We start from the raw sequence: 56,484 nt of genomic DNA, 5'->3' as shown, positions 1-56,484 counted from the left end.
GAACAGAAGCTGCACAGTAACTAAAGTGATCAGATAAATGTAGTGGAGTAAAAAGTACATTAGTGGAGTAGAAGTACTTTTAGAGAAATACATTAAGTGACTTTGCACCCCTGCTAATCGGAAGCCATTATTGATCATCATCAAAACTTTTTAACCTGGTTGGAATGCTCCGTCGTCACTGGCAATGTTTCTGTACCCCACATCAATTCCCGCAGCTACCTGCCCGCTCAAAGCTGCATTCAGGGCCCCACAGAGCCAAGAAGGGCCCAGATGTTCCCGTGCGCCATGTGAAGGTCAAAGCCTCCGGTCTAATGGCGGAGCACGGTACTGATCGAGGGCAGATGTTCTCCGGGTTATCCATCCATATGGCCGCCGCTCGTCCGCAGGCCTTTTCACAGCACCGCTCTTGTAAACACGCTTTAGTTCGCTGTTCTCTTTTTTCCCGCTCCTGTAAAACATGTCCTAAATCCAATCACCGCGTCCCTCTAAAGGGGATGATGTTGATGAATGGGAATGTGTAGTGGTTGTAGTGACCCATAAGCCCCTGCTGAGATTACAGGCAGGCGAGCAGCCAGCCAGCCAGTCAGCCAGGCCGGTCCGGAGCACCAGGAAACAGCCAGAGCTTAAAGAGGGATTGTTTGGATAGACAATGGTGTCTACCTGGTTTTAATCCCCGCTCAAAAAGAGTCCAGGGGATTGGCAGAGTTTAATAAATGAAAGTGCTCCTATAATCAGGATTTGCCAAAGTGCCCCTTTGTGTTAATCGGACATTTTTTACAGCATGGTTTTTGACATCTGCCACAGCAGGTGGTGTTAACCCGTCCGCCGCCCCAGCTGCGTGCAGCGCTCGTCTCCGGCGGCGTGCAAACCGTTTCCTGATGCACACGAGTCAGCTGGCTCGCTTTCTCCAACGGAAGCGTCACTTTTAAAGCAGGACTGTTCAGCGTCCAGAGCTTCATCTGACTGCCTGAGAGAGAGACAGAGCAAAGAGTGCTGATGGGCACCAGGTGGGATGCAGTATTATGGGATGCCGCCGGCCTGCAGCCACAGCCGACAGCCTCGTCGCTTCCTTCATCAAGGCTAATAGAACAAGGATGTGTAATTACTTCATTGCTGAAGTTGAAAGCTGCATTTTAATAATTAAAGTCCAGCGTATCAGCGGTAAAGCATAATAAAATTGTTTTAAAATCGAGGATTACAAGAGTAAATCCTGACGGGCCAGATGTGAGCGCGGGAGGGGCCGCAGCGTTCTGGGACCAGATTAAAGTGGAAATCCCACAGGACCGCACTGTCTTTTCTCTGCAGCTTAGAGGCTTGTGTGGACTCAACATGCTGTAATCCACCGATTAGCTGATATAATCACCTGTAAATACACCTTGGCCACGATGCCACCGCGGGCCAGCAGGCCCAGCTCTGCCCCTCATGTGTGCCGGACGCTGTGTCACCGACACGGGTCGCATCGGAGCCCCCCTGAACCTTCTGGGAACCAGAAGCAGACGGTCGGACCAGACAGACATCTGGACAAGATATGTGATCTGACTGAGTTCCCAGAAACTAAACTGAACAGATGAATCCTGATTAACTCCAAGTTACCCTCAATAATTCTAGCAGAAGAGCTTTGAAACAGCGATTTGGTGACACACTACTTTAACCCCCGCCCGGCGTTCATAAGCAGTACATCAACTCTTTCATAACTGAATGCTTTACACACTATAATGTAGCCGTGAGCAGATAGAAGTACACATGAAAGCGTTTATTAATGTATTTATGAACCTCCATAAACTGAGAACTGAGTATAAACATAATAAAATACATTAATGATTATTATTATAATAAGTTGTTGTACAGCTCTATTATATTGTGTTTAACATTTATATTTCATGCTCAGAAATGCTCAATAAAGGGATTAAAGTTAAGTGTTTCTGTACATTTACTCAAGTACTCGACTTATATATGAGTATTTCTATTTTCTTCTACTTTATACTTCTGCTCCACTACTTTTCACAGGGAAATATTGTGTTTTTTACTCCACTACGTTCATTTTACAGTTTTTAATATTTGCTGACAGAAATAAGACAATTTATTTCTGTAGATTTGCGACACAAAATGTATAAAGTAGTAATATAATATAATAGTAGCACTGTAAAATACAGTCGTTAATATACAGTAGCAACTGTTCTGGAAGAGGTCGTTCTGCATAGTGAGTACTTTTACTTCAGTAAAATGTTGAATGCAGGACTTTTACTTGTAGCAGACTAAAGGTTGTATTTGTAATTTGACTGAAGTAAAATAATTTGAATTCTCCCTCCATCACTTCAAGACAAAAGTCCTTATGTGCATGTGTGACCTCGGAGTCTGCAGAGATAAATGTTATCAAATATAAATACTCAGTGGTGGAAGAAGTGTTGCAATCTTCTCCTTTTCCCCTGCATTCAAAAAATATTAAAGTAAAAGTATGTGAGTAAAAGTATTCTCTACAAAACCAAAAGTAGAAGTAGTTTTATGCAGAGTGATTGGCTCCTGTCACAGTGATATTAGTGTTATTATACATCATATTTCTTTAGTTTTAACAGTAATTCATCTGTTAATTTGTGTAACTGTAAAGTATCTGTGAGGTATGTAGTGGAGTAAAAAAGTACTGTGTTTACCTCTGAAATCAAATCAAAGTACCCTAAAAAATATACTGAAGTACAGTTCCTGAGTAAATGTACGTATGTTAATGTCACTTTTATCCAGAAGTGGAAAGTATCCAAGTACATTTACTCAAGTACTGTGCTTCCGTTTTAAAGCTACTTCATACAGTACTTCTACTCCATTTCATTTCAGAGGGAAATACTGTAGTTTTCTGTAAACACACGAATATGATTCACTGATGCTGCAACTCATGATTAATTCTTTTCTTGGCTAATTAGTTAATCGCTGATTAATGTCCAAAATGTCGAGATGTTCAGTTTCCAGAAACACGCAGCAAATCCTGTTTTCTTCTCATGCTTGAAAAACAACAAATTAATCAAGTATCAAAACAGCTGCCAAGTAATTCAATCAATCGACTAATTGTTTGCATGAGTACTTTCATTTTTATACTTTAAGTACATTTTGCTGCTACTTTTTCATTTCTATGTCAGTCAAATTTTGAATGCAGGACTTTTACTTCCAAGCAGTATTTTTACAGTGTGCTACTGCTACTGTTACTCTGAGAGATGTCAGTACTTCTCTCCTGCAGTGCAGTCCTGTTTAGAAAACTGTCCGTTTGACAGTTTCAGCTCAACATGATGACATAAAAAGCGATGACGCGGTGAGTTCCCGCCACTCGCGGCCGCGACCTCGCTGCTGTAATTCTTCTTCACCTCCCTGAACACGTTCTTTTGCCACCTGCTGTCTGTCTGAGCGGTACGAGCAGTCCGCGTCGTTTTAATGCCCTCCAGACTCAGCCTCTCCCCTCAAACCGCCCCATTACGTCGGATTAAACCATTAAAAAAGAGGGATTGTAAAGTGTTTTTCGAGTTTTTATTTTTTAAGACACTTTAAAGTCATTCCTGAAAGAGGAAACACATGATTTTGGTTCGTAGCACATTCATGCCTGGCAAATTGAAATTATTAAGACTACATCCACAAAAAAAATGTACAAATCATGGAAGCTAACAATATAAACAATATCTTATATATATATAGATATATATATAAAACAATAGCAGGCAAAATAAATATTACACAAACAAAAAAAACTAAAAGTAAACACAGTTAACCTATTTGGTTTGGGCAATGTTTGGAATAAGATTAGAAATCACTGAAAAGATGAACGTCAGTGTGAATGTTTAGTTTCTGTGGTGGTCGATTTTTTTTTTTTTTTTAAATAAATCTGGAAAAACTGAAGCGAGCTCTGCAGATTCACTCCCGACAGGACATCCAACCCAAACCACTGCCGTCATAACGAAACACAGGAAACAAGGCGCTCCAGTACGGCGTCACTCAACTGTCCACTGCTTTATTCCTCTATGACCACAGTCATGCTTGTGCACTCGTGTACGTGGCTTTGATACATCTCGGCTTCAACTGTAAATGGACACACAAGCCAGGTGTATGTGTATATATATATATATATATATAATATTTATATATATATATAGTGCACACCTTTAGTCACCCATATTCAGTCATTGTTTTTTAGGAGATCAGCTCATCTTCACATTACTTCCACATACTAAATGTCATTAGTTCAAGCAGAGCAGAGAAGAAGAAGTCCGCCTGTGATGCGGCGGTTAGCGTCACCGGCTGTTTTGGACCTCTGGGTGCACCTTGTGGTGGAAATCTACCGGCTACTCAGGTCTTCCATCTTTGGGTGTGTTAGCGCGTTCACAGGAGACGGGAATCAGTTTTGGTTCAGTCAGGAATCGAGGACCATGTATCATTCGAGCACATTCGTTCACACACACACACGCACGCACATACACACACAGACAAACACATCTGTACACGAGCAGACACGAGCAGCAAACAATAAATTCAGATTCATTGTGAGACCGTGTGACTGTAAATGTAAATCCACTCCTTAGTGATTCTTCTACTTAACATAGATAACTGTGCAATTTTCTTTTTTTTTTTCTTTTGTTGAAGCAAACCAGGAGTAGTACAAATATCAGGAGGACGTCCCAGGTGCTGAGTGTCCCTCTGAGGCGGAGAAGATGCAGCTCCACCTCCTCTCCGGCGCAGGGCGGTGAGACCTCCACCCGGACTTCTCCTCCCTCTGCAGGTGCAGCACTTCCACGCCTCGCACACCGTCCCACCTTAAGGTCCCAGCCCCCGTAATGCTACTTCAGTTGCAAAGTGCAAGCAGTTAATGTGTCTCTCTGCCTCTCCCTTCCACTCCAGAAAATTCAGAAACCAATTCAACAGCAAAAAAAAAATAAAATGAAAAAAAAAGTTATTGTTCAAATGCAAAAATGGTACGATCAAGTGTCCAAAAAGCAACAGGAAGGGAGGGGGCAGCAAGAGAGAGAGTGCATTTGTGTCTCAAGAAATCAGTCCATCAAAGCAAAACAAGTGTCGATCCTCGTCTTGCCCACATGCCACCGATCAGCTGTTTGGAAGAGTGGTTATACCTCCCTGAAAATAACAAAAAACAACATCAATATACACATCCCCTAAAACTGCTAACATCTAGAGCCAAACTCAGTATCATTTTCTTCAAATTTAAGGATGGTTCAGCATGCAAGTGTGCCGAGTATGAGGCTACAGCCAGCAGCCGGTTAGCTTAGCTTAGCACAGAGTGGAAGCAAGAGTGGAAAGGGGGAAAACAGCTCGCCTGGCTCTTAACAAAATGCACCTACCAGCACATCTAAAGCTCACTAATTAACATGTTATATCTCGTTTGTTTAATCCATATAATAAAGTTGTGGATTTATGGAGTTGAATGCTGGAATACTTCTTAGCCGGGCGCAGTCACGTCCTGGAGCTTTGGCTTAAACGAATAAGATATAGCATGTTAGTGTGTGAGCTTAAAATGTGCCAGACTAGCTGTTTCCCCGTGTTTCAGCAATAATGCTAAGCTAAGCTAACTGGAGCTGCCTGTTGCATCATATTTACTGTACAGACATGAGAGCAGTATGTATAATCTTCTCTCAATCTATGCAACAACTTGTTTAAAATGCTGAACCCAGAGCAGACTTACGATGCAGTGAGTGTGGAGTTGAGGACCAGAGTGGTGCGTATCCTGTACAGCTGAGCCAGCGTCAGCTTCTTGTGCTGCTGCGCTGGCGATTTCCTCTTTTTGGGCGACACTTCCGCCGAATCGCCAGCCGCCGTCGACTCGTTTTTCCTGTCCGCGCAGGCAGGTGCCGCCGTTTCCCCGTCGGAGCTGCTGCGCTGGGACTCGTTACGGTCACGTGTTCCCGCCGGCGCCGCGTGGCCGTGCCTGGCCTCCGCCCTCCTCAGGGTGGCGCACAGCTTGTCGACACACTGGTCGAAGTCACTGGAGAGCAGCTCCAAGCAGTTTTGGCCCAGCTCTGACATGCTTCGACTGTGCGCCAGCGGCGACGTGTCCATGTCCCTGCGTTGTGATTGGTCCTGCGTCTCAGAGCGCAGCGAGTGTGTGTGGGATATGGGGGCTTTGCCGTGGAGGCGCTGCAGCAGATTGTCTTCGGAGCGGGATAAGGCCAGAGTGGACAGCCTCTGGAGGCAGTCGAGTCGTGGCTGAATGTGAGGCCGGCGGCGAGGTTTAGAGGACTGGATTACTGAGAGCTGGGACCCCAGCGAGGCAGCATCCTCCTCTTCCTCCTCCTCTTCTTCCACCTCCTCTATTCCTGCCTCTTCCTGCTCCCCCTCCTCCCCCTCCATGTCCCCCTCTTCCTCCTCGGTCTCCTCTCCTTCACTCTGGCCCGGCTGTGGCTGCAGTTCTCTCAGGAGGGACTCGGGGGAGAGGGTACCGTAGGCGCTGTCCATGGAGAGGGAGCGACACTGGGGGTCCAGCTCCTCGCCGTCAGGTCCTGTCTCCTGATCGCGCTCTGAGTAAACACTGGAGGGAACTCTGCGGGGGCTCGTGGAGTCAGAGTGCTGGACCTCAGACCTTTCAGACAGGGGGGCCACATCCGAGTCCTTTTCAGTGGTTCCCTCGAGGTTCATGTTGGGGGCAGGAGGGTCTTGGTGTTCGCGTGGTTCATCAATGTCCATCACTGACAGGGTCTCAGTGGAACCGTCGGATTGACTGAAAGGAGACATTTGGTTGGTTAATTGGTTGGTTAGGCTCGGAGCTCCCAAAAAAGTGTGTACGGGGTCAAATATGCCAAACTAAAGCGACTTTCATTCAGACACACTCTGGATTTCAGTCGTTTTATCATATCGTATGACTGTAGCTGCAGGCAGGTGATTCACCAACATGTGTTTTCATTCCTCAAAGGACCAGTTCAACATTTTGGGAGATGCACTTACTGGATTTCTTGCCACGAGTTAGATGATGAATATTGATACCACTTTCATATCTGTGACTATGAAGCCACAACCAGCAGCTGGTTAGCTTAGCTAAGCATAAAGGCTGGAAACAGGGGGAAACAGCTAGCCTGCTCTGTCTGACAGGCAGCATAATCTGACATAAAGATCACTAAGTAACACATGTTTATTCCTTAATAAAACAGATTTTTTAAAGATAAAGTTGTGGTGTTACTGGAGATTATGTGCAGAACTATTTCTTTCCAGGAGCAGTGACTGCTCACCCAACTCAAAATGTTGAACTATCCCTTTAAGCTACTGTGGATTTCAGGCTTTTTGATCAGAAATGAGCAATTTATTAGCTACCTTGAGTTCTGCTGGTCTTTGTGCCTCATGCATGGAGAGCTGGCAGTGGAGTTGCTGCTCTCATCTTCCTCCTCCTCCTCCTCCTCCTCCTCTTCGTCGCCCTGCATACATCTCTTCAGACTGTTCTGCTGCCGGAGGACCTCCTCGGTGCGGAGCCTCTGGAGCTGGTTCTGCAGTGTAAACACAGGCACGTTAAGTAAGCAAAACGCTGTCTCTGCTCCTCGCGCTGAACATTTCACAGGACGTGAACTGGCTCTCCAACCTGGACGTTGCAGATCGCATCGATCCAGCTTCGCCCCTGGGTGGCGCTGTTGGCTTGGAAAGTGTAGGCTGCCACTGCACTCTTAAACTCATTGAGGTAGATGAGGATGAATGAGCCTGCAGAGATAAAAAAGCACAAAAAATCAGCCTGGAAAAAAGTCACAGCTAATGAATTTAGTTCTGTGTCTGCAGCTGAATCTCTGCAGCAGTTAATAACCATCAGTGAGCTCTGAGATCTACATTATTTCAGCTTCATTTAACTTTACAGTCACACTAACACAATTAATCCATAAATCTAACAGATCAGCAATCAATTCATGAAGGGTAATCTTAAATATTCGCTCTTTATAGCTTCTCTTTCATGCTGGTATAAACTGAACAATTGTTGTTTTCTTCTTTAGATGTATCAGAAATGATCATAAGTTGCTTGATGTGAGCCTCACCGGGGTCTTTGAGCTCCTTACAGACGACGTTGTGAATGAGGAGGGGCTGGCGGATGATTTTCACTCTCTCCACTCGTTTTACTGGCTTGGTAATTAGCAGCAGGTCGGTGAACAGGACACAATGGACGTCCATCTACGGTGGAAATAAACTCGTCTCAGAAACACATTTTGTTCTGTGCGTTGAGCGTTTTATGTGACGCGTGAGGAACCAGGTTGTCGCCCGTTAAGATAAGAGCTCATCGCGTGTTTACAAGCAGCCACGTGAATCAGTCTTACCCGACTGTCTTTGCCCTCTTTCATCCTCAGCGCTCCCTCCAGATGCAGCTGTCGAGTCTCCTCCGGCGACGTGCCTCTCATGGGAGCCATCAGGTCGAAGCGGTTGTACTCCTTCAGGATCTGAAAGGGAAAAAAGACGAAAGCGTGAAGCCGAATCTTACACTAAGGCTCGTATCTGAAGTCCTGAAGAAGACGGGAAGTCGTTTCTCACCTTCTCCACCTCCTCGCTGCTGCCCTCTACGGCCTCGTAGGAGTCTATGCGGGCAGAAATGGTGGCCAGCTTCTGTTGTTCCTGCCGCTGTCGCATCTGAGAGTCCACGCTGTTGATGAAGCCCTCCACTGCTGCCACCTGGAGGAGGAAAAGCCCAGAAATAGACGCGTGTTCAGACATTTTTCTAAACATTAGAGAGGCAGCATATGTTGCCCGTTTTTCCACATCCTCACCATGCTGTTGACGATGTCGCGGGCCGACGGCTCGTCCGTCTTCTTGAGAATACTCTTCAGCAGGAGCGGGTATTTGGTCAGTCTCTGGTGAGGCTTCGCCACCATGTCGGCCAGCTTCAGACGGTTACACTGCTTCTTCGTCTCTCCCCACTGAATTGAGCCAGACAAAGACAGGAAAAGAAACATTTAATGAGCCAGAAATATGAAGAAAACGAAGGCATTGTATGGGTACAGGGTGTACCGTGGGTGACTGGCATCGAGGCGAGCGAGCACAGAGAACTGACCGTGACGTAGGTCCTGAAGAGCTCATTGTCCCTGAGAAGCGTGCGCATGTACTCCATGCAGCCCTCCTCCTCCATGCAGTAACGGATGTAGGGCTGGAACCTGGAGCCAAACTGAACACACACACAAAGATATGACTAACAGAAACATGAGGGAGGACATATTTACTCCTGCAGCAGTCGAAAGCCAAATCTGTGTTAGGCACAAAAGGCAATTTTATGTATTTAGTTTGTAAGAAATACAAACGTGTAAAAAGAAGGAAAGACTCGACTAATCCAGCTCTGTACTGAGGGTATTCTGGGTGCTGAATATGTAAATGCACAGTTCTTCTTACACCCACCTCAAGTGACTGAAAACTTTTCTGTAAAAATCTTTTAACCTTCATCCTTTTCTAATGCGATTTTTGACTTGTTTCGTAACCTTTTACTGCCTCTTGTTAGCTTTGGGGCTCGCTGTTTTTTATCTACAATGTCTATACTGCTGTACTGTAACCATTCAGAAGGTTTGGTCCAGTTCAGCGGGTTTGACTAAGACCTGCAGCAAACTAATCAGTGTTCTGTAGTGAAGTCTGCAGACAGGGTCACGTGTTTTTTCGTGAAGGCTGTGGAGATGATTTATATTTACAATATGATCACAACTGACCGTACTGAAGCCCTCCTGCAGGTCAGTGGGGTCGAGCAGAGCCCGGGCCTCCCTGGCCTTCTCCAGCACAGGCAGCATGACCTTGTTCCACAGGGACGTGTGGAGGCGGACTATCTCCTGGATGTTACTGAACAGCTTGGTGGGCTCCACCTCCGTCAGCAGACCGCTCTCCTGCAGGTTCAGCAGCCCACACAGGAACAGCTGTGGAGGGCGGGAGAGAAGAATATGAGCTTCTAAATAATTTTATCTGGATGTGAGTGAGACACCGAGCTGACATACAGCCTTTAAAGCCAAGAGTTATCAGCCTGGTGGCTAAAACAGAATTATTCCTCAGTAGGTCTCTTTGCACTTACATCGGTGATGACTCTGAGTTTCTTTATGTAGGTAGCCTCTGTGTGCAGCAGCTCCCATATCGCCTCCTGCTGGTGGAACTGTCGCCTTGTGAGTGTCTGCACGCACGCACACGCACGCACACACACACACACACACAGATCATGTTATTAAATAGAACATGATATAGAATATATTCCCACATTCTTCTTAATCATTAGATCATTACAGCAGCCATGCGTTCATATTTCATTCATGAACTCAGGCCTGTTTACAATGAAAGGTATGAAAGGTGTTTGCAACTGCAGAAGTCGGTCAAACATTGAATGTGTTTCACTGACATTTCAGCAGGTCCGGCATGTAAAAAATACAGCAACGAATACTTCAAGGAACAGCAGTTAGTGTTCTTTTTTTGTAAATGTACAATATTAAAGAAAGCAAAGAGGGAAAAGCTTGAGAGTCGTCATTAAATCCTGTTAGTTGGAGCAATGTTTTGTCGTGGAGCACTTTGCTGGCACGTCTCACTGAAGTGCAGAAACCTCTTTACTGGATAACCGTGTTACGCCAAATTCTGTGACCTGATTAGAAATGTAAGATACTGCATATATTTAACTGCAAACAGTTTTATCACATTTCGTTTTGATTGCCGTATTTAGAGATTCACGATTTTGACAGCTATGATAGTATATTCTGTACCTGCAGCTTCTGCTATGCACGCAGCCTGATTTATTTATTATTTAACAGCAGAATTTGTTTAAATCAGAATTAACGCCTCATGGTCAAGTAGCATTTACCTCCATGTGTGTCCAGACTCATACAAATGAGTCGCAAATGCAAAGAAGCTACAAACCGTAAAACATGGACGCTTCACACACATGTTGAAGCAGCACAGAAGCTCCAAACAATCAGCACAGTTTCAAGGTGGACGCCCAAGATTAGCGCCACCAGTTCAGTGTCTGAATAAATGTGAGATATGGTCACAATCTGCCGTCTGTTCCTGAGCTCTGCTGTTGAACGACGGCCAGAAAAGTGTTTCTGCGGGACATCATGATGTCACAGTAGAGCTGACCTTTGACCTGATTTGATTTGGTTTGTTGCTGATTAACGTATCTGAACTAAGTCATGAGGGATGGGTCATGTAAACCTCTGATATTTTCCAGTAAGTCACATCTTCTGGAAGTTGGCAGCAGTCAGTAAAATGTCTGAGAGACGGTCCAGCAGCTGAGCAGCGCCTTCGCTCCGTCTCGGTTAGTCATGTACACATTAACAGCTGGAGGCCAGCGACGGCGTGTGAAGGGTGTCATAATTTGTACAGTTCCTGACAGCAGTGCAGCAATAAAGTGTTTCATAAGCATCGTTCTGGGAAAACAGACATCAGGGCATGTGTGACAGAGATAAATGATGAGGAAGTAAGAAGCAGGATGCCACCGGTGTGTGTGTGTGCTGCAGACTGTCGGCTGCCAGTCAATGTGAACGCTGATAACAGATTGCAAAAAAATTATTAGGGAAGGAAGGTTATGTAATTTGTCGCTAAGGAGAAGTTTAGACTTGTTTATATTGTATTTAAAAAGGATCAAATGCAAAAATAATTACAAGTATTATTCCATTAACATATTATAGTTAAGGTTGGGACATATAACTTTCTTGTATCATGTCTTTTTTTTTGTCGGTTAAAAATCCAAATAAAATATTAATAAACACGGTTTTGGCTCTGACTTTTTTCAAATGTGAAACATAAATTTCAACCTGAACTCCCCACACCTACAGTTTTCTTACAGTTATCGTTATTTTAGGTGGCATTCACTGCTAATTCACACAACGCTGGTACAAGCTCCTCTACTGCTGGCTGTGATCCACTGCAGCCTGAACTATGAGCAGGATGCACTTTTTATTACTCTGAGGAACAAACGTTGTGACGGGGTTTAATGAGGGGTAGCTGCTCTGCAAGTGCTGAACTGCACTGTGACTGGGTGGAGGCCTCGAACGCCGTGCAGCATTTCTCATTAAAAAAAAAACATGAGTGATAAGCAGGAGGCGAGCACATGCAGACCCTCCCTCACACACACTGGGTTTGTTGTACCTCTGTGTTGTCCAGCAGCGTCTGCCAACTGTCCTCCATGGTCAGGTTGGTCTCCCCCTCCCCCTCCCAGGAGTCCTGGTGGAAGGAGAGCTGCCGTGGCACCTTGGGCAGCCCTAACAACGTGTAGGAGTGGAGTTTGCTCTGCAGCTGCTCCAGACGATCCAACTCCTGCAAACGAGACAGCGACGAATTAAAAAGCACGCCTAATTAGTCTGAACGAGGTTAACGGTGACAGCTAGACGTCCATTTCTCTCCTTTGTGTGAGCATTTATTGTTGCGTTCAAACTGTAAGTAAAGATGAGTCCACGCATTAGCATATAAATCCTGTCTTTACTGGCGCCTTAATTCTTAAATCCAACAGTAGCTGCTATTCAGGCCTTTGTTCAGTCTGGCGGGCTTGATGTAGTTATGAAAATGAGCTCTGTGCATTGAGACCACTTTAACAATAGAGGACTAGGGTGTGGGGGCAAAAGCTACAGCATGGAGGGGGAAGATGGACCAGTGGTCTGTGGTTCATGAACCTTTCCAGTTCTACGCTCATTAATGCGACAATTTGTACAACAGACTTTGGAGCGAAGTGATCAGTGGTCACACCTTCCACTCCTCTTTAAAGTTCTGTGAAAAGGAGGACTGACACTGGTTCATGCTCACAATATGCAGGGTGCAAGAGGTCCAGGTCCTGGTGAAGGATCTCTGGCCCTGAAGGGGTTGAGGGCGACACTCAGGGTGAATAGAGATGAGCCAGGCAGTGACAGGTGACTGACAGATACTGTCTCTATCTGACATCTGCTACTGTGCAGGATGTGACCTCAGGAGGGAGAGCGTGTGTGTGTGTGTGTGTGTGTGTGTTTGCTTTATTGGAATAAAGGTTGATTGTTGTTGAAAACCTCTGACACAGACGTTAAAGGAACAGTTCAACATTTAGGGATTTCATTTAGAGCTGCTGGGGGGCAGATTGTGTTGCCTTTGGACAAAGCCAGGCTAGTTGTTTCCTCCTGTTTCAAGCCTTTATGCTAAGCTAAGCTAAATAAATGAGAGGAGCATTAATCCTCTCGGCTAACTCTGCAAAAAAAAAAAAAGAAAAAAAGTTATTTTTATGTTGATAATGGAGAAAACATTGGATGGAGTTGAGTGAGGCTTTTCCTCCACCTCCTCTTTTCCAGAGCTGCTGGGAGGAAAGCATGTGAGCCAACAAGTCAGGAGACGTTGAAGGGAAATTACCTCACCAGGACTCGGGGGATATGGCCTTTCCGACCCCCTCCCACTGCTGCTTGCTACTGTTTTGTTTGCCTTTTAATGTTTTTTTTTTATCTGAGACAAGTCTGGGCTACAAACCTGCCTCCTACAGCTTTCTAACCCCTAATTTCTAATTTCTAACCCCCAGTCAAAAGTGCACCACGTCCACGTGATCACCGCTGATCGGCGTTACCTTGCCGAAGGGTCCCGCTCCAGCGCTGAAGAAGCCGCTGAAGCGGCTGGCGGCGCGGTTCTTCCAGCTGTCGGGCCCGGCCCCCACGCTGGGCAGGGAGCCGCCGATCTGCCCCAGAGCATCCGGGGTGGGAATATTCGTCTCTCCCAGGAACTCCGTCATGTTCTTCCTCCGTCGCGCCTGACCCTGCGAGGCAGAGAGGACAGAGAAGAGAAAACTTTACACAGTGTAAAAAAAAAATCAGAGAAGAAGACAGAGTGACACGAGCGACCGCAAGAGGAAGAGCAAGAGTTTCCAGCCGGACGTATGGAAAGAGACAATGAAGGAAAGAGAGAAATACACACGGACGGGATAAACAGGAAATCAGAGGGGAATTCTGTGCGAGGGATGACATCAGCAGGACCGTTACAGCCACCCTAATGATCAGACACAAACAGGAGAGGGAAGGACTGCCACTTCCTCACACTGAATGCTCATTACATCACAAGGAGCAGGCTCCCGCCTGCTGTTGTTCCATCGGGGCAGACGGCCCGGGTCTGCCTATTGTTCCCCCTCCATTGTGGCCCTGTCAGCGGGCCCTGCAGCGCACCCTCACTCATACCATCTCTGTCCACTTTACGAGCAGCCGGCAGAGCAAACAAACAGGGGCCGCCTCAGTATCTGAGGAAGCAGTTGTTTTTGCCGTTAAGAGTGAGGAATCTGCTGGTGGGGAGTCAGCAGGTCAGCCCCCCACCCCCCCCACCCCCCCTCCAAACACAGTGACAAGGAGCTGACATTCCAGGACACTGACACTGCTGCTGAAACTGACCGGCCATTCCAGCGAAATTCTTTCACTGATCACCCCCCTGCCCTCACACACACACACACACAATGCAATCAAAACACCTATGCCCACAGCTGCTGCACTGGTCACAGACACAAAGGTGTGGGTCTGGTTTCAGGTGTAGTCCAGTGCAGTAAATACCCCACCGTGAAATCTGTTAAAGGGCTTAGCAAATGAGTGGTAATCTAACAGACGTTGTACTCTGCTTCATTATTGCTTGAAAGGGAATTTGATGCAGCAGAACCAGAGGTATCGACCCCCGGCTGGAGATTCGGGTGTGTGATTCTAGTAGCTGCTAATGTAGCCACGAGCAGCTAGCTTCAAGCAGAGATGGAGAGAGAGCTGCAGAGGTGTGGGAAGCTCCACACCATCAGCTTTTTAGCATTTCCAAACACATCGTCTTCAGCCTTCGTGCAGGGCTTTACACGACTTTAACGTGTGTGTTCAATGTTCACTTCTAAAATCACATGACAGAGACCTCATATTTAATGATAAACACTGTATTTGCATCTTTACTCTGGACTCTCCTCTACAGCCTCGTCTTAAACCGATCGTCAATTCTGGCATCTTTTTAGCAGAATATTGCAAACACGCAGCTTGCAGTGTGTTTTCCCGCCTTTCCTCTCAGACTTTTATCAACCGCTCGCTTCCATCACCTGAATTATGCCGGTTATTATAACACAAATAACACAAAAAACAGGAGGAGAGGCAGTAAAGCTAGAAGCCTTTTTGTGCTTGTGCATCCCAGCTATAAGAAGTAAATAACACAGATAAAGACTTACCGCTGTATATCAGTTCGTGACATGTATATCTAACAAAATGAAATGTAAATATTATGAATAGCTTCAGTCAGATTGTTCTGCATTGCACAGGTTCCCATTTTAGGAAGAATGTCCTCAGCCTTTGTGGAACCATTTAACTGGCCTGTACAGAGTGGCATGACAAGATAGTAAATCTGAGTGGGGGGTCCTACAAGGTTTCAAAGACATTTTAGTCCTTTTATCTTTTTTAAATGATCACCACAGAGAAGAGTGACTTAACTGCTAACAGACATGTTGGCTTTAAAACAAACACCAGAGTGAAAGTGACACATTTAGAGTCGCTTTAGTGAAAGAGAAACCGGCCTGGACCCATTTAGGGTTTTTTTTAAAGGGGAAAATCAGGGCCAACTGGTCAAGGACACAGGTGTCAGGAAATGTTCAGTTTCCATGGACTAACAGGGAAAGTCTGGACCCTGAGCTTCTGACGGCACCGTGCAAAGAGAAACCCTGTTAGACGAGGCTGTGTCCGCGCTACGTGGCAACTCAGGCTTTGCATTCTGACATTTATCGAGATAAAGACGGAAAAAAGCAGATATTTTAGAGAGATTTTCTGATAAGGTGCTTCAGCTTTTCACCTGCAAAAAATCTGACACTTCTGTAGTTAACACAATCAAACATGAAACTAGTTCCTCAAAGACAAAGACAAGGCCAGGAAGTTGTAGTTAGACGGACACAGGGATGGAAGTTTCCCACCACATTAACAGTGCTCACCATTGAAGCCAGAGGCATGTCAAACGTAACAAAAACCATCCTAATCCTTCAATTGGATTCATGGATCGCAGCCCATTCTGGAGCCAGCTGCTGCGCTCTTTCAACTTCCAGCCTCCTCTCACTGTCTCAGCTTCCGCCGTCAAACAAACACGTCCACGCCGTCCGGACGCGAGACGCCGAATCAGTCCGAGGAGCTGAGTGACCACTGGAGCGCTGCCGCGTTATTCCCCCATCTAGAGAGAGCCGCGCTGAACTTCATCCGGCCTCGAAAACGTCCCGTTCCGGCAGACGGCGTCCGGGTTGCTCACCGAGCGTGGTGTCTGGGTGCCGCGTCCTGCCGTGCCCGACAGCAGCTTCTCTTTGAACCGGGACGTATCTCTGTCCTGTCCCGCTGTCCAAACAGTCAGTGGTTGCATTTCATACAGACACTGGCCTGAAGTCATAGCAACCAGGAGGATCCTGCCTCATTGTGTTGGACAGGAAAGAGGAGGCAGGGCCGGGGCCCAAAAAAAAAAAAAAAGGGAAGGCTGATCTGAATATTTGGAGGTGGAGTCAGGGTGACAGCTTGTAGGGAGCTCCCAAACACACATCCTGGAGCTTCAGGCTGCCAATGCTCTTTAGGTCAGTCTCAACAGACTGCTCGGAAACACACACCAACCATCTCTTTACCAGTTAGTGCAATTTATGACCTTTCATTCCAGCAGTTACACGAACACAGACGGGACGCTTCATTCTTTCCTCTTATTTGAAGTTGGTCCACTTTTCTTTGTGCAATCTCGAATCACTATTTTGGCCGGAGACCTTTAAACAATGCCACCCAACTGGTCAAAACAAGGAAAGAAAGTGGCCCGATAAAGGCCGAAGGGGAAATCCTCTTTGTTTACTCACATGCTTCAGCACATTTAACAGGCTGCAGATAAGCACAGGCACACCGTCTCCTGCAGGAGCAGCACAAAAGTCTGAAAACTGCTTTGTTGATCGACAGGAAATGAATCGGCAACGAGTCGAGTAAAAATGAAAAAAACAATGACTGTCCAGCTTATTTCTAATGTTGACCCACGGAAAACAAATCCCAAATTTTTATATCTCTCACCAGAGCGCCTCAGATTCCTTTCTGACAGTCACTGGCTTTTCGTTTTTCTTAACTTCTAACTATTTTGATAAAACATGAATCACTTTGGTTGGTTAATCTCTGCTTCCAGCTTTTCAAATGTGTAGATTTGCTGTTTTTTTATAGGTTTAACATGTTTGTTAACTGAATATCTTTGGATTTTAAAACGTTTTCGACATTTCATGGACTGAACGATTCATCGGAAACATTAATATCAAGTATTAAGAGTTGGTTATATTCCTGCAGCTAATGATACTGAAAAAAACTTCAGCTCAAGCAAACAGACCCTCACAGCAAACACTGAGCTGCTCGGGTCGCGGCTGCCTAACTAATTATGTTTACAAGGTCTCCCTTGTGCCTCCTGTGTAAACCTGTCAGTCAGGACAGAGGGCAGCGAGATCCCGAGCTCTCTTTACAAAGCTACTCCCTCTGGTAACTTCGGCTTGTGCAGTGGGTCTGGAGGGGGGCCAGTTAGGTTAACGATATCAAGCCTTGCGTCCCCTCACAGCCTTATCTTATCAACGTGGTTTGTGGCGTTAACCTTGGCCTGGAAAGGAGAAAATCTTTCAAAGGGAAGGGATTGTATTAAAATAAGTGGTGACAAAGACAGAGCAGCAGAGCAAAGAGACCCCCCCCCCTTCTGTTTCTGCCCCCTGCTACTGCCTTTATGTTAACCAACTGATAACAATTCCCCTTGATCAGGTGGTTTGATTAATGGTGAGAAAACAGCGTGACACTGACCTTCCTGAAAGCCTGGACACACACACACCAACCACAGGCGCTCACTCACACACTCACAACCAGGAAATAGAAACTAAAAGAGACCCAGGTGGTCAACACATGCCGCACGTTTCAAGGCCGCTCCAGTTCCGACAATCCAGACCACGACACGACCTGAAGCTTTCGGCCTGAGGTGAGAGATGACGCTTGTCAAAACAATGCTGCTGTTACTCGACCCCCCGTCGCGCAAACAGCGAACATAACGAGACCCCAGCCACCGTCGCACTTCACTCAATACACAAACACCCACACAAACAGGCTCCAGCAGGTTTCTGCACAACTGACTGTTTTCATGGATTAATCCGAATATATTCAGCTCACTACCATGAATGATGAGCAAAAGTTCAAAGCCAGACCCACGATATGAATTAATCGACTAATAATCGCATCTCTAAAACACATCACTGCCACTGCCAACAGAGGCAGCAAGACATGAGCGTGAGTCTAAGCACAGACGCGCCAGCGAACGTCTCACCTGACAGTCAGTTGGTGTTGGTTTCATGTCAGGAGGAGGTGACTCAGGAATCTCTGAGTCCACATGCAGCAGGTCCCAGCTGCGCCAGGATGTCAGACGACCAAAGCGGACCATTTTCCACAGACGCAAAAAAAAAAAAAAAATCAAACAAAAACAAAAAGATCTCAGTAATCACAAAAGAAAAAGCACAGAGATAATTCCCAAAGTCAGGACGAATCCATTTCCAGGAAATCACAACGCAGACGTCAGTGCAGAGCAGAGTGAAGCATCGCAGCTACTTCCCTCGTGTCCTGTGCGCTGCAGGCCAACGGTCACAGACCACAATCATAAAGGTGCGTGTTCAACCTGCAGCGATCTCCACCTTTAGGCTTCAGGGGAAGTTCTTTGTCTTTGCAACACACACACACTCTCACACACACCTCCTACTCAGCGTGTAGCTCCTCCCACACCATATGGGGAATAAATAATAGTCTCCTTACTCCTTATATAATTAGTGCAATAAGAGAGTGTGCTACCAAACACATGAGTCACCTGCATTCATCGCAGACAGACTGGACAAGCTGGATTCAGGAATGATTCTAATTTTAGACTGAAACAGTAGCAAAGACAGAAGTGACGTCTGAGACGTTCACGTCTGATAAACAGAGAGCTATGCAACATGTAGCATGTCCAATTAATCTAATTATTTTACACAAATTGAGTGATTAAGAAATACATGGCAATATATATAATATGATTGCAGCTGGATATTTGTTAGAATTTAAATTCAAGATTCAAGATTTCTTTATTGTCATTGAGCATGACATGTCAATGAAATTTGCATTACGAGAACATACCATAAATATATCGGAAATGAAAATATACTTAGACAATAAAAATATACTAAACAATAAAATATACCAGTGAAATGTACCAACAGCAGCTGAAATATACTAAAAGCATATAAACAATAACCAAAAAAATAGACCAAACAAATGTACCAACACGGGCTGTTGATTAATTATCAGAAAATAATGAATAAATGTCAAGAAATGTCTTGTTTTTGATAAGACATTTACTTTAAAATGACATTAAAATGAGATTTTCAGTGTGGAGAAGCCAAAATCAGAGAATATTTTCCGACTGAAAAGATAAATCTATAATTAAAATAATGCAGATGAATTTTCTGATGATTCATTAATCAAATAATCGACTAATCGTTACAGCCCTGCTCTCCTATAATTAATGTAGGTTACAGTATATGCAAACATATGCATGAAGTACGTTGTATTACGCTATAACTCACATGTAATTGTCTACATTAAATCAAATCCGGTTGTCTGACAGTCAGGAATGAAACTTCGCTGCATGCACACTTGAAAGCAACCTTTAAATCTCAATATTATCTCTTCTAATATTTATGCTAAAGACCTTATCAACTCAATCACTGACACTTCTCACTCTATTAACAAACTATACTGAGTGCCGTAAAGACAGACCTCGTGGTTCAGTTCAGTCCTTCAGATTAAATGTGCCAAAGAAGCCCCGTGTGACCGCCGCTGATTCACCCTTTGTCATTCGAAGTGACTCTGTGTTAATCGCCAACTGCCCCCATTGTGATCTATCAGAGAGAAGAAGCTGGATGTGAGGAACAATCTCCACTCATTACCATCCGCAGTTGTGTAATGCAGGTCAGAGCACTGTGCGTGAGCCCCTTTGAAAAACAGGTAATGAATAATGACAAAAGCTTCTGCCACTGTCTTCCGCCTCGCTACGCAGCGTTCACTGTACGAGCCTGACCAGCCACGTGAATACAATATCACTGAAGACACGCTTTAATCCCTCTGCGGTGTGTCCCTCTGTTTCTGGGTTCAGTACACAAACAGCGAGACGACAGACACTCCTCTCACTGTCTCATCAGCTGAAATGAGGGCTCGCTGCGTCATCACAGCGTCTTCGGCCCTGAGGCCTTTTTGGGCCTTTTGTCAGCTACAGTATTTTCCGAGCACCGAGTCCTTGTCTGTTATGAAACAACACTATCTACCTCCGCTGTCTATTACATAACAAACTCTTCCATGCCCGAGGCGAAGCCAGGAGTCTTTTCCTCTACGACTGCGGCTGCGACTGGTGTTTACCCCCCCGGAATCCATTCATCAATTCATTGTTTGGTCTACAAATCGTCGGGGAAAAAAAATAGTGGAAAAGGTTTTTCACAACCACAATTTCCTGAAAAACCAAGATGTCATCTTAAAATCCAGTCCAACCCCCAAATATCGAGTTCACTGTCATGCAAGACAAAGAAAAGCAGCAAATCTTCTCATTTGAGGAGCTGAGAATGGAGACTGTCGCCATATCAGTGTCTGTATCACACCTGAGTTCCAGTAACAGAACCAAAATACTGCTTTTATGAATTAAAACCCTTTTTTCATTTCACAAAAGAAGCCAAACACATTCGAAATGTTGTCAAATCGAGCAGCAGTACAAGAGTTTTCTCAGAAGAAAATTAATGACATTTTGATTTTTTATTGAATATCTGATTAAGTGTCTGCAACTAACGATGATTTATTCGTTCATTATTGATTCATTTTAATAGTTAGTCTCTAAACTAATCAGCTATTCGTTTGGCCTGTAATAAAAGGTCAGAAAATTGCTTTCCAGACATCAGACTGATGCCTTCAAATGTCTTCTTTTTCAACCAAAAGTTGAACTTTGAGGGAAAAAAAGAAGACAGATTTGTCAAATGTTAAATGCTGATTTAAAAGGCAGATTGGACTTTCGATCAGAGAATAAGCAAACAAGGTTACAGATCTGATCAGAAATTCAGCTTCTGGTTTTAGACTCTGTGTTAAAGACACATTTCAGCGCCGAGGTCGGACACGCTGCCCTACAACTGAGTACATAAGGTTTTCCCTGATGTGACGGAAGAGTGCATTATGGGAGGCCTGAGCACTGACACACATATGGAGGATCCATTACTTGACTTGAACTCCCTGGGAAAGTGAAAACCATCCAACTGCAAACTGTAATGTGACTCTGGTAGCTGCGATCGCTGGCTCAAATAATCTTACTGTAAGTTAGCACATGTTAGCCTGATGCATGGGTTTGATGTATTTAGCTTGACTCAGAGGCACAGAATGGAGTGTGACAGAGTCGTGTGCTATGGGAACTGATGCTTGTGGTTACATAAAAAGGGCCAAGAGCGAGGATCAATGTACTGTACGCGCTTACTGGAAATCCCAGACAGTCCACTTATCTTTATGACGACTGCAAAAGTTTTAGTTTCTGTTTCCAGGAAAAGGAAATGCGAGTGCCTGAACTGTGTGTGTGAGTCCCCCAAAACTGCTGTGACTGTAAAAGCAGCGTCAGCACTTTGCGTGTGCACAAAGTTTTGTTTTTGCTTTTTCAACTTGCCGTCATATTGTGCGGCCTCCAGACCGAAAACATCCGGAGCCTCGACCCCGGGGAAAAATGACTCCAACACGCCAAACAGGTAAAATTAGTCACAGCGTCTACGGTACGTGCAGCGGGGGGGAATCCCAACCTTCACATGTAGTTTCGGTTTTGTGAAGTTTTCTGACTGCAACTGGTCAAATTAAGCCTGCAGGAAATCCTGATTACAGGATGGATCTCCTTCACGTCGCAATGTAAAATAGAGGCTGTGGAATTGTTCTAATGGCACTTTGAGCCACGCAGGTTGAACCTGTTCCATGTCAGTATGAAAGGTGATTTGATACGCCGCTGATATTGTAAGTGTGTAAAACCTTGCGCTATTTGCTGATGGGGCAATAAATGTGAGGCAGAGACGGGTAGTGCTGCTTTATGGGAACTATCAGAGCGGCTGGAATGCGTCTTCCACCAATCAGAGGGCTTGGCCGAGGCTCCCCGTTGTAAAATAATCAATCTGGATCATAAGAGCTCTCTGCAGCGTATCACAATCCTGCCAGAGCCTATAAAATGTAACATGCATGCGATAATAAATGTGAAAATACCTCAGTGAAACAAAAGAGCGAGTCTGTGCAGAAAAGGACAGGACTTGGCTGTGTCTCCTGAGGCCTGGCACAAGCCGCCGCCATGCCAGGCCACGAACCCGGTCACTAGGCAAATATCTGAACTCCTTCGAGCCGAGCTCGATTCCATAAAAAGCAGGCACGCATGCGTTTTATGGTGCGAGCCAAAGCTGCTGCCATAGAAACGCAAAGACCGCACTCAGTGCCCACATGTCCAAGTAGAGCCTTTGTCCTCCTAACAGCCTTCATAAAATATGGACTGGCACCCAAAACGGATCACAGGGTTTCTGCTGCCGAGGCTCTTAAAGACAGAAGTATCAATAGACTTCAATGAGCTTGGGTTTGACGGCAAGAGACTCTTATTGGGGTCAAAGAGTGAAATAATTTATGAGTCATTCTTACGAATACTTTCACAGAGACATGAGAACTTTAGACTGCAGATTATTTAATCATCTATTACTCTGCAGAATATTTTCTCAGTAAACCAATTAATCATTTGATCTATAAAGTATAAGAAAATATACATTCATACTGATTTTGTCCAACTACCAGTCAAAAAAAACCCAAATGTATTAGTAGTTTATGTTTACTATTATAATACTGACATTTGAGCCAGTGACTTTCTGCTTAAAGATCCTCTTCAGACATGAAAATACTTTGCTTTCAACAATAACTTGTGTCAGTACCTCAATACCTTTTTAAAAACTCATAAAATTGCATCTACTTCTTCTCCCTCGTTGAAAAAAACAGACTCTGAATGTGCAAAAACTGTATATTGCATAGATCGCAGCAGATGAAGGTGAAAGCTGCCTTCCAGCATCAACCTCTGCACATTCATCACCCTGCACACTGGAGTTCGCAAAGTGTTGCACATCTGCACGGACCCCAGCCATCCGGGCCATAGACTGTTTGTACCGCTTCCATCAGGAAAGCGGTACAGGAACATCCGCACCACCACTAACAGACTGAGGGACAGCTTCTTCCCCAGAGCTGTCAGAGCTATCACCCCCAGCAGCCCCCCACTGGAGTGAGAGACTGTGAGAACTGTGAACCACTGCACACTGCACTTTACACCTACACGTCTACCTCCACCTGCACCTTCTGTGTACTTAACTTTTAGGTACACACATTCACTTAACTAAGTTATATTCTTTTAACTATATTGGCACATTCCATTTTCATTGGTATATTTTATTGTCCACTGGTATATTTTATTCTGTCGGTACATTTCACTGTGTGTATTTTATTCTGCTTGTATATTTTATTCTGTTTGCACATTTCACTTCCATATTTTATTGTTTATTGTTTAGTATATTTTATTGCCTTAGTATATTTTCATTCTGTTATATTTTATTTGCTTTTTCAAATATCTTTACTGCATGTTTATTTAATTTTATTGTAGTTGTCTTAATTTTATTCTTTCTAGTCTTCTTATCTTTCTTACCATCTGTTCCTAACATGGGGGTTGCAATGAAAATTTCATTGACATGTTCAATGACAATAAAGACTCTTGAATCTTGAATCTTGAATTTCTGTTGATCAATTAGCTCATTAACCAACTGGTTGAGATGAAGGGCCGTTGGTGTGTGGCGACTGCATTCAACGACACTAACAGGCCAGATATAGACCGGATGCAGCAGCTTTCATGAGAGGCGGGACATTGCTGCCCCCGTGAGGAGTGCCCTGCAGTTGATTTTATCACTCGCGTCGCTCTCCACACATTCACAGCCAATAAACCTGACAGGTCTCTACCTGCAGTGTGGGCACACTGAAATTCTCTGGCACGGTTCCTGGAGGGGAATTACGCCGTCTGATGGCACAAACTGAATGAAATACAGCAATTCAACGCGATGAGATACGACCGCATGACTAAAACGCCGCTCTCCTCAGCAACCTCCCGTGTTTATGTCTCCGCTTGATGACTAACGTTAGTGACTTATCGCTGCAGATGGCATTAAAACGCTTTGACCGAGCCACTACCTGTTTACCTGCCTAAAGCAATGATGACATCACGACTAGTCTGTTTACAGAGTGTGCAAGTGCACACACACACACACACACACACACACACACTCAAACTCACCTGTGTGTGGGTCTAGACTTGCCTCAAGGGTGTTTAACAACCAATGACTTGTTTCACGTACGTAAAAGGACAGCTCACAAGCTAGCTGCTCAAACCAGAGCGAACACTGAACGCTAAAAATGAGAATACACACGACAGAACAGTGTAGTTTATCACAAAAGGACAAAGAGAGATGCTTTAGGGATGAATCCTTCTGTGCAGGCAGACGTTTTTCTTACATTAGCTGCATTTAACAATCAAAAGGAACAATGTTGCTACTGATATCACTGATCCTGGACTTGCTATTACTTGGTATCAAATCAGCAGCATCATCACTTTGGCGATGGAGCCGCCCGCCCCTGCTTCTGTCCCTCCAAACAGGAAATGCTACCAGAGGACACATGGATGACAGCATTACTGATGATTCAATTTTGAGCAACATGTCAAACATCTGGCAATAATACGCAGCAGTGACAACACAACTGCTCATGTAAATATTATTGTGCTCAGCTCCAATAACGACAGTACCGCCACGCAGAGGAAGCGATTTCAATCGATGTTTTCTAAATTATACTTTATAAATATATGCTGTGCTCAAGAACCGGTGCTGTTCTGTAGCTGTTGTAAATATTATATTGTTGTAAAGATCTTTGGGTTTTAGACTCTCGGTCAGACAAGCCAATGGATGCAAATCGTCTCCCCTCATCACAGCTTAGCAACCATAACTAAGCCTTTGTTAGAAAAAAGGCCCAATCCATGACCAGCACATCCACTGTGCAGTATTTCTGTGTGTGGAGGCCGATCCTGCACACTATCATAACATATCACAAATAACACAATTGCTTCTGTTCTGCTCTTCATCGGATCTGCCAGCCAAACGTGTTTCAAATACCCTCAAACTCAAAACTGTCCATACAGAGACAACGCTGCTCCTTTATTTTCATGTCATTCCACCTTTTATTTGGGACGTGTTAGCTTTAGCTTCAGGCATGCTAGCTTTAGCATCAGCTTCTTTTTAGCACAATATGATGCAAGTAGCCATAAACTGCATATTTAAGACATACGTTGTTTAAAAATGAGTCAGCTGCAAATGAACAAGTCAGCCAGAAAAAGCATTTTCAACCATCACTTTGACCTGAGCGGTAGCTTCATTAGCTCGTTAGCTATAGCTGGTGAAATCTAAAGGAGTCTGGAAAGCTTGATACACGTAGCAACAGTAACTAAGGGGGGTGGGGCATTTGTCACCTTTGTTTTGCACTGAGAACTCATGCCAGGCATTTTTCACTATTTAGTGGAATATTATGGTATTAACAATTGTATATACTGACTGCTAAGATCTTTAAGAGCTGGACCTCTGGGCCTGTGTCACTACAGAGCACAGTATGCCACAACATGAACCTGATGACTGTCTGCCCTATTTCCATGTTCCATGTCTGGCAGCCAAGTGGATCAGGATCCTGCAGGTCTCAGTCAGCCCCTCAGCATCACTCATCAGTAACAAAACACCCACTTCCTGTAGCTACAGGGTTAGTAGTCTGTAGTCAGTAGTCCTGTAGCTACAGGAAGTGGTGAAGTGGCACAGAGTGTTCCTGAGTGACCTCATCATCATACTGCATGAGATTCAGGGATCAGGGATCAGTCGGCAGCACCGGGCGGGCACATGTGTGCACACGGAGAAAAACACACAGCTGGCAGCAGACTGAATCGGAAATCCAAAAATACATTCCCAGGTTTCTGCTGGGCAGATAAAGATAATGCAATATGATGAGGTCATGATGGGATTACCACGAGATACTACACTGTCTGAAGGCATCATGGGAGTGTAGGAAGAGGAGGTGAAGTTATGGAAGACAGTGAAGGGTGTGGCGAAGCAGTACGAGTCACTGGGTGTGTCTGTGTCTGTGTTTGTTTTAAAGGGGTGGTGTATTTTGGTGGGATGAGTCTGACAGACAGTTTTGTATGTTATGAGCTGAAGTATCCGATTAAATACAGCTACTGTCAAACGCTACAACCATGGTGCAACTCACCAACAGATCGATGCTCTCTCGGCGTCCCAGAGAGCCGTGCTCCACCCTCTCGCTGCCTGGGGTGAGGATGTAGGGGCTCTGACCTGCAGACGGCTTCATGTTGGGCAGACTGAGCGACCGCAAGTCCTTCACACCCTGCTCCACCTTCAGCTCGTCACCTAGCCGTGCTACATGGGAAAAAAAGAAGAGAAGTGGTAAAGAAATCTGGGAAAGGGAATCCTGTAAAGTGAAAACTTGCACTGTACTTGGTCATTCATTATTTGTTTGTTTGTTTGTCAGTGCAGAAGCCACTGCGGGCAATGCTGGAGTGCTTCCTTTGCAAGCTGACTTTGCTGTTTTCTCAAAGTTTTGAGTCATTCTGAACTGAGCACCACACCCAAAGTATTGCGCTCATTGTTTTTTCTTCAAGTTAAATCCTTTAACAGGCCCTTGTAAACACTGCTGATGGGATAATACCAACCAAAGCAGGACAAACATGGACTTAAATTAAATCTGTTGTGGCCTCTTCAGGGCTGCTGAAACAAGTTGCAGACACAACACTGAGATTTGATCAGCTTTTAAGCTGATACAGTGAACTTGCTATCAAACGATTGTCCAATTTCACACCCAGCAGATACAAGCATTCATTCTTAGCCGTGTTTCTGGGCACCTGAAGTCCAATAATCACTCTCTTTTTGCTCTGATTTGGTCTCCACATACTCCTAGGGGAAATATCTGGGTCTTAAGCTGCTGAACGCTCCTCTACGATCTCCAACTAGTCGCGAACTTTGTCTGTCTGCGGTTTGCTGCTGGCTAAGTGGTGTAAAATAGCGCCGTGAGGGCGGTGAGAATGTCAAAACATTAAGGTATGGGCCGAAAAACCAAAACAATGAGCTGAAAACATGCTGAAATGCTTCGTGTAGCTGAGGGGCTTCATCACTGCAAACGAAGCTGTTTATACAGCAGTCATGTGGACCATTGTTAATATAAAAATACTGACTACAGCTGCTTTAATATTTGTTAAAGCACAGGAAAAACTGAGATTTGATGGAAAGTTACCAATACAACCTCCAACCACATGACTAAACAGCTGTGGACTGTTTGCCCTCGGCCCCTGTGTTTCAGACTGTGTGTAACTCCAAACTGTGGTCAAGAGGTGCGAGTCGGGATGGTGACATTTTCAAAAGAATAGCAATTAGTCATGGCATAGGATCGGCTTTTATGGAAGGCTTAAACAGGCCTTTGATCCAGAGACTGCAGCAAGTGTAACAGCAGTGATCGCAGCGAGGAGGCACCATTCCCAGTTTCCACTGAGGCACCGAGGGAAAGGACGCTGGCAGAGTCCTCGTAATGCTACTGCGGTATTAAGATTCCCGTGAATCTTAGTAACACTTCTGAACCAAGGAGTGACAAGTTTTCCCCTTGCAGCTCTGATGACTTTAAAGGATGCAGTCCCTCCTTTTTCCTCCGCGTCAGAAACGTGGTGTGAGAGGAAACTGTGCAGCTCCGTCATCGTTAACAGCACACAGATGAGAATAGTGTGACGTCTGAAATACAGAATGACTGCGAAGTACAACTGAAAGGCTTCACACTACTGCTGCTAGCTATTAGAATTTATTCTCAAAGTTCAAGGTGTGAATGTTTTTCTATATTCCTTTTACAAATGTCCAAGAACTGAATGCTAATTATGATTGAATTAGAAGTGAGTAAAAATGCCAACATCTGGTCCCAGCAGCGTTGTTAAAATCTCTCTGTTCCATTTAAACTATTACAGGTCACTGATGGATTCATGGCGTGAAATATATTTGATGTGGGATAATTAGGGATATTTACTACTCCTGCCAAATTAACCTCAAGCATGCAAAAGTTCCCATAATTTCTACTAAAACTAAAAATGTAAATGAGCTGAGCTGCAGCTGATCTGATTAGCACGACGTGCAGCTTAATGAGATCTGATGCTGGGCTTTTTTGGCACATCAAAGTAACGGCGTACAAAAGAAAGTGTTTTCTGCTGCAGCACCTGACATGGTGGCTAAATAGACGACGCTCTCAGAAGTGTAAGTAGGGAATATAATCTGCTAAAGGAAGGCTGCATGTGTGTGTGTGTGTGTGTGTGTATATATATTTTTTGATCTGGCTTGGCATTTTTCCTCAATGTGTGTCCAATAAAACACATTTCACATCTGGTTTTGTCAGATGTCTGTGGCAGTGGTCAGCCTGCAGTGATAAATCAGGTTTGCATGAATTTCCAGTCATGATTCTCACATGTTTTGCACCTTCAGAAACGCTTTAAAATACATAGTGAACGAGCACAAATGGTCCACTTTTCATTTTACCTGAATACAATTTCGAGCAATCCTTCAGGAAATACGCACAGATGAAATTTTACCATTTAACCCTTGATAAAGGGCCACACGTCCCCCAGTGACAGTTGCATGATGGGGTTCATTCTGAGAGAGATTCATGAACGAGTCATGTGGGGTTTTTACCTTTGACTTTGAGGTAGTGTCCTCCAAAACGATAGGCCTCGAAGTTGAGGGACAGCGGTGTGTTGGACTGATCCAGGAACAAGTCGACCCGAGACAGCTCAATGCCGTTCCTCTCAAACACCGGTGCCAGAACCTCTCTGGTAACACGCACATAAACGAGAAGCTGTTAATTACGCCTCACGCTCTTGCAGCACGTGCTTGTGCGGCCGCTCGTCCTCCCCTCTTACCTCAGCGTTTTCTTTTTCATCGCAGGTACGATTTCTGTGTTTATGTCCACGTTGAGATCAAACTTAAGGCTGAAGCACTCCTTGCTGGGGTCCTGCAGGGAGAACAGACACACTGTCAGTTTACACAGGTGGGGCTGCAGCTCGGCGAGCCCACCCCCGGCTAGTGCTGTATGTGAGCTCTCAGCAGATCCACAGGGGGGCTCCTTCTCACTACACTGCCTGACTCAGACAAAGAGCAGCCTGGGAGATACCATTATGTTATATCGTCGCTGCAGAGAATAATTTAGTGACAAATATGGTTTAATCCCCCCTAAAAATGTTGCAAAGTCTTTCAGACGAGTATGTGCACACACACACATATATATACATATATACATATATATACGTATATATATATATATACATATATATACGTATATGTACGTATATATATATATATGTACGTATATATACATATATATACGTACATATATGTATATATATATATATATATATATATATATATATATGTATGTATAAGATGTGGACTCCTTCCAGGAACAGAAATTAAACAGTGGTTTCATGGGGGGCATGTTTTATGTTGCGCACTGCAGCCCATGTGTCTGCATGATAACTTACATCAGTGTGTCGTCTCCGTGGCTTCTTTTTCACCAACTTTATCCCCCCTGTTTTACGCTCCCTGCAAAACAGTTGCACACACATTACCACACGTTTCATGTGCCCGTTATTAAAAAGAATCCAACACATGAGAAACGTCCTGTTTTGCATGGAGATTTCGAAAGAAGTGATCAAAATCTCTGTCGGGAGACACACATTTCAGGGCTGTAATTTATCCTCCAGTGTAAAAAGACAAGAGCGCCACTGACAGGCAGGAATACATGAACACTAGCGTGATAGAACAGAGGGTTACCGACCCGCGGTCACTGCTCCCCTCTTCCTCTTCCTCTAGGTCGGAGGGGGGGCTGGTGCGCGGGGGACAGGAGCGCGTGGACACGTTCCGAGCCAGGATGGAGGCTAAAGAAAACACAGCAGTCATTCCTTCTGTTGGATCACAGCTAAAGCAACCAATGATATAAAGCTTTAAATGGTCGGTTCACCCAAATTAGAAAGAAACAGATTTTCTCTCCTGCCTCTTGTGGTATCTAGTCAAGCAGATAGTTTTGCTTTAATTTGTCCGGGTTTTGATGTAATTTTGCCTGAGATTTCCCTTTTCTCAGAGTTGTCATGATTATCTCTGATGGCCATCGTGAATAAACGTCCATAAGTCCGCCAAGAAATCATAGAAAAAAGATGCTCCTTATAACTCTAGACCTTGCCTGAGAATCCTCATGTTTTTAAGTTTTCTTCTGTATCAAATTAATATGTACATCCATGGGTTTACTGCAAACAGGAATTGCTGTTGGCCATTTTGGCATACTCTGAACATGGCCAAATGTAGATCAAAATATAGGCTAAAAGACAGGCCTCAAGTCGCAGTCTGGGTCCCACAACACAATGTCAGACTTCACAAAATTCAATTTACCTCCATTGTGTTGGGATGGAGGCTGAAATGTCAGGGATGGATATCACAAGACATCAGCAAAAAGGGCTGTTTCTGCCGGTTGCAAATAAAACTGTTGGCCAATCAGAGCTTTACAGGCGGGATTAAAAATGATGACGCCATCATCCTGCCACAGCTTGCTTTCTAGATGGCTACATGCATGAAAAATAGCCTAAAAATGGTCACAAGCATGGATGAGATTGACACAGTTGGACAGGTTGTAACAACTCCTAAACGGTAAAGGTTAATTGCTTCTAGCAACCGCTGGTTAAGCTTCCATGCAGATTCAAAATGACACCAACAGGATGGGTTTGTCACCCAGTACTGATACAAGGAATTGACCAACATTCACACAATGCCAGGCTGAACGAATCAAATGAAACGAAATGGGAGCGAAAATGAGTTTATCTCTATTTGGATGAACCAACCCTTTTTCATTTTTCAGACACACACTGAAAATTAAGAAACATATGGTGAAGGAAGTTGCTTCACATATACATTTCCTTATGTAGAGAACAAGTTAACACAGTGTCCTTCATATTTACACAGTGAAATCCTGTAATGAGGCAATGGGCATGACATCACTGTGAGAGAAGGAATACCAAATAAAGAAATACTGCAAGTCCACCTTGAGGTTGTAAGTCAAATCGGGGGTGCCGGTCAAAGTGCATGTTGTCTGTGTTCTCTGAATGGCAGCGTGAGTCACATGACTCACACAGGTGAAGGGGGCTTTTGCTATTCAGGTCTAGGCAATCTGGGTGGTGGCAAACCTAAAAGCAGAAACAGAGAGACAGAGACACAGAGGGGAAAAGAGGACAAGAGAAAGTCAGATCACATAAGTGCCGAGTACACGAGGTCCCTGCATGAAAATACAAAACCATTTTAAAGACCGGGCCAAAGTGAAGAGGGTAAAACGGTCACACTCATGTAGAATAAACAGCTCGCGGCCTGACTATTGTTTCTGCCACAATTAAATGACCACAGAGGCTGCCATGGGCATTCCTGAGGTTTGGTGACTCCCACCTTCCCACCATCTGTCCCCCTCTGTGGGATGACAACTAATTGACTTAAAGTTAGCTTTTCACCTTGTGTGCTGATCTGGGACCAGCTTACCCTTACGTAATCCAAAATCGCATCCCGAGAGGTGAGACAACGAAACCGGCCACAGGTCAGCAACTGGGAGACGTCTAGGCCGCGGAGCGCCGAAAGCTCCGGGGGCCGAGGCGACGGGCAGCAGAAGGCTGCAGGATTAAGTCTCGGCCCAGACAGACCCGCGCCCCCCCCACCCCCACTATTCTTTCCCTCACCTCAGCAGTGGCCGGGTGGCACCGGAGGGCTCTTCGACATCTCCTCACTCCACCCTGCGTCCCCGCTCGACATCACCCACACCCAGCTCAGGAAGCGAGGATGTATGGGGAGATACAATGGAGGTCCTGCTAATGTACTTCCTGTGATTGTTTCCATGTACTCCAGAGGAGCAGTGTGTCTGTGCATGTGAGTGTGTGTAAATATGTGCACGATGGGGATTCGAAAGCAAGGTAGGGGATGTAGCTTTCATGTAAACACAACAACTATACAGGTAGATGTCATCCCCTGACATTATAATAAGTTAAATAGGCCTGTCTTGAGTGACTATGTTGCTATAGCACATGCATATGAACTGCCACATGCTCTAGCTATACATAACAGCTGAAGTGCAATCAAGTTACTCAGATGTCAATACAAATGACTCTCTCTCTGCCCTCCCATGGTACTCTACCGTCAAATTCTGCAGACTGGAGCAGGAGTCCTCCTCACTCGTGTAATTCGGCTCCATATCCACGCCAGCAGGCACCCAGGACCCCAGTAAATATCCTACTCGCCACCGCGATGGCTTGCTAATTCACTCTGCAACCTGTCCCTGTCAAGCCACACTGATGAGCTGCCTTATTAATCCACTCCTCTCAATGTCTAGCCGAGTATAATCACAGATTTTAAGGAGCAAGTCCCAGAGCTGGAAGAGGACAGAGGGAGGGAGGTAAGGAGGGAGGGAGAGAGGGAGGGATATGGTTATGGGAGGGTGAGGAGTCCCAGTAAAGATATAAACCCAAGGCAGGAAGGAAGAAAAAAAGGTCCATCCAGAAGCTTTTCAGAAGTACAAAGCCCCCCTAATCTTGCAGCCTAATTGGTGCCTGTGCTCTGTCAAAGCCATCTGACGGTCCTGCAGAGATTAAACAGCGCCGCTCTGAACTCCGCTAGCCAGGGTCTTCTCCTCTTTTTCCTCTCGCTCCCTTTCTTCTCTGGCCTCTGCCACCACCAGCACTGACTCCTCCCTTCCTCTCACACACCCAGGGTCACGATACCCAGGCAGAGCCCCCAACCAGAAAGAGGTTTTAAATAGAAAGAGGCTGAGACAAGAATCAGTGGGGCTGCGAGAGTGGCCTTGTTTACAGTGGCGAACACGTGATGCTCTCCTGCAAGAGCTCCATTAAAGGATCCTAGTTTCTTACAACTGGGTCTTACTTTCATAGTTTCAGCTCATTTCTATCAGTTATGATAACATTGTTCTTAGGTAACTGCTGATTGGGAATGGTGTTGACACCACTACAACAAAGCAGTGCTAAAGTGCTAAAACTTGCTATAAACAATATTTTTACATGACTAATGGATCACATCACTACTTGTATGTGAAAGGGTTTACATGTAGTGATGAAGCCAAAAAGAAATATCACCTGACTCTGCTCCCCTTCATCCTGTGGAGCGTTTTAGCATCTTTCAGCTCATCGGATTTGGCGTAGTTTTAAGTTGCAGCCAGCTTCTGGTTTTAATGCTCTAAAAACAGCTGTATCCTGTCCAGCTGCTAATATTGCTCCATGTCTGCTGGATGTGGGCAACTGTTCATCACATCAACTTAAAAGGTTATAATATGCCAATGTAGAGGTTAAGAGCATGTTTTTGTTACCACCAAGTAGCAGTAGCATGCTCACAATGACAATGCAAACTGGTATAATGTTGACTGCCTTAGATTAGCGTTGGCTAATTAGTACAAACCACAAAGCAGAGGTGAGGCTAATGGGAATAATATTAGCTTTAAAAGGTATGTGGTTGTAAACAATTGGACAAATAAAAGTTTGACCCGATGTTGGTGCTGGAGGAAAAGTTAGGTGGGATTCATCTTCTGGGGGGCATGAATACCTGTGCAAAAATATTATGGCAATCAATCAAATACTCGCTGAGATCTTTCAGTGTTGAACAAGCGGTGTCTGTTTTTTTTTAACAAACACAGATCCTGTTCAGTCCTGTGCTCGCTGCGCGGTGACTGCGGTCTTTTCAGGTTAAGACATTTCTCAACCGCTGCGGCTGATGACGTTCAACGTGTTGCAGGTACAGAGGAGTGAAGTGTCTCACCTCCGACTGAATCACTGACCCTGACGACCACGCCGCCACGGAGACGGCTTCGTGGCAGAAGCAAACAAGTCGCAGAAGTCTGTTACAAAATCACCTGCTTATGCTTCCCTGAAGCCAACGTCATTTTCGTCAAACGTCCCATCGCACAGAGGTGGTATGTTCTCCGTGAGGTGTGGAGACAGACAGCCGGGCCAGAGAAACACAGCAAATCAGATGCCATATTTAGACAACAGTCCAGATAGGTAAGGTCCAGATAATCACTATAAAGTTGGGTCGTCCACATTCCTGCTGTAACTGAAGCAGCTGAAAAAATCTGATGGTTTAGCCAAGACAAACGAGTGCATCATAGGATGAGGGGGAGGCTCTGTGAGCGGAACAAAAAGCACCAAACAAAAAAAGAAAAAAAGGCTCAAACAAACTTAGAAAAGCTTGTAATCTTACATTCCTGACAGATACCTGAAGACATACACCTAAAACAACCGTGCTTGAGCTCAGGATGTGTGCAACAGGGATTTTTGCAAATACTGAACATTCCTATCAATGAGAGGGATGATTGATACTCGGGTACGAGGACGACCTGACTTTCATTATCCGGCCGTTTCTGGCCCTGGATCAGTTTTCTCAACACAAAGAGGAGGAGGAGGAGGAGGAGGAGGAGGAGTGTGTGAGTGAAGCTGACTGTAAGAGAATGCGACCGTGCCGGACAGCTGACAGGAGGCCATGCGCGTCTCGTACTGCGAGTGCATGAATGTGTGCGAGACAACATTTGTCATGTGAGTGTGTGTCGCGTGTGTCCCCCGCATGCCTGCTCTCAGATCTTGCCGGATTAGTGGGGGGGGGTCTGGGGGAGCATGAGCAGATGAAGCGCTGCGGATGAAGCGCTGCATGCAAACACACACAGCCCCACCTTCATCACCCCTCCCCAACAGCTGAGAATACACAGCGGCCCCACAGCGGCCCTATCGTCTTGGCTTAGCACATCCAAGGCCACGTGGCACCTGCTCGTGCACCCTTGTTTCCACACATCCTGCAAACACGGCAACACTCCCACGCACACATAGGTTACTTCACGGTACATGCACGGACTTACAAACGCAGGCTTGCCCGCTCCAGGGCTGTGTCATCGACGAACAGCGCACCAGCGGTAATAAAGCCGTTCTTGTTTGGAAGAAGATGACTGCAGTCTTCTGAGGTGAATCAGGATTATTACCTTAACACTTAATCCTCCAAATGCTGGCACGCGACATATGAAAGCTGTTCCAACACACTTTAAAACACATGCTGCAGCCACTCGCGTAAATTAAGAGATTGATCTACAAACAAATGGCTTCATTTAGCACGAGACTACTGCGCACAGCTGACGCTAAAGAAATTAAAGCGGGGAAAAGTTATATTGACTTTAGACTCAAAAGTCTTAAACGTGATTTATAATTAAGGATGGAACTTGTGGGTTTAGAGCAACAGTTTGGCAGTTCAATTTGGCAGCAACGTCCTCACCACCATCACAATTTTGGCTCCTGAGGACGATTTTAAATGCGTTTGGATGGCTTGCCACATCCTCGCAAGCTGGAAAATCTGTGGGTAATCAGTCTTTGTGTATGGAATTATATGACGCATGGAGGGAAAGGCTGCAGATAAATTCAAACCCAGATTACAGATCTGACTCAATGTGATACGAGGCCCATCCATCACAGGGCTGCTGTGAGAGGCAGAAAGTGAATCTGCTCAGTAATGATTCCCACATCTTATCTGGTTGCAACCTGACTGCATTTCCCCCCCCTCCAACCTGGCTCAGCCCCCTCCGGAACAGCGTGTCCTGCCAGAGCACACCTAGCACTTACGTAATTGCATGCATCACCCGTGTGCAAGTGTGTGTTTGAGGAGTAAAAAAGGGGTAGGCCATAGTTTCTCTCACAGCCAACAATCATGGTGGATCTTCAGAGAGATGACAGGCTGTCCTTGCTGTAATGTGTGAAGACTGATAGAGATGGAGTGCGATAACTTTATCAAATATGAAGATGTTTGCCATAAATAACGAAACCTTACCTAAAGGTTTTAATGATGTTAGCTACAAATCTGAAAATAAGATGAGCCGTACACAATATGATATACTGATAACATGTATTGGGACACTGGAGTTACTCCAAATACTGGAGGCCCCGATGCACAACTATTGAGTTGATGCTTAAAGATGATACGATAAGATTCCCCCAATATTGAAATGACGCAGTCAGCGAGGCACCGCTCTGTTTGTTTAACTGAACTACGAAAACACACAGTTCACTACCGGTCGATGGTATTACAGAACGAGGACTCTTCACTCACAAACTTTGGCCTGGTGTGGCCCCATTCTCCTCCGCTGCGTGGGAGACAATGGTTCACTGAGAAAAGCTCACAAAAGTGAGATTTATGCTTTATTGGAGCTGTTCTCAAACAATATTATTTTACTTTTACAAGAGAAAAAAGTAAGAATGAAGACAAAAAGGGTGGTTTGGCAAATGTACGTCTGGTTAACAGCCCCATCTCCATTAAAGAGCAGCACTCTGAGCTTTTCTATGGGAACATCCCACACAGCGGATGAGACAGTCCTGAACAAGGCTTGCAGAAAGTAAGCCAAAAGTTTCAGATTAACTATTATGGTCTCACTGTTAATTAGCTTCAGCTGGTGCAATCTGCAGCTGGTGGCGTTTGTCATTGACGGTCAGCACATGCAAACAATGAGAAGCTACGTTTTCTACGTTCGCTCGGATAAAAGGCACGTTTGTGTCGAAGCTTAACAAATCTGAGCATTTCAACGACTGAGGACTGGTTTCAAAAGGGAACCGGCTATTAAAGCCAACCTTAAAGCTGGATAAATTAATGTCAACACAAGACAATGACAAGCCAGCCAGATGAATAATGATATGAAAGGTGAGAATTAACAGGTAGAGCTGGCCAAGAGAGGAAATATGCTCCATCTTTAGCTTTTAATAAAAGCTTTTATTGTGTCGGGGGCTCCCTGCTAGTTCACCTGGTAGAGCATGCACCGAGTATCAAGACTGAGGGTTCAACGTCATCCCCTCTCCCCTCCCACTGCCTTTCCTGTCGTTCTCCAGCTCTCACCACAATAATAAAGCAGAAATGGAAAAAAAAAGAAGCTTTTATTGTGTTATGTTTACTGTTCAAGTGTGTGGAGGAGTTAATGTACAACACGTACATTTACTGCATCCAATAGAAAAACATACTGCATCTTATCTTTTACCGACATACTGTGAAAACACAGTTCCCACACATGTATCGCTCCGGAGCACACACATGAACACACACACACACACACTCACACAGCTGTTTGTTAGGCCCACACCCATAGAGCAAACTCAGTTCCCTGTCATTGTTCCAAACGGTCATCATCAACCTTCACTCACAATCACACACACACACACACTATAGAAAACATGAAATCAAAGCCAACCTGACTAACGCTTCACACTGGGGACAGTGGAGAATACTGTTTGGTTGAGCTGAGCTCAAACTGTGCTGCTGAGGCCAACCTTCTGTCCCGCACTGAAAGGTCTCACTGCACTTCAGTCTTTGTTGAGACTGCGAGCGACATCCAGGCGCAACGTGTTTAATTGCACTGGCCAACTTTAATGCTTACCATCACTCCACTCCCACTGAAAAGGCTGCTTTAAGGTCCTGTCCTAACATGAAAGTCATCACTGATTTGGCAACTGGCTGACATTCTCCTCAGCAGTGAGTTATGTTAGCATTAACGCCGCTCCTCATCAGTCATGAGGGGCTGGAGGAGTCTGCTCACGGTAGCTTGGAGTCAACGCACTCACCCTCTTCTTTCTTTTTTCCTTTCAAAAATCCACCTCGCCATTGTCGTTTCTCTCAAAAACCCACCGACAAGAGAAAAGCTCCAGTGCATCCCAATAAACACGCCCACGCACCCAAACCATTGGTTAGCGCTAGCCGAGGCAGAGTCATGCACGGTCTTGTTCAAATAGTATGACTGCAGTGAAGTCAGTCAAACATCCAGACAGACTTTGGTCAGACCAGCTCATACAGTCTACAACACCAAACTAATCAAAGATAGCCCAAAGTCAGACACGAGTACACATCATCAGCGGTTCATAGTCTACAACTCAAAGAAAGACAAGCACTGTCTCCTCTTCACAGTCAATTATGCTGATGTGGTGACCTTTGACCTGTACGTGCATCACTACAGTACAGAGTGCAGAGATTACACAAACACCAGCGTACAGAACGCGCCTGATGCAAAAACAGGTTAACATTTCTCTGTAAACGTTAACGACGAATGTCAACGACTGTCTGTGATGCTGAAAGAAAAAAATCCTGATGGACCGTGTTAATTTGCTCTGAATGCTTGAATGCCAACTTTATTTAATCAAGCAGTAGCGACAAAATCAAATGTCATACTAACAGTGTTTTCAGGATGACTGCTAGCGTTTCCAGATACTCTCATAGAAGAAATGTTGAAGAAACCGTCAACACAGGGCTGTAGCTAATGATTACTTTCATTATTGATTAATCCAGGAGTTGTTTTAATTAGTCTATTGATAAGTCATCTGTAAATGTCAACCCCAAGGTGTCACCTTCAAATCACTTATTTTATTCTTAAACAGTTAAAAAAGGAAAGGGGATTTATTTTTTAATCATATAAGACACAGAAACATTACAAATCCAAACAGTGGAAAGGACTGAACCTGACAAACGTTTGCTGTTTCTGTCTATTATTTTTATTATTATTAGTTGTTGCAAAGTAATATTCTGTCGACTAACGGATGAATCCACTTAAACAAGTATAGAAACTGATATTGCCTTGTTTAGTGGGCTTTAAGATAAGGAAAAGACAACAGCTTTCCCAGATAATATTAGTATTCAACTGAAATGTTCCAACTCCTTCCTGTGAAGGCCCTCGTTAGTTCTTAGCTGCAACCAACAATACAATGATCTGCTATTGCATGATGACATCGCGCTGAGCGGACAGAAACTCTGCCTCATGTGTCTTTTTTGCTACCTTTTTCTACAGAGCCAGTTTTCATAGTCATCTTGGGAGCAGAGCACACGACCCCATAGGGCCTCTTCATGTACGCTGGAGAGGGCCTGCTTTCCTAAACATTACACAGAGTTGCCATTAGCTGTGGCCCAGTAGGTGGGATTGAAAACAGCGCCCAGTAAGGCTGCAGGAGATCAAAGTGGGAGCCTGGGCAGGCCTGGCCCAAGTCTGATTTATTTTTCAATAAATAAGCGATGCATCTGTCGAGGAGTGGCATGGGAGAGAGCCGCTGCCGCTCGCTCCTTCTCCTCTGCCGCCATCTGTCCTCTGGCCTGGCGAGGAGGAGGCGGAGGAGGAGAGCCAGGGCCTGTTTTTTTTACTGCGGCCGTTATGCAACAAGACTGCCTGCCTGTCTGCATGCCTGTTCCCTATTAACCGACTCACCCTCATTCTGGTACCATACAGTCCTTAGGCCTCGCACACATATGGATTTACTCAAACAGAGGCACTGTGTGTGTGTGTGTGTGTGTGTGTGTGTGAGTGTGTTACCCAAACACATGTTACGTATGTTCATCAAAGGACCCGAAGTGGTAAATTCTGGTGAGTATTCATTCACTCACAGACATCAAATGGAGGATGAGGACGGGTGTTTAACAGGGGATGAAGTCATTCAAAGCTAATAATTACAAGTGAAAATAAAACAATGAAAGGAGCAGGTGTATATAACGATCTCTTTCAGTCAAACTGTACGTCCAAACACATGTAACTGAAACTTTAAAACATCATCTCTGCTTATTACAACTTACTTTTCAACTCTGAGAGCTAAGCTCAGACCTGGGAATGCGGCATCATCGCTACAAATACAACAGGACCAGAAACAGCTGATCATTTGCTAGGCCCTGCCCCCCTTTAGTTACCGTTGCCATGGGAGCACATATAATAATAGAAGATTGATCGCTCTAAATTAGCGGACCGTCAATTCTGTCATCTGAAATGACGCCTGTCACTAGCAGATCTTGTCAGGTGTAGCTAGCTAGCTCATTAATGCTAAATCAGCGACTTGGCTGTAGCTGACTTTTAATATTTCCAGCTAACTTGTGCTAAAATTAAAACCCTGCAAAAAGTGTATGAATATACACTTGAAGGCTACATGTCCCAGGCAGAAAGTCAGCACCCTCACCAGCTACTGAAGCAGCACTGTGTTTGTATTGCACTATAGAGCAGTAATACAGTACAGTGGGATGCTTACTATGGAAAACAATATATCTGGCTGAGCAACAAAGATGTTAGATTCATATTTGTTTGGATTTCCAAATTGTGTATTTCACTTAAATAAGAGAAAAGCATTTGAGGGCAAGGACTAAAGGATGTTAATATACTGTCAAACGATCTTGGATAACGAGTTTGCCTGGAGTTGCTGGAGAGTAAACCTCCTCGAATCAGCACAGAGCGGCTAACGCATAAACTCTGATATACAAGCATCTTGTCTGCCATCCAAGTCCTGAGCAGGTCTTCTTCTAACATAACCTGTAACTGCAGTCCGGCAGTGAAACAGTGCTCGCCTGTGGAAGTACTGCTACGTTACTACTGCAGAGTAAGCTCGTTAGCCGTGCGTGCAAACATCTGAAGCTTTCATTAGAGCTTTTAAACAACACTAATGACTGCACTGCACTTTTGCTCTTGGGGTATGGGTTTTGCAAAGGCCCAAAAAAAAAAAAAAAAAAGACATCACCCTCCAACCTCTTTATACATATCTATATATCAAATATTGCTCTGACTGGACCACTTCAACACCTGCATCCAAAGGTAGACAGGTGAGCCGTGCCGAGTTACAGCTACTAATCTGTGATAGGACAAACCCTGTTCACGGAAGGGATTTAGCCAATTAGCAAGCTAACAGTTTAGCCAGTTCACCTAAATCACTTTATTTGTGGCGTCTTTCAATGTCACAGCTTTCCCACACCTCAGCAATTAACCCGGTGTGTACGACGCTCGTACTACCAAAAGCAAAAATTAAAACTAAATCACGATGCACTGGAATTATGACCTGGAATTACCCCCCCCGACTGAACAATATCTGGTGTATCAGACCCAGGATCAGTTTGTGTGACTCATTTGCTTGTTTGATAGTATTTGGGTGTCAGATTACAAACTAGCATTTCAAAATGTCATCCTCCTCTACACAGTGACACATCATAGGAAGGGGGTGGGGAGGGGGGGGTTTCACAGATTACACACTACAGACATTTAGGAGAAATGGGCTCATTTGTCACATCCCTTCATATTTACACTGCAAAACAGCAGAAGTTAATAACCCCCACTCCATTCTGGAGCATTTGCATTTCTCTTCTGGTAATAAACCTGCAAATTCCAGGTGTATTGACTCCAAATACTCATCAACTCTGCGGTGAATGACTGTCCTGATGGTGCATCAACAATAATTGTCACATCTCCATTACCTGTTATCGCCTGCCGCTATCACACACAGCAGTGTGCTATGCAAATCGTGTACACCTGAAATCAGACACTGCCCAGACACTTCTGACAGCACTCCGAGTTTGAGCATTTGCCACAGAAACTAACAAACTCAGGAACAAACATGCACACAGGAAATACTGAAACTCCTTTTTGCGAAGCAGACTATGCATTCCAGTGAAAGGTATGTTTCAACATGCAGCAAAGTTTGCCCAAAAAAATATTACGTCCTCAGTTTTCTATTGGACAAGTGGAAGCAGTCCTTTTTTCATCTGCAAACAAACTGAAACTGTCAACAACTACTGGCAACAGGAAGTTCTTTCTTAATGTCTTTATAGGTGAACGAATTCTGGAGCAAAAGCTGTTGGTTTTTTTTTTAGATGTACTTCAGCTGAAACGCATCCGAACCCAACCCCCCGCAGCTCAGTCAAATATTTACATGACACCCAAATGACACATGCCGCTGTCGCAGTGTCGTCACTGAGAAGAACAACACACACGAGCTGCCCCTTCAGGGAAGAAACACCACTAAATCCTCCTGGAAGTGAAGGCGCTAAACACAGCCGAGGCCGACTCCGTTCAGTTCAGGGTGATCGATACGAGGACATGAGAAAAGCACCACTCACCAGCAGCTGGTCCCTCTCTGCTCTAACAAAGTCAAGTGTACTGACTGCTGTCTCAGGCACTGTCGGCTGGACTGTGACGCAACCAGCCTTCCTATCCATAGCTTCAGGGCAGGAGAAGAAAGAGAGATAGACAGGAGGGCGGTGAGCAAGACCAAAAAAGGAGGAAGTGAGGGGGGGAAAAAAAAAAAGAACAGGGTATTCCAAGTTAAATTAGAACTGTGATTTGGACACAAGCGGCTCCAAATATGACATGGAAATTGATTAGTCCAATTCGGTATAAAAGAATATGGAAAGGAGAGAAGGCTGGTGGGTGCCAGGGGGTACACTGGTCTGCTGATATAAGAAGCAGATGTGAAATATGCAGACACAGGAGGAAAAACGACTCAAAGCGCTGGTCTGTACAGATGTGTGTGTGTGTGTCTACCTTCGCCGCCTCACACAGACAGAAAAAAAAAACAAAACAAGCCCAGCCAGTGAGGATTTGTCCTGAAGTGAAGGTTGAATGCTTAGCTTTGGTGCAACAATTAGCCGATTAGTCGATGGACGGATGATTAATCCATTAACCGTCATTTGACAGTTGCTCAAAGGGGAGAGTTTTCCATTTTTTACCATGTAATGAAGCCAAAATCTGAGTTTGTTGAACAAAACAAGACAATATGATGCTTTTCTAGAGAATGAATGATAACGGCAGCAACACAGCGCTAACGCTGAGTGTTTCTGACACAGACACTCTGATACGTTCTTTATGAAAAGACAAAGCTCGATCTTTACATTATATTTACTCACCATAGAAAAACTCCACTTCCCAGGAAAGGAAACCCCTTTGAGTTTCAGCAGAAGAGCCAATCAATATCTCCAAAGGCCAATCGACAGCAGGTGGCGAAAGTTTTAGTCCCAAACTGAATCGAACGGGCTCTGTAGTCCCTCAGATGAGCGTGTGTGTCGGTGAGTTAAAAATAATCCCGAGCTTCAGGGTGAAAACGCCGGACCAAGTAAATCTGACAGACAGGTGGGATCGAGAGAACGTGACAGAGCTTAGAAGCTGCCTCTGTTTACTACAGCGGGCTACTGGGAAGACACACACACACACACACACACACACAGAAAATCAACCCCGCCCACCTTCTCAATCGCACCCCCACAAGCTCGCACACATCCTGGCTGACTCACGTCTACTCCCACTGAAACTGATCTCCTTTTCTCCTGAGAATTAGCAAAGTTTTCCATCTGACGAACGCTTCTGTGACGTTTCAGATGATCCCCGTGTAACTCGAACCCCGGCGAGCAAAAACTCGCAGTTTAACTTCTCCGTGTCCGTTCTGGACTCTCCTGCTGCATTCAGTGACCATCTGAACTCTGACCCCGAGGTGAGAGGAGGTCAAGCTGGGAAGTTCGTTTTGGGTTTCTGGCCGGTGGCAAAGTGGGAGGTGAATCTGTTCACGCGAACACAACCACGACTCAGACGACGTCCATACACACGTTCAGTCTGTTAAATCCAGATCAATGAGAAAAATAAAGTTTTCCTGTTCTCACTTTAAATTCAAATGAGGAATACTGGAATATCAGGTCCTTCTTCATTATTAATATTAATCTGGACTAAGTCTGAAAACCTATTAAATGTTTGAGTCATGTTTTAAAGGGAAAATCCACTAATTTCATATGTCCAAGTTAATTAACTTCGTCACAGCTCTCCTCGGGCAAAGAAAACAGGTGTGTAACGTCTTCTGTGGCTCTTCAGAAGCTTTGTCACGTACGAGAAAAACAACTCTGATGATATCACGGTGACCCATTGTCAACTGCGGCAATTAGCTGATTAATCGATTAGTCAGTCGACGCATAATTAATCATCATGCTTTAAGCCAAAAACACCAGATATTTGCTGGTTTCAGCCCCTCAAATATGAGGGTTTGTTGCTAGTTTTTATCAAATGCAATAGTAAATTGAATATTTTTTTTAGTTTTGGACTGATTGTTGGATAAAACAAGCAATTTAAAGACATCGCTTGGGGCTCTGGGAAGTTATAATAATAACGAATTAATGACGAAAGTAAGTGATGGTTGTGGCCCTACCTGTGTAACAAACTGGTGGTTTGGAGTTTGAAGGAGGAGGGTGGTCTGCCAGGCAGGGGGGGTCTAATGAGGCACTAAGTGCATGTAATTTGATGTAAAAAGCTGCATTTCTTGCACGAAACGTGCTATACAAATAAAGTTTATTCTTATCATTATGAAGACATGCTATCAAGTTGACTTTTGGGAAATGTAGGATCCGGTGTTTTTAGAGCTTGGGACTAAAAATCAGGATTTCTCAGCTTTATTTCTCAGATTTTTAGCAGCTTTATGTAGATGAACTACTGGCTGGAGTAAGCAAATCATTCAAGACATATGACAAGACAGGACAAGGTCTAAGACACATGATGACATGACCGCCGGCAAATAATCAATCAAGAAAACATGATTTGAAAATGAAGATAAGAATTAGCCGCGGCCTGAGCGTGGTGTGTGTGTGTGGGAGAGCACAGCAGTGTGTGGGTGTGTGGTGTAAGAGCTAAGCATGCTAAGTATGATTTATAGCCTGATGTCCTGTTAGAGTCTGCTGTGCTGACCACAAACACTCAGCCCACTGCTCTCTGTTCTTTTGTCATTCAGGTTAATCCAAGATGAACCGTGTTTAAATCTCCTGCAATTAGCTAGCTCACAAAAACAATCCAAGCCCCTGAAGCTAGGGGGCCGCGTGTTTGAGAGGAGAGGGGGGCGGTGAGGTTTTCATGGTCAGACCCCACCTCTCCTTGTCCTGGGTCTTCAAAACAAGGCGACCTGTTGAATCCATGTCGACTCCGCCGCCCCCCACTGTCAGCCTTAATTAGGAGAGGTTACATTTAAAAGAGTGGACAGCAGCGATGCAATTACCCCGAAGGATTAGACCCCACTGGCACTGCCATTGTTGGAGGCAGAGATGGGGAGGGGGGGGGGGGGGGGGGGGGGGGGGGGGGGGGGTTGAACACGAGTGACCTTCCCTTGATCCCTGACCTTGGCATTAACCCCTCAATAACCATAAGCTCTGAATTCTTTCAAGTGTTCAAGGGGAGCAGTTAAAAACGGAGGGAAAACAAAGGGAAATGTGAGCGTGGAGACAACGCGGATGAGTAAGTCGGTGTGAGAAAAAGAAGCGTAGAAACCGAGAAAGGATTAAAGCCAAGTATTTCCCCCGTGATGCTGCTGGAAGTTCCAAGTTGCGTGGTTGGCTTCAGTTAAGAGTGATTTAGGGAGCAAGTGCCTCCACAGCCATAATAACACGCTCTGAATCAGAGATTTTTCAAAGCTTATTATCGCCTCTCTAACTAAGCTGCGCCATTCTCACAGCATTTCATTAAGGAGCGGTTGTTTACATTCTCAAAACACTCAGAGCAAACCAACAATTAGTGGGGTTTGCCATGAGAAGACTCTTCGCATGCGAGGGATTTAGGGGGTTGTTTTCTCAATCCATCTCCTCACTGGGGGCCTTCTCTTAAGTCTTTGAACCCCGGCTATATTGGACCTATGCAAGGTCGTTTCCATTGGAGCGTCGGTCAGGTACCCTCTTCCTGTTATTCCCCTGTCTGCCGTGATGCTGCTTCCTGACTGGGATGCTCCTGGGGGGGCTGGACTGGCGTCAGTGGTGCGCCCCCCCTTACTAATGTTTATACTTCCCTGACAAGACATTGTATGGATGGACTGACATAAGTCAGTGTCCAGCTTGTTTGTTATTGCTGGATGTCTGTCAAACAGACCTTTTTCCACTAACCCTGAGAGACTTCTTCCACATTTCAGTGCTGTTACATCATTATTTTGGGTCAGTATTTGATCTTGAAGCTCAGCGCGGCAGCTTACAACATCGGATAAGCTGCATTTCTGCTAAACAACGCCCCCTGTGACCGCAAGCAGCAACTACAGGATGATCACACTTTGGATTTTTCTTAATTTCCCACACTTCTCTTCAGTCAGTTGCTTTATAGCTGCTCTAATCAATATTTCTATGTCAACAATGAATGAGAGGTGGGTCTGATGTGAAAAGGGTCACGTGTGAAGAACACATAGAGAATTATCATCTGGATCTATAGTTCAGCATCTTTCAGTGTAGTGTTGTACTTTTCCAGCAGCAGCAGGTAGTCAATGAAAAAGCTCCTGAACACTACCTGCCCCACACCAAGCAGCAGACGGGCACAGTTAGAGACAAACTGGTGAACATGGAGTGGAGGGTTTAGCAGCTAATGTGGCAGACATTTCCACACTGAAGCTGGTAGAGACCAAAAGCAGAGCTAAAAGCAGAGTGAATATACACCACGTGGACGCAGACAGACTCAGAAGGAATGACAGTGTTGCTTCATGTCTGCTGGATGTGTAAATAGGTAACTGTTAACAAGAACATATATCAACTTAACATAAAGTCAACATGTCAGTCTTGTTTACAGCTTGTACCAAAGTGGACCTCAAGCAGGAAACAATATTTCCTTACCGTTTTACTTCTGTGATGAAACCACTTCCCCAGAAACACATTGTATAGGTAATCTGTGAAAGCAGTTTATTAAAACCCATATTTATGTTTACTGTTAGGTGGCTGTTTTAATCACGAGGAAGTTCGGTGACGATGTATGAAGAGCAACAAAGTCCATGTAGACAGGAGGTCGAATGGGTCAGGCACAGGACTTTCTCCAAAAAGAGCTGCTTTCGGAGCCTAAACCCGATCAAACTGCGATCATTTCACAACATTAATCACGTGACAATGAAGGTCCATCATGGTATTCTCCAATGGTCATATGTGTTATTTTGGGAGTCACTGGCAAATGACATGTTCTGTCATTTAGGCATGAGGATGTGTCGGAGTATCCGACTGTGACGTGATAACCTGTCGTGGAGTAGAGTCATGACGTCTGCACACTGTCTCACTGTAGCAGCAAACACACTGAGTTTAACAGCAGTGCGTTTCACTGCTACTTAATACAACTTTTCATTTGTAAGAGGCAGATTTCTTCTGAAAACAGTCTCATTTTAACAGCACACTGTTATGCCGATTGCATCACGAAGCTATCGTTTGGTCAAACCCAGTTCATCAGAATCCGCAGGTGTTAAACAAAACTACGTGCTCGTCTTATGTTTTCTACGTTGACTGGAATCTGGCTTCGCCGTATCCTCACATCTCCACTGAGCTGCGTTCTGACGTAAAATGAGTCACTTTATCAGAGTCATCGGCTCCTCTTTATGGATTATCACATCCCATAAGGCTGGAAAAGTACAGCTGGGCGGAAAGCACTCTGTGATTGGTTCGCAGCTGATGAAGTCCTTGTGTGTCTGTACAGGAGGGAGCTGCCAGCCTGTTGTAGCCTGCTGGGGTGGCTGGGATCCAGTCTTACTCCACTGGAGAGAAATGTCCACAAATTGTAAACTAAACATGGGAATATCAAGTCTGACTCTCTGTCTCTGACGGTAGAAGCTCGATGTGTTCTGTTACATACACCTAATAAGAAAAAGCTAGCATCAGCTGACGTGTACTGTGCAGCGAGGCCATAAAAGCTTATGCTTAAATAAAACTGATGATCAATTCAATTTTCCCATGTGGTGACATTATTTACAAGATGTCTCATGAATGGGCGGTGACAAGTCAGCCAACTATAAACTCATCAAGGCGATTACTGCGTCAGAAATATGAGGTAAACAGACTATTTCAATAACAAATGTTTCTGAAACTCAGATGGTTCATGAACTTATTCACAAAACAAGCTGGATCCAAACAGGGAGATGATTAAACAGTGTTAAAATGCAACAGAGGGCCAGTCGGCCTGGTCCAGAGTGCTTTCTCCCCAAATGAAACACTCTTAGGTTCACATACAAGCTGCATTTCTAAGGAATTTTGAATGTATTTCAGCTTTACCAGCTGAGTTTACGGGTCTAATTAAGGCCTGGTACAGCGCATGACTCCTCAGCCAACTGGGCCCCAAAACGCTGACTGAATCTGGGATGTGTGTCCAAATCCTGCTGAGCCGTGCAAGCAGCACGGCTCTACGGGTGGCAACGTTGATACGTTGGTTGATCTGTCTGAAATATCTCATTAACAACTGATTGCTACAAACTTCTATGATGTTCATGATCCCCAAACGATATATTCTGGTGACTTTTGATGAACCCTTTAGTCTTCCTGGAGAGATGCGACCATGCGGTTGACATTGTCGGCTTTGAGCGAATAGTCTCAATGACTATTGAAGGGATCGCCATGGAATCTGGGACTGACGTCCAAATCACCTGAAGGATGAATTATTATAAGCTTGGTGATCATCTTTCCATTTAGAGCCACCATCAGGTCCAAATCTCTATTTGTCCAATACTTTGATACTAAGATGATGAACACGGGGAACTTTATACCTGTTAAACATCAGCATGTTAGTATTGTCACTCATGCTAACAACATGCTAATGCTCATCAGCTCAAAGACCTTCTGTCCCAGCTCGTTTGAAATGTGATGTGATGTGATCAAAATCAGAAAAAGCATATATCCTAAATATTTGCTGATGAGGTCAAACGTTAAATGTACTGTCTTTGTCTTGTTTTCAATTAAGCATCAGGGTGGGAAATTTAACTTATTAAAATGTGAACATCTACCAGCCACTGATAGATAAATGTTTAAATTCACTATTAATCATGAATGATTATTTTGTGTGTGAGTTTATGTAAGAAAGGCTGTGAATGATAACATTCTGTTTCATTTGTTTTACACAACGTCACAACTTTTCTTTGGAATCAGGGTTGTACTAAACCACAGCAGTGAGTCTAACAAGCATCTGCAGGCAGCCAGGGAGTATCCAATGGATGATGAGCACTGAGTGTACTGTATGACACTGGTGCATGTACATGTATTAGCATAAAGCTACCACTCAGACAGTACTCCAGTGAGTTTTTAACACTGTTAAAGAATGCAATGGTTCCCCAGTTTGATCTTACAGCTGCTGTCCTTTACAGAAAAACCCCGCATGCAGTCGTTTTAATAGCAACTATAAAGATAATGAACCCCAACTTGTAGTCAGCAAGAAAAACTGTCCACTGAGCAGCTGCTGTGTGTGAACAAGTACGCCTGAATGTGAAATGCTGGAAAAGTCCATGCACGCTCACCCTTCCCTTCATAAACAAATTAACACCCGAGTATCTGAACGGTCAGTTTCCTGTTGAAAAGTGATTAGGTAACTTTTCCTCAGTTCCCCTGATGCCTAAATGACTCCAGAGTCATCAGAGCACTGCAGACCATTTCCATTACCGGGCTTGCATTACTTCATAAAGTAAACTTTCCACGAACTTTACAGTTATAGCTGAGGTCACATCCTTTTACATTTTTTTTTTTTCCAGAAAACCAATTTAAAGAGTCTGTAGAGTCTGCAGTCACTCAAGTACAACACAAGCTGTGAGAAATACAAGCGGGTAGAAATCAAGCAAAACTGATGAACATACTGCATTTTCCTGTTCTCAATAAATCAACTGTGACAGCTTACTGTCGGAAATATTTGCAAAGAGGGAACAGAGTGAGTATAGGCGTGAAATGTAAGGCAGTTCTGCAGGCCAGGCCCTTTTAAACACAGAAGATTAATCAAATGAACCGAAGAACAAGAAGGATGAGGAGGAGAGAGGATACACAGCAGTGCAGTCCATACATCCAGAGTGGATGACTGCTCGCGCCTTGCAGGAGAAGTGAATCCCTGCAGGCTGAACGGCGGACAATGTTCAGGCAGATGGGAGGGTGTTAGTGCAACTGCATGACACCCAGAACTTAATCCTCCTCTGCGAATAAATGGCACCTAATACCTTCAGCACCCTTCAGCCTCTTGACACATACAGAAAGTGGGCATCCAGCCCAATGACAGTGTTTACTTAGCAGCCTCAGCAGCTCCCCGTCTGTGTCAGTTAGGTGAGATTTTTCGACCAAGCAGGTCAGTGGAACAGAAAGCACGGTGATGTCAGCAGAGCCAGATTTGGATTCGTAAAGAAGCAAAAACATCCATGAAAAGAAAAATCTAATTTGACAAATATATTAAAGACAGACAACAGCTAAAGGTTAAATGATTCAACCACTAGTAATAAGGTGATTCTGAGCGGATCACATCACAGCGTCAGCGTGTGTGCTGACTAATATGGTATTATTTGCCCTAAAACATCAGTAAAGGATTACTCATAACATGTGGATGAACAGGGACAGAGAAGAGGTTAATAAGAAGAGAAGAGAGAGAATGGATGCCAAACAAAAACACAAAGGGGGTGAAGCGTGAGTAATGGCATGAGACACACAAATCAGGTTTCCACTGAAACGCAGCACAAATTTTCACAGAATTTTCAGAAAATCAGCACACGGAAGCACAAATTAATGCGCATTTCCATCCTCTACCATTATCTAAATACTGTATTAAACCACTGCAGAAGAAGAGAACGCAGAGACGCGGTCAATCCTCAGATGGTCGAAAACAGGATGAAAATATGGAACTTATGTTTGTTGGATGTATTCGTTTGAAGGATGTCACAGATCTGATGATTTTGTCTGCTGCCATTTTTTTGTCTCTCCAATACAGCAGAAGCTTGAGTGACATGCTTCATGTAGCTCATGATTCCTGAAAGTCTGTTCCAGTTTCTGGATCATATATTGTTTTTATCAATGCGTCAACTTTTTTTTTTTACCTCCAAGCGTAAAAACTTTTTTGCGATGTTTCGACTTGGTTTCTAATTTCTGCCATTTGCACTCGAGTTTTTTTTTTTAAGCCCAAATTGAAAATGTGCATAAAAACAGTCCAGAAAGCCCAAAAATCAAAGCCAGCCGACTGAAACTCATCTTCATCCCTTCGTGTCTCTGTCAAACCCAGACTCTTTTCACATTATCCCCTGCGCCTCCAGCTGTTTGGGCAGGGAGGGGCCCGTCGCCAAGGCAACCCACACCTTAAGTTGTCTTGTCTGGTCCTGTCTCGTCGGAGCTGAGGGAGGGAGGGAAATGAAGGAGACGGGGATAGAGGCGAACAGGAGGCGGGGTCAGGCGAGCGATCGGGGATAATAAGCCCTTCCATGTGGGAGTCTAGATCCAGGGAGCAAGCTCAGACTAGCATCGATCGCTAACCAGCATAATCTGAAATGAATCCCACCAACTCAGCCGAGCACTAAGTCTGGATTGAACGTCATCTTCCTGCTGGACGCCTGCAGGCTGATTTTAAATCCCGCTGGCTTGCAGAAACACACAGCAAAGCATCCAAACACGCCAACAAGCCCTGCTGGAAACGCGTGCGCCTAAAAGCCTCTGAGTAGCCTTTGAGTGCTGTTGTGTAATGTGGTGACAGCGCTGAGCTACGACAGCACAAGTACAGAGGCTGACACCTGGTGTGATTTCAGTAAATTATGGTGCAGGTGAACTCATTCAATTCCAGGCCAGTCATGCTGAGACTGGAGGAGACGCAGCCCCGTCGGGAATTGATATATGGCAGTATGAGACCAAAGGCAGGCCTGTCCGGGTATAAAACGGTTTAAATGCAGAACAGGACCGGCCTTAGATTCTCTCTCTCTCTCTGTCTCTCTGTGTTTGTGTCTGCTCTGTGTCCTCCTGCCAAGCCGCGGGATATCAAAGAGGCTATTCGTAGTACTAAAAAAAAAAAAACTCTTAAAATGAAATATAAAAGTTTAATGTTTTTCATTTTGTCAGTAAAAATGCCTTCTTTGATGCTTCTAAATCTGCTTAGTGGGTGGAGTGGGTGAAAGTCAAGGGATGTATTTATGTTCCCATTCTTCCAAGAAATGTGCCTCTCACTTGTGAAGCAAATGCAGAGTGAGCGAGCTCTGGAGGAAGATAAGCAACAGAGCAGGCCCTGGGTCAGGGTTGTCATGACATTGCCCCCTGCTGTTTAAAGCTCGTTACAGGCAATACATGTGCAACTCTTGAGCAACAGCCGTAAGATTGACCTAATGAGAAACGCGCTGTCGGAAACATTACGCAATAAATTGTATTCAAGTCCGTAAATGCACAAACTAACATGACTCACCTTCTCGCTGTTCTTACGTCACGCCTCAAAGTCCTGAAATCACCAGATACTCTAGGAATTGTGACATCTCGGGATATCCCCTCTTTATCAGAACAGGAAGGATCATCGTGGGGTCAAGCAACAAAGAGGAAGTGTTAAAATAAACACTGATGCATCATGATGCAGTGATCTGATGTCTGGAAGCAAATATTATATCCTTCTTTCATTCGACACTGTTCACTTGATATGGTTCAGCATTTTGCAGAAATAAATTTGAGGAGAGCAGTAGCAGCAAAAAGAGAGAAGTAAAAAGTATTCATCCCTTCTGGAGGTTTTCACATTTTGTTGTTTTACAATGATGAACAGAAAGTTAAAGTGAAAACAGATCTCTGATAAGTGACTTTAATTCTCCATCTACAATACAAAATACTTTATACTGGCAGTATAAGTACACCTGTATGACCTGTATTTAAGCAGACCTGCTGGCATCTAAATGTAGAGTTTGACCTTGAAAATGAGGCATCATTTCAATCAGTGTGGGAAAATGTTTAAAGTTAGTACAATATTTATTTTTATGTTAGCAATGGAGCAATTAAATATGTTTCTGTGAAAGGGGTCACCCACGGAGACCTACACTCCGCTCTACGGAGCTTTCCTTTCAGCTCATTTTTTGGCTTTCATGGTGTGCAACTTTACTGTATTGATTCACTCTCACTGCTTCGACCAGGATTTTCAGCTGATGCACGCAGAGCTTCTTCTGATTAACGCTCTGTCCGCTACCCGTCCACCTGTCCAGCACCGAGCGGCAGACAGACAAAGTTAGCAGCTAGCTGGTGAGCGTGGTGGAGCATTTAAATCCAATTAAACTATTGTTTAAATTGTTATTTTGCAAGCAGGTAAAAAGACTTCTCTGATCTTTTTTTTTTTTTTTTTTGCACAATCTGTATCTGCTGTCAACCTGCCCCCCCCCCCCCCCACACACACACACACACACCGTCCGTCTATCCCAGTCCAGACTGGGCCACAGGTCTTTCCCTAATCTCCTTACATAATAACATCAACACTGACCCTGACCAAGGAGACAGGTGGCATCAGACATGCTTTGTCCCACACTGCCTCCCCCCTGCGCAGCGGCAGGTCATACAAACACAAATGCATGCAGATACTTTAAAACATATAGCATGGTCTCACCTTCCGCCTCATTCACACCTGCAAACACATCTTTTTTTTTTTTTTTTAAAAAAAGGAGGGATCATGAGAGAAGGGGCCAGCAAAGGTGGGGTCGGGAGACTCAATAATGTGAGGAGCAGGGAAAGAGGCAGGATAGCTCAGGTTAAGCTCTTTGGCTCTCTCCCCCACTTTATTATTCTCTGTTGCCATGGAGGAAAACTATATATATCCGTCTCTCTCTCTACACGTGCTGAGTGAAGTCACTATCTTTTCTCTCCGTCATTTTCCCTTTCTATTGTTTCCGCAGAGAGGACAGCGAGGGACAACATCTTGATTCGATGGGAAAACCCGTCTAAAGCTCAGCTCCAGTGGCAGGAGGGAGCTGACGAACCAAAACGGCCGAGACGCCGACAGACAGACCAGACACCGTGTCGGTTTCCCTTGGTCTTCTGGCCAGACTCCCATTTTCAGAAACCAGTGGCTTCAAAGGAATAATGCATTTCACAGTCTAGTGGCCGGACACAGAGCCCCCGACACTCACGCCCCTTTTAACACCTAAAAGAAGTCCGCAGAGGGATGCAGCAACCTCTGCGGACATCCGACGAGGGCCACAAGCTTAGGGGGATCAACGGGAGTTACAAGGTCAAAGTCAAGGACACACTCTGACTTTGTCCCTGTGACTCACCTTCACTTTAAGGCTTTCTCATGGGGTGTCCAGATGGTAGGTTTAAGGTGCTGGCCTAGTAGTAGCACAACGAGTCCTGCAAATAACTACGATGCAAGCAACTGATCTATACGACATTAAGTTAAGTAAGGTATGGCTTAAGTCTTTTCTGATCTGACGTCTCTATCGGCAGGACAACATCATTTGTCAGTGTCTCCCAAAACCACTGCAAACCACTCCTGCAGAAAGAAAAGGCATTTTAGGGTTAAACTCTGGTAAGGTTCAAGCACAAAGCAACTGGGTTAGGGTGAGGGAGAGCTCACGCTTTTGGTTAAAATGACTACTTGGTTACGGTCAGGGGACATTTGTCATCATGGTGACAATAATAACCACTTGGTTAAGATTTGGGAACAATTGTGGTTTAAAGAAACCGACGCTGTCCGATCGGCAGTGTCCTGTGGCAAAGTCTGACGTTTTGTTAACCCGTTCAACCATCACGACCTCCTCACTCAGCACACCTTGTGGCTCTAGAATAACATCATACTATTTCCTCCTGACGGATAAGACCTGTAATTCCTGTGGCCCACAGAGGTTTGTGTGAGTTGAACATGTCGTTTTTGGGCATTTACTAAAACAAAGGAGAACAGTCTCTCGTCTCAATGATCCTGGTCCTGCTGCAGACCCTTGTGTGACGTTCTCTCTCTATCCTCACTTACTCTCATCCCTCTACTTTCTGCTGTCTAATGAATGCATAAAAGGCCCAAAGATACATGCAAAACACACTTTTTATTGTCACTTAAATAGAGAATATGAGGTGTTTTGCCGCTACAATGAAAACGAAAATCACAACTGTCAGAGTTCAATAGAATAGACACACGCTTGTTTTGGTGGAAAGTAAGACAAGAAGATTTGAAACTCTTATGTCTATCCTTTATATTTAAGGCTACAGCCTGTTAACTTAGTCTGAACGTTGCAGACAGCGATCCTGACTCTCTCCAAAAGGAAAAAAATCCACCTGCCAGCACCTCTGAAGCTCACTAACAAACACTTATATCTCGTTTGTTATATTTGTACAAAAACTGGATTGAAAAAACAGGTGCTGGTAGGAGGAGCTCGTTAGTTTTTTCTTTATGCTAAGCTAAGCTAAAAAGCTACAGTCAATATCTTCTCATCTAATTCTCTGCAAGGAAGCGAAGAAGCATACTCATCCCAAAAATGTCAAACTATTCCTTTAAATGAGACTCTAAGTGAGGAAATATGATTTAGGACACTTGAAGACACTCTGAAAACAAACCTGCCTGACGGTGAAATCAGTCCCTGCACAGGCCTTTTTCCAGTCAACCTGGCAGGTGTGAGGGTCTTACCTTTGAGGCCCTCCGGCGCTCAGGACACTCAGGGTGCTGGCACACCACCCAGTCCTCCTCCTGGACAGGCTTGTCATCTGAAACAGAACACACAAGTCAACTTGACATCTCTCTTTATCACTAAAACACCAAACCAGCCACCCAACCAGCTGCAACTCCATTAACACACCTTTCTTGGTAAAGCTGCAAAAACACATTGCAGACACGAAGACTGAAGTCACTGCCTGTGTTTATACAAGGACGGAGTGAAACGGAGGGAGGGAGAGTGACTACGAGCTCGAGAAACACTCTCACACAGTCGTAGAGGACCAAGAAGCCATGTCATGAAATGAAAAAAGACAACCCCGGTGAAAGAGATTCCTTGAAGGAAAGGTAAACAGAGGGAAGAGGGTGGGGTGCGTCGCTGGGAGGAGATCAGAGCGAAATGAATAACGACCAAAGAGACGAGAAGAAAATGGAGCAAATGAGAGGAAGCCACATGCTTTTTGTAGGAGAATCCACTCACGGTGGGTAAGCTCGCTGTACTCCACAGTAACAAATCACCATTGTCAAATAAACCTCTAAAATCTACTTGACTAGTCAGCCAACGCAGGATTGAGGGTATGATAAAAGGCATTGTTTACGTCTACATCTTCTACATGTACACACACGATAAAGATATCATAACAGAGATCCTGAGCGCACCAATATTTATCTGTGTGCCTAATGAGAAAAACAGAGGATACAAGTGCAGGAGGGAGAAAGTAAGAGCAGGGAAGCAGCGGCTAGGACAGACGGTGAAGGTGCCAGCTCCAAAAAATCTGTTTTCTGGTGATATCATGACTAAATCATTAGCATGAGAGATGGGTTGCTGCAGGAAAATGAAGTTACTAACAACTTTAAGGCCAACTTCAAACAACAATTTGTCACCATGAAAGAAGCAGTGAAGCAGCCGAGGCCCTTCCCTGAGCCGGCGAACAGAAACAAGTCCCCTCGAGTCATCCACTCAGCTACAGCTACATTCACAGGTCAAGGGTGCTTGTGGGGAAGAGGGAAAAACACTGTAATTGGTGCATACCACAGAGACCATGGCTTCCCCGCTGGGGAGGGAAGGGTCAACCTGTCTGTAATGGATTTGCTACATGGGAGTAAAAACATGAGTCCACAGCCACGTTAGCAACTCTGTGAGACGGCACTTAGGCGCAGCAGTGCATGGAGCTAAATGCTAATGTCTTCCATGCTAACATGCTCACAATGATGATGACTAACATGCTGATGTTTAGCGGTTGTAATCTTCACCTTTCTC

At 44.7% G+C, this 56,484-nt stretch overlaps 1 protein-coding gene across 4 annotated transcripts; it reads right to left on the bottom strand.

Moving 5' to 3' along the window:
- Positions 1-3,806: 3,806 nt before the first annotated feature.
- plekhg5b (pleckstrin homology domain containing, family G (with RhoGef domain) member 5b) lies at positions 3,807-55,215 on the bottom strand. Of its 4 annotated transcripts, none has more exons than XM_041945529.1 (20): positions 42,782-43,019; positions 31,134-31,275; positions 29,880-29,979; positions 29,584-29,644; positions 28,966-29,057; positions 28,739-28,875; positions 26,271-26,437; positions 13,475-13,660; positions 12,046-12,213; positions 9,989-10,084; positions 9,636-9,836; positions 8,996-9,106; positions 8,712-8,861; positions 8,479-8,616; positions 8,268-8,387; positions 7,992-8,124; positions 7,550-7,665; positions 7,288-7,457; positions 5,669-6,700; positions 3,807-5,103 (listed from the first exon to the last, which is right to left on the bottom strand). In XM_041945529.1, the coding sequence occupies exons 1-20, from the start codon at positions 42,782-42,784 to the stop codon at positions 5,094-5,096; spliced, it is 3,333 nt and encodes a 1,110-aa protein (XP_041801463.1). In that variant the 5' UTR covers positions 42,785-43,019; the 3' UTR covers positions 3,807-5,093. The 4 variants fall into 4 exon arrangements, with proteins under 4 accessions (XP_041801463.1, XP_041801465.1, XP_041801462.1 ...); XM_041945531.1 differs by lacking the exon at positions 42,782-43,019 and adding an exon at positions 41,996-42,091; XM_041945528.1 differs by lacking the exon at positions 42,782-43,019 and adding an exon at positions 33,987-34,019.
- Between the last annotated feature and the right edge of the window lie 1,269 nt (positions 55,216-56,484).

This window comes from Chelmon rostratus, chromosome 10, assembly GCF_017976325.1.
Source record: "Chelmon rostratus isolate fCheRos1 chromosome 10, fCheRos1.pri, whole genome shotgun sequence".
Taxonomy (NCBI): domain Eukaryota; kingdom Metazoa; phylum Chordata; class Actinopteri; order Chaetodontiformes; family Chaetodontidae; genus Chelmon; species Chelmon rostratus.
Note: the sequence above shows the minus strand (reverse complement) of the source record. Positions and strands in the feature narration are given on the sequence as shown.

Bases quoted from the DNA above. Each gene is read 5' to 3' on its own strand.
- plekhg5b (XM_041945528.1), bottom strand. From the start codon at position 34,016: ATGACGTTGGCTTCAGGGAAGCATAAGCAG. The intron at 31,276-33,986 runs GTGATTTTGTAA...TTCTGCTTTTAG, and splicing joins CTTCAGGGAAGCATAAGCAG to GTTTGCCACCACCCAGATTG. The intron at 28,876-28,965 runs GTAAGAGGGGAG...GCGTGTTACCAG, and splicing joins ATGAAAAAGAAAACGCTGAG to AGAGGTTCTGGCACCGGTGT.